The sequence below is a fragment of the Nelusetta ayraudi genome, unplaced genomic scaffold (genome assembly GCF_046127955.1).
Source record: "Nelusetta ayraudi isolate G7.1 ecotype Tasmania unplaced genomic scaffold, CSIRO-AGI_Nayr_v1 ptg000019l, whole genome shotgun sequence".
NCBI lineage: Eukaryota > Metazoa > Chordata > Actinopteri > Tetraodontiformes > Monacanthidae > Nelusetta > Nelusetta ayraudi.
In genome coordinates this window covers 8,350,001-8,414,700 of record NW_027466069.1, presented here as the reverse complement: position 1 = coordinate 8,414,700, position 64,700 = coordinate 8,350,001, and the positions used below count along the sequence as shown (strand labels likewise).

The 64,700-nt window shown below is 51.0% G+C and overlaps 7 protein-coding genes across 9 annotated transcripts in view; 6 read left to right on the top strand and 1 right to left on the bottom strand.

Annotated features, from left to right (window-relative positions):
- The first annotated feature begins 6,258 nt into the window (after positions 1 to 6,258).
- On the top strand, positions 6,259 to 8,231 carry npbwr2b (neuropeptides B/W receptor 2b). The gene has a single exon (XM_076026917.1). The coding sequence runs from the start codon at positions 6,463 to 6,465 to the stop codon at positions 7,459 to 7,461; it is 999 nt and encodes a 332-aa protein (XP_075883032.1). The 5' UTR covers positions 6,259 to 6,462; the 3' UTR covers positions 7,462 to 8,231.
- A 4,173-nt stretch (positions 8,232 to 12,404) lies between these two features.
- On the top strand, positions 12,405 to 24,514 carry oprl1 (opiate receptor-like 1). The gene is made up of 6 exons (XM_076026916.1): positions 12,405 to 12,681; positions 15,192 to 15,415; positions 20,580 to 20,667; positions 20,759 to 20,941; positions 21,068 to 21,158; positions 23,662 to 24,514. Exons 1-6 carry the CDS (start codon positions 12,415 to 12,417, stop codon positions 24,204 to 24,206), a joined length of 1,398 nt encoding a protein of 465 aa, XP_075883031.1. The 5' UTR covers positions 12,405 to 12,414; the 3' UTR covers positions 24,207 to 24,514.
- Positions 24,515 to 27,241: 2,727 nt separating this feature from the next.
- On the top strand, positions 27,242 to 30,177 carry LOC142888051 (Ig-like V-type domain-containing protein FAM187A). The gene is made up of 5 exons (XM_076026052.1): positions 27,242 to 27,480; positions 27,828 to 28,108; positions 28,642 to 28,980; positions 29,103 to 29,332; positions 29,843 to 30,177. The coding sequence occupies exons 1-5, from the start codon at positions 27,274 to 27,276 to the stop codon at positions 30,064 to 30,066; spliced, it is 1,281 nt and encodes a 426-aa protein (XP_075882167.1). The 5' UTR covers positions 27,242 to 27,273; the 3' UTR covers positions 30,067 to 30,177.
- A 3,140-nt stretch (positions 30,178 to 33,317) lies between these two features.
- On the top strand, positions 33,318 to 41,364 carry rgs19 (regulator of G protein signaling 19). 3 transcript variants are annotated; one of them, XM_076026913.1, is made up of 5 exons: positions 33,318 to 33,771; positions 38,350 to 38,522; positions 38,712 to 38,798; positions 39,177 to 39,411; positions 40,169 to 41,364. In XM_076026913.1, exons 1-5 carry the CDS (start codon positions 33,715 to 33,717, stop codon positions 40,355 to 40,357), a joined length of 741 nt encoding a protein of 246 aa, XP_075883028.1. In that variant the 5' UTR covers positions 33,318 to 33,714; the 3' UTR covers positions 40,358 to 41,364. The 3 variants fall into 3 exon arrangements, with proteins under 3 accessions (XP_075883028.1, XP_075883029.1, XP_075883030.1); XM_076026914.1 differs by lacking the exon at positions 33,318 to 33,771 and adding an exon at positions 36,324 to 37,065; XM_076026915.1 differs by lacking the exon at positions 33,318 to 33,771 and adding an exon at positions 37,181 to 37,385.
- Positions 41,365 to 41,885: 521 nt separating this feature from the next.
- tcea2 (transcription elongation factor A (SII), 2) lies at positions 41,886 to 45,270 on the bottom strand. Its single transcript, XM_076026912.1, has 10 exons — positions 45,122 to 45,270; positions 44,617 to 44,679; positions 44,190 to 44,295; positions 44,048 to 44,117; positions 43,819 to 43,952; positions 43,677 to 43,733; positions 42,876 to 43,030; positions 42,655 to 42,801; positions 42,485 to 42,556; positions 41,886 to 42,160 (listed from the first exon to the last, which is right to left on the bottom strand). The coding sequence occupies exons 1-10, from the start codon at positions 45,188 to 45,190 to the stop codon at positions 42,152 to 42,154; spliced, it is 882 nt and encodes a 293-aa protein (XP_075883027.1). The 5' UTR covers positions 45,191 to 45,270; the 3' UTR covers positions 41,886 to 42,151.
- A 9,150-nt stretch (positions 45,271 to 54,420) lies between these two features.
- Positions 54,421 to 57,698, top strand: sox18 (SRY-box transcription factor 18). Its single transcript, XM_076026911.1, has 2 exons — positions 54,421 to 55,091; positions 55,663 to 57,698. Exons 1-2 carry the CDS (start codon positions 54,806 to 54,808, stop codon positions 56,772 to 56,774), a joined length of 1,398 nt encoding a protein of 465 aa, XP_075883026.1. The 5' UTR covers positions 54,421 to 54,805; the 3' UTR covers positions 56,775 to 57,698.
- Positions 57,699 to 63,290: 5,592 nt separating this feature from the next.
- Positions 63,291 to 64,700, top strand: part of xkr7b (XK, Kell blood group complex subunit-related family, member 7b) — an 11,720-nt gene continuing 10,310 nt past the window's right edge. The window contains exon 1 of the mRNA XM_076026064.1: positions 63,291 to 64,137. Within this exon, the coding sequence (XP_075882179.1) occupies positions 63,531 to 64,137 (607 nt within the window). The 5' untranslated portion in view covers positions 63,291 to 63,530. The remainder of the gene's footprint in view (positions 64,138 to 64,700) is intronic.

Genomic DNA, 64,700 nt, shown 5'->3' with positions numbered 1-64,700 from the left:
TCCCTGAAACCAGATAACCTCAGTGAATCTAAACGCCACTGTGCACTTCCCTGCTTGCCTGTTGTACGGAACCCTTCCTAGAACTCATCCTGGAAAACCCTGGTTACCCTGCTGAGAGCAGCAGACACTTGAAGCCGCACCGACTGACTACAGAGATCAGAGCAGCAGAAATCTGTTCTGTGTGTGCATATGTGTGTGTGTGAGAGAGAGAGAGAGAGAGAGAGAGAGATGGTAATTTGCCCGTCTGAGAGTCGACTTCATCGCTGAGAAACCCTGATGATGATGAGAGACGAACCTGGAGGCTCCTCACTGCCTCTCATCTTCTCCACAGTCTCTCTCTTTTTCACTTCACACACACACACACACACACACACACACAATCACAAAAGTGTGAATTTTCTGATGCAGTGGATGTCGAGGTCTAGTGGGGTTTTGTTTCCGCCAGTCGATGGCGCTCAGAACACCCCGTGTCTGTCAGCTGAAATGTTCAGCAGGCAGCAAGAGGAGGAGGACTCTGATTGGTTTTTGGGGGTAATAGCAAATGTACTGATGAACAAAGTGACACCCATTGCTGGTGACCTCAGACACCTTTCTCTGCAGCTCATCCATCAGCCGCAAAGACTTCAGCCACATTCTGACTGGCCGAGAATTGAGCAGCAATGATTTCCTGTCGCAGGCGCAGCTGATGTAGCTAATAAGGGTCCGAGCAGCAAGTGCAGGATGAAGACCAGGTGAAAGGTGTCATGTGTCGGGCTGTGGAATCCGGCAGGTTGTCGTGACCACCACCACTAGACACACACGGTACTACTGAGGTGAGGACTCTCTGCCGCCCTTTAATGGTTATCACTGAGCTGACACCATCTGTTCAACATCAGACCTCCAGCTGCATCTCCAATCAGCTGCAGCCTCAGAACACACACACGCAGCAAACTCCTCCCCGTTAGGGAGTAAAGGCAGGAAGTAAAGGAGGGCAGGAGGAAGGGAAGGTGAAAACCAGGAAGTGTAGGAGACGAGGAGGAAGTGAAGCAGGAGAAGTCAGTCAGTTGTGGCGCCACCTTCAGGTTTCGCAGCTGCTTTCAGCTGCTTCTGCAGAACGACCTCATCATTTATTAAAGATGTTCTTCAGAAACTCCGGGTGCCAAAAATAATTAGGTCCCCACCGGCTTCAATATTTTATTGCAGATGAAAAACTTCAAACAGACACTGATTTTTTGATTTTGAACCAGATCCATTTTCTTCAGGCTGCGACAATGGCAGGAAAGGAAAGCGATGCTACAACACGACCAGCTCAACATCCTGATGAAGATTTTTCTGGGGGGAGATGATGAAGGACCTGAAGTTGGAACATCTTCACCGTGTACAAGAATCAGCGGGAGGGTGAGGGAAGCGGTCACAGAGACCATGGGGACGCCAAGGTTTATTCATGTTCTGTCCTGAATATCAATATCATTTATAGGAAGTGGGCTCGGACTCATTACTGGAGCACTAATTATCTTCTAATCATCTGTCGCTGTCAATGAATGCAGCACTGTGTGGTTGTGAAACGTTGCAGACGTTGTGCTACATGGATTTGTGTGTCTGCGCCTGGCGTGTCAACGCTGATACACTGCAGAGCCAAACCTGGGGGCGCGACTCTTGTTATCGCACCGATCAACAGGAAACAAACACGGCAGTTTCACAATTTGGTGACAGCAGGAAACACGTTAATCTGGTTAACATTAATATGTTTCCATGGCAATGACACAAACAACCAGTGTGTGTGTGTGTGTGTGTTGTGGGCATACTAACTTCTTGGTCAACACACACATTCACAATGTGGTTGTTTTAGAAGCGCCACCACCTGGTGGAAAGCGCCGTGCTAACACTAGCCACAGCGCTAACACTAGCCACAGTGCTAATAGTGTTTTTTTTTTTTCCATCAGTATCAGTTCTTTTCTCTGTAGCTTCAGGGCTCCTCTTGAACGCTAGCACCCCTGCAGGTTTGGAGAGTAACCTGTAAATCCCATCATTCATTCTCAATTGTTTGTTCATGTGATCCTGAATCTACTTGTTTCAGGAGATGAAACACCAAAGGAAGGAAACAAGTGGAGACAGACAGAGGAAGAGGAGCAGATGGAGGAGGAGAAACTGGTGCAGGAGGAGGAGGAGCAGTTGGAGGAGGCAGGCTCCGCATCCTGAGCAGCAGGGGATCATGTGATCCAGATCAAACCGTGTGATGGGACGATTAGGAAGCAGCATTCTGACGTCACTTCCTGCCTGGTGTCTGATAACTTCCTGCTGGGACCAAAGGATTTGAAAACAGGAGATGGAACAAACCTGTTGCTGCTGCTGTTGCCGCTGCTGCTTATGGCCCGCAGGTGTCTCCAGCAGCAGCAGCAGCAGCAGCAGGTAATTGGTGGCTCTGCTGGAGGATGAAATCTGCTGCTGTTGCTGCTGCTGTTGCTGCTGCTGTGACCTTTTCCTCCTGTGAACTCTGTCAAAGCCATCAGAGAGCGGCGAGCTGAGGGAGTGGAAAAACATCTGAGTCTCCTGTCAGCGGCCGACTTTGTCTCTCCAGTGCATCATCCAATCAGTTTCCCCCTGAAGGAGCAGCAGGAACTCTGAGTCCAGTCAGAGAATCCTGCTGCTCTCCTCTGATGGTGAAACCTTGAGATGTTTGGTCTGTGGAGATGGTCCTCCACCTCCACCTTCCTCCTCCCTGAAGAGAAACAGCATTGCCGCCAGAGGAGGAGACCTAAGAAGGGTCAGGGTCAGGTCATGTGACCTCATTCAGAGGTTTCTCCATCACGGAACTGATCCTGGAGCTTGTCGGCGCTGGATAATTCCTGGAAAACAGAGCAGAGCTCCAGATGATGACGTCAGTCTTTCATCGGTGACAAATATTTCAAGAGACTCACAACTGTGGCCTGAAAAGTCTCTCAGCAGGTGGCGTCAAAATGTCATTGTGCATGTATCTGTGTGTGCCTGTGTGTGCCTGCCTGTGTAGGTCTGTGTGTATCTGTGTGTGCCTGTCTGTGTCTATGTGTGTCTATTTGAGTGCGAACTCAGCAGGAAGTGGACTGTACTTCTGCCCTTTAATCTGCCCTTTTCACTAAATATTCTCCTATTTTTCACTGATGAAGACACACACACACACACACACACACACACGCCCAAGACAGGGAAACAAGTTGAACAGCAGTGTGATGGTTGTTACAGGAGGACACGACATCCTAGAGCTGCAACTGTTTCATCGTCCAACAGTCTTCACACCCTCTGCAGGAGACACACACACACACACACACACACACACACACACACACACATGCACACACATGCACACACACACACTCAGACTGGCCTCCTGGTGAAGTGAGGGATCATTAAGGGAAATAACGATGTTGTTACCAAGGAATCCAGTCTGTGAGTGTCGTTGGTGGCACGACCAGGGTACACACATGCACACGCACACGCATGCACGCACACCACACACACACACACACACACACACACACACACACACACACACACACACACACACTCAGCTTCTCTGTCAGTAATGAGATTTCCTCCATCTTTCAACCATCCCTCCTCTCCGTCTCTCCCTCAACACGTCTCACTGAAAATATTCTAAATAATCTTTTGAAAGTTTTGCATTAAATTTGAATTTTAATCTCCATCTCAACTTTCAGGTGCAACTGAAAGTTATATTTCTCACTGGGAAGCAGCGGGTCGTGTGTTACCACCTGATATTCAACTCAAAAAGGTCAACAATTACAAATTACAAATCAAAGGCAAACAAAACGCACACATACAGACTCACAAACAGACACACACAAAATGCTGGCAACGAAAAAATACAAAAATCTGATGAAGAAAGGAAGCAGAACCGCAAGGTGCAGCACGAGTGCTTGATTAGTGTGGATGGGTGACAGGTGGTTCTCAGCTGTAGCTGGGGAAAAGGTTGAGCTGCCACACACCTTGCAGAGACAAGAGACAAACCCAGACCATCACGCAGCTGCTCATTGGTGCACTGGCGGTGAAGAGGGACATGTTGCCGCCCCCGCAGGCACCTGCAACCAATCAGGTGAAAGACTGTCCCCTCGTTTTTAAAAGCTGTGCCAAATTTATGTGCAGCAGCAGCAGCAGCAGCAGCAGCTGTTGGCCAGGGTGATGTTGTGAGACAAAAGTCCAGATCCATCACCCAAAGACACTGCGACCACAATGTCAAAGCCAATCAGCCGGAGAGATGTCTCCTGACTCGGCCCTCTGTGGGAGGGTCTTGGAGCAGCTGGACTTCCTGTGTCTGTGCTGGAGAAGCAGGCTGATGGTCCACATGTTGGGAACATTCGGACAGAAACATCTTCAGGTGTCGCCTAACCAGGACTATCAGGCACCTGTTGCACCTGCTGCATGTGTTGCACATGTTGTAGCAGATGAAGGTGTTTTCAGGCCCAGCTGAAGGTAAAATGTGTTTAATTACAGAAGAAATTACTGAATTCTCTCTGCATCTTCCGCCACTGGTTAACATGAGAGCACAACAGTACTACAGCGCCACCTAACGTTGTGGAGGCAGCGGAAACCAAGACTCGCAGGATGTTCGCGCTGTGTGAGCTCTGATCATCCAGGGTTCCTGTAAATGTTTCATTTCCTCACCAGCCTTTGAGTGACAACCCACTTCCTGTTTACCCACACATGGTGCACCAATCCGATGGTGGAGGCGGAGCCTGATGGACTCTGACACCATCTGTCTTGTCCTGGTGGATGTCTGGACCTGCTGCAGGGTAATGACACACCATCATTAGTCTGGTTGCCAGGCAACAGCAGAGCACAGCTAATCACCCCGAGGAGGAGCGAGGAGGAGGGGCTGAGAATAGAGAGGAGGTGGAGGTGGGAGGGAGAGAGGAGGGGCAATGAGGATGGGAGATGTTAAGACAGTTCCAACACAAACTGCATCTCCAACTATCACCAACAAACTCAAACCACACAAACACACGCACACATACAGCATCGTTCAAACAAGTTAGTGATGGTTCAACTTCTTCAGGTGGGACAGTGACGTGGAAGTTGTGGCTCAGCAGTGGGCGGAGCCTCTGCCTACCTTCCAGGTGAAAAGGTGTTTTAAAGGTAACTTTGGGTGCTGCTGTGCTGCTGTGCGAAGTGCTTCCTGTGCTGCTCTCACCGGGCTCCCAGCAACACTGCTGACAGACGATATCTGGGATCGTTTATCAAGCCTGACAGCTGCTGTTTACCTGCTGCTGCGTCATGGCTTCACTGACTGCTCACTGCTGCTGGATGTTATGGTTGCATGTTAGCAATGGCACACACACACAGAGAGACCTTTGTGCCTCCAGCTTTGATTGTGATATCATCACCATGCCTATAAAAAACACAGGAGTGCAGAGCGGCGTTCAAACCTGATACCCCACTCAGGAACTGAAGCTGAAAAATCAACTGATCCACTTGGAACTCCACAACAGCAGCAGCAACAACAGTGATACAACACAAAACATCACTGATCCTGATATCAACCTGATCAATCACCGCCACCATCATCATCTTTAAACTTCTCTTTCTGTCTGTTCCGTGACGTCACGGACACTATCTTGATTGGCAGGTGACGTCACAGCCGTGGATCCACTCAGTATCGAGACAGCGGTGAGGAGGAGAGGGTTCAGCTGCAACGGCGGCAGAAGTAACAGCATGATTGACACGGAGCGCTCCCCGGCTGTGACGTCACTAGGGGGGCGTAGCCCGACTGAGGGAGAGGAGAGAAAAGAGGCTGCAGCCGGTGAGGACGGTCAGTTTGAGCTCCACGGCGGAGACAACTTCCTCCTCCTGCATCTGTTTCGGAACATCCCTTCTCTGCATTTTGACTTTGACAAAACTCCCACCCGTGGACCGCCTGTGGCCAGGCTGTCTGGGCGCTCGTGCGTGGGCGCTCGTGCGCTGGCCCCCGTGCGTAATAACCACGGCCGCGTCTCCAAAGCGCGCGGGAGTCGCCGAGGGAGCAGCGGCAGAGTAAGGGTCGGGACTCGAGCCTCGCAAAGCTGGCCGAAAGTGGCGGCGAGACGGTAAACTTTCTGATGGTGACGTCAAGCAAGTGAACAGCTGGCCAGGAGCGACTGATCCTACTGATGTCTACTGGTCTGCATCGCCACCGACTGGTCTGCTGGTGTGTACTGGTCTCTGCACCGCCACCTGCTGTTCTCTGCACCGCCACCTACTGTTCTCTGCAACGCCACCTACTGGTAAACTAGTGTCTCCTGGTCTCTGCACCGCCACCTACTGTTCTCTGCAACGCCACCTACTGGTAAACTAGTGTCTACTGGTCTCTGCACCACCACTTACTGGTTTACTGGTGTCTACTGGTCTCTGCAGCGCCACCGACTGGTCCAGGTGGTGAAGCTCCTTGTTGTCTCTCGACTTCCTCAGCCAGCCATCCTTCTTCTTCTTTTTCTTCTCTTCTCATTTTTCTCCACAATGGGGAACGCGTCTGTGGAGGCTCCGCTCCCCTGCAACAACTCCTCACAGGCCAACAGCTCGGGCTGCCCAGAGTCGACCTTCGACGCCGATCTCTACGTGGGACTGCCCATCATCTACTCTATCATCTGCGCCGTGGGGCTGACGGGCAACACGGCCGTCATCTATGTCATTATGAAGGCCCCCAAGATGAAGACGGTGACCAACACCTTCATCCTCAACCTGGCTGTGGCTGACGCCCTCTTCACACTGGTGCTGCCCATCAACATCGCCGAACACCTGCTGCGCCACTGGCCCTTTGGCGAGGTCCTGTGCAAGGTCATCCTGAGCGTGGACCACTACAACATCTTCTCCAGTGTCTACTTCCTGACAGTGATGAGCGCCGACCGCTACCTGGTTGTCCTGGCCACTGTCAGCTCCAGGCGGACGCCCTACCGCACCTACCGGGCTGCAAAGGTCACTGCGTTGTGTGTCTGGCTCCTGGTCATTGTCATCGTCATTCCCTTCACCGTTTTCGCCCACGTGAACGTGTCATTCAACGGCAGGAGTAGGTGCTTGCTAGACTTCCCCGTCCCCGAGGTGGTGTGGCACAGGGCAAGCAAGATCTACATGTTGGTCCTGGGTTTCGTCATCCCCATCTCCACCATCTGCATCCTTTACTCCGCCATGCTCTACAAGCTGAGGAACATGCGGCTCAACAGCAACGGCAAGGCTCTGGACAAGGCCAAGAAGAGGGTGACCATCATGGTCTTCGTCGTCCTGGCCGTCTGCTTGTTCTGCTGGACCCCATACCACCTCAGCACCATCGTGGTGCTGACCACCGACCTGCAGCCCACCCCCCTGGTGGTCGGCATCGCTTACTTCATTACCAGCCTCAGCTATGCCAACTGCAGCCTCAACCCCTTCCTCTACGCCTTCCTGGATGACAGCTTCAGGAAGGCCTTCAAGAAGATCCTGGAGTGTAGAGCCACGCCTAGTCGTCGCAGTCCTCTCGCCTGATTGGCCAGAGATCCAAGATCCCTATTTTCTTCACAGGAGGATTTTGACGATGCGAATGGAAGATGCCGTCTTCAACTGTGGTAACATGTTCTCATGTGACACCTCAGCCAACAGCCTGCTGTCATTCCTGTGGTCAGGTGAGAGACCTTCACACCATCCCAGAGGAGCACAAGAACTTCTCCTCAGGTTTCTTTCTGCAGCCTGGACGTCTGGAGGAGTCAGTCAGTCACATGACATCACAGTCGCATGATGCAAAAAGTTGAAGTAGTAGGAACATCAGAGGAGACGCAAGTCTGCTGTACACACACACACACACACACCGTCACACCGTTATCTCTGTTCATCCAGTGAAGACAAGAAAGTGAATTCAGAGAATGCTGATTAAATGTTTCTGTATGTTTGATAATGATGACGATGATCATGATGATGCTGACAATGACGATGATGATGATGTAATGTGAGTCTTCAAAACGAAAAATAAAAATAAAAGTAGCATATCTGTGTGTAGCAACGCTTTGGACCTGCAGGGGGAGCTGCTCAAATCATTGAATTCTCAAGTAAGAAAGTCATACTATGAAAATAATGAACTAATTTGTTTGCGTTCCAATTGTAAATATTCCAATCAGATATTTGACTAAATAAAAAACAAGCAAGATTGTGTCACAACTGTCAGTCATGAATCATTATTACAGTCGGAACCAGAAGCTCCAGAACTCAGCTTGTGTACATTTCAACTTCCTGCTTGTCACTTCTGAATAAAACGTATTTTCTCTTCACTTTTTTGGACTTTATGAGAATTCTGTATATTGAAAAAGAACCGAAAACGTCGCTGAAATGAATGTGTTTTAATTGTGAGACACAGCGAGATGCTTCCAGTTCTGCTACAATCAAAGCAAACACTCAGCTGCTCCACTCCACTCCACTCCAGATTTTAGCGTCCCACACTCCCCTTGGGACACAAACTCAGTAAAAGTGAGGGTCGACCGCCCCCTAGCGGTTGGACTCATGTAGCGCAGGTGTCGGCGACTGTAATGAGGCGCTGCTGTCACTGGAGGACAGTGTGGTTTCATCAATATTATTTTATCTAATATTTGTTTCTGCAGGTTTCCTCCTCTGTTGTGTTTGATTACAAATATTTTTGATTACAAATATTTTTACAAATATTTTCCCCAACATATTCATCAATAAAGTCACATTATGATCCACTACTACTTCAATAAAACCAGATGTATCCATCTGCCGGCCTGATCGAGCCACTGCAGGGGGCAGTGTTGAGCTGCAGACGTGATCAACTCAGCATCACTAAGGCAGACTGGACAGACTACCCTCTGATATTGGCCCAATCAGGGAGGAGTCAGTTAATCAGCTAGTTGCTGGTTATTTTTTTCTCTCACAGATTTCAGTTCAAAGGTCTGTTTGTCAGTTTTATTTTTTTTTCCACCACAGACATACTCACTGTCGCCATGGATGTAGACCCCACCCCCTGTTGCCATGGTTGCAGTACCTGCCCCGTGTTGGCATGGTTGTAGACCTCTCCCCTAGTTGCCATGGCTGCTGACAGCACCCTCTGTTGCTGTGGGTGCAGACCCCGCCTCCTGTTGCCATGGTTGCAGACCTCGCCTCTAGTTGTCATGGCTGTAGATTCCGCCCCCTGTTGCCATGGCAACACATCAGCTCCCTGGACATCCAGTTAGCTTTGAAATGACTCTTCAGAGCATCTGACACTCTGCCCCATCAGCCCAGGACTCAGGTCAGTCAAGTGATTTCTCTTCTCTGACAACTACAAGCCAATCAAAGACTTCCTCCACTGACGGTGAGAAACAGGAAGTGAATTTCAGCTTTATATCTGCAGGAGAAGCTAAGCTAGCTGCTAACAACGTCAGTGTTAATTGACACATTGTGATGATTAATAATGAATCATTTCTTTTTGTTTGTTTGTGTGTTTTAATGATTTCTCTGAGATCTTTGACTCATGTTTTGCTTTGCTCAGTTGACGAGTTTGTGTCTCAGTCCTTAAAGTTTGAGTTTCATCGTGAACCTGATGAATTGATGAAAATCAGGGAAGAGTCCTGTGTCATCACAATAAACACAAGACATCTGTGTTACCTGGCAACATGCCTCGGCTGCTGCTGCTGCTATGTGTGTGTGTGTGTGTGTGTGTGTGTGTGTGTGTGTGTGTGTGTTGTCATTTGAGGCAGGACTGGCTAGACTCAGCCTGATGGACTCCCGGTGCTGGTGAAGGAGATCTTCTCTGGACCAGGATGGACTTACGGCTTGAGTCAGATGACACTGACTCCCTGTCACAAAGTCATGTGACAGGTAGAGCAGGCGTCGGCTGTTTGTTCATCCTGGGTTGTGCACATGCGCGCATGCTTTTGTGTGTGTGTGTGTGTGTGTGTGTGTGTGTGTGTGTGTGTGTGTGTGTGTGTGTGTGTGAATGATAAATGTTCATCGTCTTTGTTTACTCTCCTTAATGATTTCTTCTCAAGAATCAATTGTACAGCATGTAACAGACACACACACACACACACACACACACACACACACACACACACACAAACAAACATGATTGTCGCTCCACTTACTCACACTTTTTGTACTTCACATCCACTCTAGATAATCCAGTTTTTCCTTTGGTCTGAGTTTTGAAAAAAAACAACAGTTTATTGTGTTAAAGACAAATCAGTGCTCTACACAGGAGGAAGTCGCCCCTAAAATCACCTGTAAAGGCCTCTCTGACCGATCAGCTGACCCCCGGGATATTTGGGGACATTATACCTGCATCCAGCAGGGGGCAGTAGGCTGGAGGCTTTCATGTTAAGTAGCAAAGTCGCGCTTGTCCTGATGAGTCTTAACACAAGAGCCGGCAATGATCTCGTCATCAAGAGTGACAAACACAAGTGGGACAGCAAGTGGGACAGCACCCCCTGCTGTCCACCTCCACCTACCAGTGCTGCCCTCCGTCCGTCTGTCTGCCTGTCTGGCTGTCCTGGGGGGTGGGGGGGAGTTACTGGGCCGAGGCCAGGGAAACAGCCTCCTAATGTGTTCTGCATGATGCATGATGGTCTCATGATGTTGCATTAGGAGGAGGAGCCACATCCTGTGATCACAGCCCAACCTGATATATGTGAAGGGTCATGACCCTGAAGTTGTGCTCACCTGACTGATCATCCAAATCTAATGTGTTGACCTCCTGAGCTCTCCAGGAAATAGACCCCACCCAGTGGTGGTGAGGAGGAAAGGGTGGAGTCAGCAATCTCTTCCAGTGACACGGGTGAATGTTTAACAGCGTGTGGGAGGCGGCTTGATGATGCAGAACCAAAGGGATTAAAATCGTCTGAATGTTTAATTGACTGAGTGTAGGCGAAGAGATGGAGCTAATCTCAAGGATTAGACTGGGATTAGCAGCACCGCAGCCACAAGCAGCAGGCAGCTGTCAGCACTGGGAGCCAGAACCAGGACTGTGACCAAAGCAGGACCTTGAATCAGACAAAGATTAGGACCAGGACCAGGAACAGGACCAGGAACAAGAGCAGGATCAGGACCAGGAACCAGAGCAGGATGAGGACCAGGGCCAAACCGGGTACCAGACCAGGGCCAGGACCAGACTAGGTACCAGACCAGGACCAGGACCGGGAACCAGAGCAGGACCAGGTTCATGACCAGGAACCGAGGCAGGATCAGAGAGTGAAGTCTGCAGGTTCATGCATTCATGAAGATAGATCTCAACCATCACTGGCCGGGACCTTCTCAGAGCCTCACACTGCAGGTCCACTGACAGGAAGACCTTTCTAAGTCCAGATCTTAGTGACTCTCTCTGAATTTGTCCTCTAGGGGGCATGAGAGAGTCACATTGATCTGTTCTGAACATATGTTGGTGAGCAAGACTTGCCAAGCTCCACTTCATCAGCGGAAGATCTGAAATGTGCTCACAGCTCTGTCAGCTGGTCTCCAGAGAGTGGGTTGCTATGGAAACTGCTTCACATCCAGCCACAGCAGCGGCATCAGCAGCAGAAGCGGCGGCGGCGGCGGCGGTGTCTGGTTGGCTGATGAAGGAGATTTGAAAGTGCAACAGACCAAAGCCCCTCACGATGGACCAGTGTGATGAAACCAGAAGAACCCTCAGGTCTCCTCTCCCCTTATGCAGCTGCTGGAGATCTGCAGGTGGACCCAGGCCCAGTTGGCCTGCAGGAGACTGTTTGAGCTCAGATGATAAGCTGCTACTCTTCATCACCACTAGAACTTTGCTACTTCTGACCCATCTGATGGCTGGACACGTGAGAACTGGCTGACGTGACTTCAGCTTGTTGTGTTTCCCAATGACCACCTACTGCTGAGCTATGCCATGCTAAAATACGCTAAACCAATCGAAGTCTCATTTAGTTTCCTCCAGTGTGTCCAGGTGCTGTGTGCACAGCTGACCCAAGCTGTGCCCGCCCACACAGAGCCAGTCTGTCTCGCTGATGTTTCTGTTTAACAAAGTTAATGAAGTCAATGGTGCTGCTCACTGTTGCCTTTTGTTGTGGTTTGAGATTTTTAGCCCCATGATGTCTCAGGGCCTTGGGACACGGTTCAGTCAGTCAGATGGTTCCCAGAACCAATCAGCAGCCTCACTGGGTTCTGATGTGGTTCCCGACCTCCAGGACCTCCGCAGGATTCCTCTAAACACCCGCGAGAAGCTGCACAACATCTGCTCTTTGGTCGGTGCGCCTCAGGCCACGCCCACCCGCTGAACGCACCATGCACTGCAGGACGTTAGGTAGAAGGTGGAACAGAGCAGAGAAAGAGAGAGAGAGAGAGAGAGAGAGAGAGAGAGAGAGAGAGAGAGAGAGAGAGTGAGTGAAGGAGGGGTCGAGCGAGCCCTCATCAATCTGCTTCTTGGACTCCGCCCCTCCCCTTCCCTCTACGCCCCCCCCCCATCTCCGTTCCCTTCCCTCTGTCTGCTTCCAGCTGATGCGGACTGTAGGTGATGCTCTCTCTCTCTCTCTCTCTCTCTCTCTCTCTCTCTCTCTCTCTCTCTCTCTCTCTCTCTCTCTCCTCCCTCCCTGGTTCCTCGTCCAGCCGCGTTCCTCCTGGTTCCTGGTCAGCGGGCTACCGCTCGGTGCTGTTTCCGACAGAAGAGACTCCGAGGCGGGGAGACGTGCTGCGAGCGGACGGAAGGACTCGCGACAACTTCTGGCTTTGTGTGCGGGAGCTGCGGAGCCTGTTGGCCGCAGAGAGGTACCTTGTGTGTCCGTCTGTTTGCCTTCTGTGGTGCAGCGCCGTGCGGTGCGGCGCGGTGCGTCACTCACCTCTATGCCAAAGTGGCGCTTTGCAGCGTTTCTGTTTTGGCTTTATTGTGCTGTGTGTGTGTGTGTGTGTGTGTGTGTGTGTGTGTGTGTGTGTGTGTGTGTGTGTGTGTGTGTGTGTGCGTGTGCGTGTGTGTGTGTGCGCGCGCGCGCGCCAGACAGAGAGAGCGATTCCAGCAGAGATTAGGGGAGTCCTGCAGATTATAATCCTTTGCCTCCACAATTGTGGAACCCTCAGAATGACACTTGTGTTTATTTTATTTGTGGAACGAGGGTCATTGTTCTGCAGTTAGTGGGTCTCTGAGAAGATCTCTGAGATGAAAGGTGCTTCCTCTGTTCTGGACTGTGCTCTAACAGCCAGCAGGACGGTGGTTCAGGACCCATAATGTGGACCTAGTATCAACTGCTTCAGGTTCTCACACATAGTCGGCAGACCTCGCATCCGTCGACCTGCTGCTGCAGGAGAAAACGGACCTGCCACAGGTCAGTGAAGGCACCACGGACCTGCTGCAGCTGGAGAAAACTGTTGTGCCACAGATCAGTGAAGGCACCATGGACCTGCTGCTGCATGCTGTCAGGACCTCAAGCTGCTCCTCACTCAGTTGAAGTTCACCCGTCCCGCTGATGACGTCATCACTGGGCTTCACTGGACGCGTTGGGATGTTTGTGACGATCACAGTAAGACGCAGTGCAGGACGGCAGCCAATCACGGTGCTGCGCTGATATTTGGCCACGCAGACAAAGTGGCCGTCTGCTTATGTAACTGTGAAGGTTTGGACGTATGTTGCAGGCTGCGGTGCCTCACACACACACACACACACACACACACACACACACACAAAACCACTAACTGGGCTAAGTCTGTTGTAAAGCTGTCAGACTCACTGGCCAAACTGGGAGCAGAGCGGCTGGTTGATGACATCACGGCCTGAAAGGGAGAGCAATGATTGGTTGGAGAAGACAATTAAGTCAAACCGAATCATGATGCACACACAAACTCTCTCTCTCTCTCTCTCTCTCTCTCTCTCTCTCTCTCTCTCTCTCTCTCTCCACACACACACACACACACAGAAGTGGTGGGGTAAGCAGCAGCTGGGTTCATTCGCACCGCACTGTTGCATGCTGGGATCATCAGTTGCCACACAGAGCGACGCTGCTGCCTTACATGGACACACTTGAGGCTCCACAGAGGACTAATTCTTGACAGCCAGACACACACACACACACACACGCACACGTACACACACACGCACGCACACGCACACACACACACACACACACACACACAATGTTTCTGCAGCACAGATTAAACTTAGAACATCAACACAGCGTGTTTCAACCAGGACAAGAATGTTTGAAGAGGAATCCAACCAGCACCCAACCAACCAGCACCCAGCCAGCATCCAACCATCATCCAACCAGCACCTTACCAGCATCCAACCAACATCCAACCATCATCCAACCAGCACCCTACCAGCATCCAACCATCATCCAACCAGCACCCTACCAGCATACAACCAACATCCAACCATCATCCAAACAGCACCCTACCAGCATACAACCCGCACCCAGCCAACATCCAACCAGCACCCTACCAGCATACAACCAACATCCAACCATCATCCAACCAGCACCCTACCAGCATACAACCAACATCCAACCATCATCGAACCACCACCCTACCAGCATACAACCCGCACCCAGCCAACATCCAACCAGCACCCAGCCAGTATCCAATGGAACCTCTGAACATCTCTAGGATCTCCAGCAGTTCCTTCAGCAACAGGCAGCTGGAGAACTGCTGAGTTCAGTCTGAGCTGTAGGGAGCACTGCTCCAGTACCATCCTCACCATCACCACCAGTCTGCAGGTGGCCAGAGTCAGGAAAACCTGACAGTTGCACAAAAGGCTGCAACTTGTTTTCATCTGTTTCTCAGAAGGTCCATAAATATTCATCTCTCTCTCCTTCACTCGTCCTCCCGCTCTCTCTCCCTCTCTCCCTCTCTCTCTCTCTCCCTCTCCCAGTGTCTCTCTTCCTTCTTGACATTAATGTATTCTTTGTGTGGCACCGCATTAATTCACCGCCGTCGGCTTCTCAGCTCCTTCCTGCTACTACTTCCTCTCCTCCTCCTCTCCATCCTTCCTCCACATTCTGTCCATCCTCACAACTTCATCTTCACAAGCCACTTTCACACCTTTTATCATCCAAAAAAACTCCATCTGTACCACATTTAGCCCTCCACATTTAGACAAAAAGCAAAAAGGGGAGGAGCCGAGACCTGGCTGGATGGAGGTTGTGGACTCTTTCCTAGGGTTAGCACTTCCTTTGGGATGTCACAAAGGGCTACGTGCTTTGGCTCAGTCTTGGGTTCCTCTGAGCTCCTCCTCCTTCTCCAGCCTGCCCTCTCACACTGACTCCTCCTCTTCCTGCTCCCCCTGCCAGCTGAGCGCCACTGGGATGGCGTTCTCCGAGGACTTCCTGCTGACACAGCTGGGCCACCTGCAGCTCGACAATGACACCATGTTCCAGAACAACTTCACTGGAAGCTACAACGAGACGGAGGCTCTGCTGCCCACCAGCGTCAAGGTCACCGTGGTGGTGGTCTACTTGATTGTCTGCGTCATCGGCCTGGTGGGGAACTTCCTGGTCATGTATGTCATCATCAGGTGAGAGTAGCTTCCTCTTCCTGTTCTCCCCCTTTCCCTCCTCTTTCTCCTCCATTTCCTTTTCCTCTCGGGCTGCAGCCCGCTCTGTTGCCGTAGCAACGCTGTAAGCCGCATTTCTGAATACATTTTTGTACTTTGTTTGGATCCTTGAATGTTTCCTGAGTGTCCACAGCTGCAGTCAATCACTGAGCTGTGTCTGTGTCACATGACGCCAGCCACCGTCACCCTGTAACAACAATAATTTTAATAACTCAGAATTTTCTGGCAATCAGGAAGACAGAAACTGATTTGTAAGGATTTTTTTTATGGGATCCGGTCTGAAGGTTTGACCCATGTCACGTTTGAATCATAAACATGGAGACAGGTCAGAGGTCATCGTTGCGCCCTTCTCCGATTATCTAATGAGCAGAGCTCCATGTGACTCTGATGTGACTCTGATGTGACTCTGATGTGACTCTGGCTGATGGATTGTCTGTAAATTACGCACAAACTTGTATGTCATCCTCGGTTGAAGTGTCAACTGTCCACTGCAGATGGCACAGCCAGGCTCACACACACACAACAGACTGACACGCACAGTGACACATGCAGTGACACACACACACCCTGTTGCGCTGCGTTGGTGTGCTGTGATGAAGCTGCATCACTTGGAGGAGGAAACAAAAGGTGGCTGACGTGTTGGAGGCAGAGCCAACGGCTCGCGCACAAAGAGACAAGACAAATACACGCGCGCCATCCTCCACTTGTCCTGCAGGGGGTACTCTCTGCTCCTTACCCCCCTGCTGAGCTAGAGATGGAAGGGCTACAGATAGCAGAGCTCAGGGCAGTGGCCCTGCTGGACAATGAACATCTTTTAGGTTAACTGTGAGGCCCATTGAGTGAGATTCAGCGGCCTCCAGTGATCAGACTGTGATGTTGTCAGTCCCTGTTTCTTGACATCTCACTGGACCCAGCAAACCCTCAGCAGATCCAGTGAGCCCCATGCTGCTGGCAGGACCACCTGGCCTCCTCTCAGAGCCAGAGCCAGAGCAGTCCAGAGCTGGTTTGACTGGTAACCAGGATTTGCGATGATGGGACGTTTCTTTGTGGCTGCTTTTGGAGATGCTTCTGAAGCTGCTTTTGGAGATGCTTCTGAAGCTGCTCCGTCACTCCGTTGTCATGGAAACCACGTGTGTGATGATGCCATTGAACTGTCCTGAGAAGACAGTCAGCAGTGTCAGACAAAGAGGTGCTGCTGGAGCGCAGATGGTCTCTTTCTTTTGCACACACACACACACACACACACAGTTCTGCTCTTTTCATGCTCATTACAGCAGTCACTTTGTTTATCCTGGATGCTTAGTGTGAAGGTCAGACTTTAAACTTCTATCCTGGACCAGGTGGACCAGGTGGAGCGTTCATCTCTGAGCAACGGAAAAAGGAAATTTAAGAGGGTCTGAGGGAAGATGGTCTGACGGAAGTTGCGGTGAAGTGCGAGTCTAATTAGTGAGTGGTGGAGGAGGAGGACTCCACTTCTCATCAGGAAGAATCAGCCAGAGGATCAAAGCAGGAACATGAATAGTGATGAGGAGGGGCTTCTTCAGATGCTGGAACCCTCTGCCCTCCCTCCCCGCCCCCTCACTGTCATTAAATCACCTTCTCAATATAAGCACAGCTCCCAACTGAACCAGCAGAAGATGGTTGAGGAAGGAGGGGGGGGGGAGAGTCCTGAAGTTGCTGCTCATCGTTCAGAGGAGGAGGAACCTGTTTCAGTCATCCAGACGGTAACGGCAGGTGGCAACATGTCATGTGGTGTATTGTTTAGCGGTCTTTTAGAGGTGCAGCGGGTGGGCTGATAGGAAATAGAGTTTCCTGGCTGCAGACCCTTGCGTGGATGCATGGAAAAAAACACATTTGGGCTGAGAGGTGATTTCAGAGAGGCTGTGGATGATTGGGATGATGAGGATTAGCGTAGCTGCGGTCAGCACTGCTCCTTCAGCGTGTAATGAGAAGGTCTGAGTGACTGGCTGGAGAGACGGAGGTCCATCAGAGCCCATCCAAAGCCATTTCACACATGATTAGCCTGCAGCTCTCCGGAAGACCAGCGGGGCGGAGCTTCTGTCTGACTTCTGAGACGTCACCGCGTCCTTGCAGCATCTTTCTGCCCCGTCACCGCAGGACTGGAGGAGGTCTGGAGTTAGAAACCTGCCTGGCATTAATAGTTGACACATCACAGGAAGTCAGTACAACCTGTTTCCTGTCTGGCTCTGACCTCACACTGGAGTTTGTGTAAATGTACACAACGGTGTCTTGTAATGAAAATCAATCTATCTATCTTTTTGTCTGTCTGTCATTCTGTCTGTCTGTCAGGGTTTTAGGGCTGGGAGGTTCATTTTAGCAGGAGGAAGGAGGGGGAAGCAATGGCAGGTGGCTCCTCCCACTGATGGATTGCTGTTCCTCCTGAATTCCTCCTCCTGATTCCTGCTCCAGCTGAGGAGTTGCTTTTGAAAGCAGAAAGTCTCTCTGAGGACTCGGATGTAATAACACAAAATTGCAGCGCTGACAATTACTGGAGATTGTTTCTGGAGTTGTGTGAGCAGAAAAGGCTTTTCACGCATCTTCCTGTTCCTCCCCGTGGAGAAAGAATCTGAGAGAGACGATAAAGGCAAAGAAATGACTGTTTGTGGCCTTTTGCTGCTGCTTTCCACCAATCATAGGAGGGTTCATCCTGATGAGGCAGAGGAATACCAAAAACACACAGAACAATTCTGGCATTAGATTTTATTTGCCATCAGGGTGGTGACTCATCCACCATCCACCATCATCCATCGTCATGTATCCATCATCCAACATCATCCATCCATCATCCATGATCATCCATCATTTATCATCAGCAATGCATTATTCCTTAATCCATCATTATCCATCCATCAAGATTGATTTGTCATCCATCCATCCATCCATCCATCCATCATCATCATCCATCCGTCATCATCCATCCATCATTATCCATCCATCATGATTGATTTGTCATCCATCCATCCTTCCATCCATCCATCCATCATCATCATCATCCATCCGTCATCATCCATCCATCATTATCCATCCATCATGATTGATTTGTCATCCATCCATCCATCCATCCATCCGTCATCATCCATCCATCATTATCCATCCATCCATCCATCCATCATCATCATCATCCATCCGTCATCATCCATCCATCATTATCCATCCATCATACCACCACTGAAGTAACGAAATTCTGAATGAAGAAAAATTATTGTCGCACTCAGACATAGTGTTCATAGACATAGAGCTGTTCCCCTCTGATGGTCAGTGGGCTGTGTGTGTGTGTGTGTGTGTGTGTGTGTGTGTGTGTGTGTGTGTCCACTTCAGGTCCTTGACTCTCCTCCCGCTGTACTGATGTCTGATTGGCTTAATAAAGTGGCCTTTAGACTCTGTTACTGAGGGTGTGTGTGCGTGTGAGAGAGAGAGAGAGAGAAAGACAGGCACACACGGACGTAGAGAGAGAGGGAGAGAGAGAGAGAGAGAGAGAGGGAGAGCACAGTCGATCTGCTGATGCTGCTGATTTGTGAGATTTAAAGTGATGTTCAGGTCTTCAGGTCCAGTTGATCAGCTGAGGAGCAGTCAGAGGACCAGCTGAGCAGCTGGGGAGTGTAGCTTCTGCTGGATTGTTTTCAAGTGGAACCCGGTGATGTTCTGATGTTTGGAGGTGGACTCTGCTGCTTCATCATGAGGCAGTCAGAGCATACTGGCTCAGCATGAACGTGAGGAGGAGAAGGTTCCCTAGATAGAACAATAACTCCCTCCGCTGCCAAGTACAGGTGTCATGTGACCATCAGCTGGACGGTGGCTGCAGGTGATTGGCTCCACAGTGATCACCAGAATTCACCGTGACATCACACTCTTCCACCTTGCTGAAGTAGAATTAGCATTAGCTTAGCATAAGACTGCAGACCTAGAGTGGTTTGCTTGCAAACAACTGGTTGAGATGTTTGCAGCATGCTGCAGCGTGTGGGCATGCTGCATGGTGCCCTCTGGTGGTTTGTGTTCCTGACCAGAAAACCTCTGAAAACTGGGAGAAAATCTCACCAAAAGCTTTTAAAAGAAAAACCAACCCGGTTCCTGCGACGGCTTTTCTGTCCTGCTTCATGGTTCCTATTGAGTTCTGTACACTTTCAAGGGTGTGTGTGTGTGTGTGTGACAGCTCATTCAGGCCGATGCAGTGCAGACCGGCACTGAGTGAATATTTCAGACTGAGTATTAATATTTGAAGGCGAGCAGCAGCAGCAGCAGCAGCAGCAGCAGCAACAACAGCAGGGCGCCGCCTCCTTTCATCAGACTTCCTCCACTGATGCAGAGACATGGAGAAGGGAGGGAAGAGGGGGAGGTGGAAAAGGAGGAGGAGGAGGAGAAGGTGCAGCTGTGTGTTAGAGGAAGGTGGTGCTGCCGCTTGACATCAACACAAAAAGATTTTAAAAACCGACAATCTCGCAGACTTTGTCGCATAATGTTTTCTCAGAGTTTCATCTCCATCTGGAGGCGACACTCAGCAATTATCTTGCAGCAGCAGATCCATCAGCCAATCAGATCCATCAGCCAATCAGGACCATCAACCAATCAGCTTCATCTCACCAATTCATTATCCATTCAAACACAAGAAAAGACCAAAGTGGGCCAATAAAAATACTCTGTGCTGAGTGATGTCATCATTGGAGGAGGAGCTGCAGCAGTGAGAGGATCTTTTCCTCAGAGCCCACAACACTTCAGCTCTAGAGTTGCCATAGTGACCGTGAGGAGGAGAAGGAGGAGGAGGAGACCTCAGACCTGGACCTCCAGACACACTAGCACCATCCCTTCCCCGTCACTCAAAGTCGTTAAAGAGACAAAGGGCCAGGAAACTTCCTGGTGTCCTTCCTCTCCCTGCCGCCTCCACCCTCAGGACGGAAGGAGGCAGAGGTGATGCTGAGGGAAGAGGAAGAGTAGGTCTGAGACCAGGAGGAGGTGGAAGTGGAGGACGAAGAGGGGGAGGAGGTCTGAGAGGAAGGAGGAAGTGGAGAAGGAGATGGACAGAATCTTCGGGAAGAGAGCAGAGTTTCTTTGCCTCCTGACTCAGCTCGTAAGCACATTCTCCATCTAATGTGTGTGTTCTTCTCTTCAGATACACAAAGATGAAAACAGCCACTAACATCTACATCTTCAACCTGGCACTGGCCGACTCGCTGTTCCTCGCCACGCTGCCCTTCCAGGTGTGACTCCGCCCACCAGTGGGGGGTCCTATTAGTTCCACAGTCCCCACCCAACGTGATCTGACCTAACTTGACCTGTCTGACCTTCCAGGGCACTGATGTCTTCATGGGCTTCTGGCCGTTTGGCGACACCCTCTGCAAAGCCGTGATCTCCATCGACTACTACAACATGTTCACCAGCACCTTCACCCTCACCGTCATGAGCATGGACCGCTACATCGCCGTCTGCCACCCCGTCAAGGCCCTGGACATGAGGACGCCGCACAAGGCCAAGGTGCGTCCTGAGATGATGATGGTGGTGTTGGTGGTGATGATGATGATTATGATGATGATGATGATGATGATGATGATGATGATGATGATGATGATGATGATGATGATGATGTCATCCTATGGTCAGGTGGTGAATATCTGTGTGTGGGTTCTGGCCTCAGCCTTTGGAATTCCAGCAATGGTCATGGGGAACGTGGAGGTGGAGCTGGAGCACAACAGTGAGTGACGAGTGACACTCTCACACACACACACACACACACACACACACACACACACACACACACACACACAAACATTCATCATTCATACAAGCACAGAGGAGGAGTGATGAGGAACTAGTTGCACAATGGTTTTCGGGGGGGGGGGGTCTCCGTCCATCAAAAACAGTCCGGACTGAAGCCCCCTGCTGTTCACATCGCTCACACTCACTGACTTAATCAATTATGATTTCAATGAATGAATGTTAGACAGTGATCAGACATGACTAATGGAGCACAGAGCTAAGAAGTCCAACTTCAAGTCGCTTTCGGTTGTGCGTCTGTGTGTGTGTGTATGCGCGCACGCGTGCTTGCGTGTGTGTGTGTGTGTGGTGTGTGTGTGTCTGTGTGCCTGTGTGCCTGTTGGCTGCAGTATTGATCGTTCCTGGCTGGAGATTCAAACTAATCTGATCATCATTTTTATTAGTCGACTCAATCCGAGTGCTGTCTGCACATGGCCACGCCTCCTTCTAACCGCCTCCCATTCACCTCTACCCTCCCTCCTACCCCTATCTTCCCTCTATCTCTTTATATCCTATCTCTATCCTTCTACTCCACATCTATCCTCTATCTGTCCTTCCTCAATCCTTCTATCCCTCCTCTCGCCTGCCTCTATCTTCCCCCTATCCTTCTGCCCTCCTGCTATCCTCTCGCTATCGTTCTATCCTTCCTCTACCCTACCTCTCCTCCCTTAGGTGGCAGAGTTTGTCCACACTGAGGGCTTCATGTACAAAGACTGGTGTGATTTCATACTGACACCTGACGTACGTTAAAATCCGGAATACAATGTACCTTCAAAAACATCAGAATCTTCAAAACTTGGAAAAAAATACATAAATATCTCCAGACTCGGTGTCATCATCCACATCTTTAAAGTGTAGCCACGGTAACGCCAGGTCCATTGACCAATGGAATAAAAGCTTAAATGCGACAGTCTGCCGGAGAAAATCAAGTCACTATTTATTACGTATGTCCTATATTGACGTATTTACTTAACGCTCAAAGAAATTCAGGGCTTTTTACAAAGTTGTGAATTTGTAGTTTCATCCACAAAGAACAACGCCTGTCTCATTTAAAACCACTGGCAAGTTATAGACAAGAGGATCATGTATTCAGTGCACTTCAAGGGAGTTTTTTCATTTAGTTACTTTTTATTAAAAAAAAAAAATCATTCTGAAGATGTTTCAAATAAAACAAGCACAAACACTAGTTGAATTGCTTGCTGCTTTTGTGATCATAAATTACCAAAAGGCAACAGGCAATAACAAGTGCCTTTTTTTTGTTTATTGACAAAATATAGACAAAAAACAGGGAATATGTATTTATAATAAATAATTATGAAACAGCTTTTTCTCACATCGCCTCCTTGTTTTGTCAGGGGCAGTCACCATGCAGCCTGTGGCTGATTTCCCACGTTGCTGTTGGTCACGATGAATGAATCGTGCGTTGAAGCAGCCAACTTGCTCCAATGTGAACGTGAAAACGTCCGTACGATGAGTATTAACTCGTATGTACCTTTTGTACATGTCGCCGCTGGTCTCCTGGAACCGTTCATTTGTTGTCCACTAGATGGCACACTCACGCAAAAGGACTGTGGCAATGCTAACAGTGAAGCTAAGCGCTGAGCTATGAGTTCCATTAAGTGAACTCGAGTTATTACTCCTGTGTTCCGGAGGCGGCAGTCATTCTGAGCCTCGCTGCAGCTTATTGTGGTCAGAAGATTGATGATAGAGGGAAGAAGAGAAAAGAAGAAAGAGGAAGTAATGAGAGAGGAAACATGGAAGGAGACAGAGGAGGAGATTAGTGTTTTTTTCTCTCAGGGAAACAAGATGAAAAAGAAATGAATGGTACAAAAACAGAGACGAAGGAGTAGGCAACGGCACCAGTGGAAATATTTAAAATCGAGTGAGAGGAAAGAAGTGAGAAATTAATGAGTGTGGAGTAGAAGCAGGAAGGAAGGAGGGAAGGAAGGCTGTAGGAAAGAAGGAGGAAAGGAATGAATTGTGGAGGGAAGAAGGAGCAAAGGAAGGCAGGTGGGAAGGAGGAAGGATAGATGGAGGAAGGAAGGACTGAGGAAAGAAGCATGGTGGAAGGAAGGAAAAAAGACATGAAAAGGAGGGGTGAGGGAGCGACACTGTCGCTGATCGATAGCTAAGCAATCAATAGCTTAGCAATCAATAACTTTGCGTGGCGCAAAATGGAACCCAAGCCTCCATCTGCCCCCAGGACGCCCACACACTGTAGATCATGTGACCTGTCGGATGAAAGCGACCGACCAATCAAACAAAGCATCAGCCTCGCTGCCTGTGTGTGTGTGTGTGTGTGTGTGTGTGTGTGTGTTGATGTGGCTAGTCTGCTGACACCACTCTTCTTCTTCTACCTAACCAACCCCACCTCTTCCTGATCCCATCGACCCTCCCCTTTATCCCTGACCCCGCCCCCTCACTCCCTCGGCCCGGTCCAGGCGTGGAGTGCATCGTGGTGCTGCCGGAGCCTCGCAGTCACTGGGACCCGGTGTTCGGCACCTGCGTCTTCCTCTTCTCCTTCCTCATCCCGGTGGCCATCGTCAGCGTCTGCTACAGCCTGATGGTCAAGCGACTGCGCAGCGTCCGTATCCTGTCGGGCTCCAAGGAGAAGGACCGCAACCTGCGCCGCATCACCCGCATGGTGTTGGTGGTGGTGGCCGTCTTCGTGGTGTGCTGGACGCCCATCCAGATCATGGTGCTGGCCCAGTCGCTGGGCTTCAACCTCAGCAACCTGTCCACCATGGTGATGATGCACTTCTTCATTGCGCTGGGCTACGTCAACAGCAGCCTCAACCCCGTCCTCTACGCCTTCCTGGACGAGAACTTCAAGCGCTGCTTCCGCGAGTTCTGCCAGCCCTCGCCCTTCCGCCTGGACACGCAGCAGTCGGGCCGCATGCGCAGCATCGCCCGCGAGGTGGCGGCAGCCTACAGCTGCAAGGCCGACGGCGGTGGGCCCGGCGGCGGGACGCCCAACCCAGCGTGACTAGGCGTGGAGCTCCCCCTGGTGGGGATGGACCCCCAGCAGCGAAGAGATACTCAGGGGACAGGCAGCTCCAACACAGAGCTGACCCAGATCAGCGCCCTCTAGCGCCACGAACCCCCTCGCCCCCCTACCAGGAGGCTGGCCTGGGGCGGGGGGGAGGCGCCGGAGGGGGCGGAGAAAAGAATCTAGCAGGGAGGAGGAGGAGCTGCCGACTCGATGGGGCGACTTCGCCCCCTGCTGGTGGGAAGCAGAAGTACGTAGCAGAACCACGATACATCAGACGTCGCATCTGATTCAGTCGTCGTCACGAACAACTGAACTTTTAAAAAAAAGTGGTCTTTATGAAAGAAGATTGCCTGTCACCGGTTCTTCAGGACTTGATGGAAGAGGTTCAGTCGTCCAATCGTCGGTCGCTGTTTGGAGAAGCTTTGGTGGGCAGGGCTTTATCTCTGAATCATTACATCTCTCTGAACAGAAAGATGGAGGGCGGGGCCATGATGGAAGCCCCACCCTCGATCATGATATGAGTTGCGGGGCTATGGTATGATATGATATGAGGGAAAAAAATGTGAGGGTGTGGCCACCATCATGGCCCCGCCCTCCAGGGACAAAGGGGCTCTTCCTCTTTTCTCAGTGTCATAGTCGTCAACCCGAGCCGGAGCCGCTGGTTTCCATGGTGACAGGTTGCTGCAGACTCTCTTTGAGGGCGGGGCTTCACTGACACAACTTCTCACTTCCTGGCTTCTAATTGGCCCTTAGCTTTTAGCAGGTTGTGTTACGTTAGCAGGCCACCGGACAACCTCAATTGCCGTGGTTACCGCTGGCTGTGTACGTTGTGTGCGTGTGCGTGTGTGTGTGTTTTAGCCTGCTGCAGCATCGCTCCGTTGTGTTGTTGTGTGTTTGTGTTGGATATTTTTGTCTGAACTGCCTTAAAACTGCAGCGAGTGTGTGTGTTTGTGCTGTCGTGGTGCTTGGCTCTGGTCGAGACGGGAGGTCAGCCGTCACACAACCAGACTGTGAACACACAATCAGACTGTGGATACACAACCAGCGAAAAACCTGCGGAGGAACACCTGACCCCGCCCCCCTGGTTCCCAACCAGCAGAAACTGTGGGACAAACTGTGCGTGTCGTCGCAGCCGTGAGACTCATTGTGCTCCATGCGTGCTCAGCCATGACATTTTGTGCGACGACTGTTTGCTGTGTTTTGGCCGAGACGACCTGCAGGGGGCGCTGCCCTGGGTTGCCAGAGCAGGGTTTTATTCTAGTTTGTATGTTTAAATATTTCACTGGTGTAAAAACTACATCGTACCTCTCGCTCTTCTCTTCTCCTGGACGTACAGATGAAGATACGCTGCCTCCTAGTGGCTGAACGCAGGAGCTCCTCATTCCGTTTACATTTACAGACCACATGAATGTCAAATTGAAACCTGTTGGGAAAAAAAAGAAGCTTATTGTTGACGTTGTTGTTATTTAATATTCTTGCAATGAAAAGAGAAGCAGTGTTGCATCCATGTTTAGCTGTGCAGAGTCTTTTACCTGCGTTTTACTGTGAACTGCTTCCTGTTTCAGCTGCTTCCTGTTTCCGCCAGAGTCAGGACACTCTTTAGCCTCCGTCAGTCGAACCTGGATCAGTCGCCGTGACTGCATGGCGGGAGTTAATTAATGTCACATGACTCTGGCTAAAGCTTCCGGTCTCCGTCCTGCAGGGGGCGGCCTGGAGAGTCATGTTAGCCGCCTTCTAATTAACGCTTAGAGACATTTTGCTTCAGCTTGAATTATAACAATGTGTATATTTTTCTCTGTATACGAACCAATAAAGAGCTGTTGTTTCACTCGCTGTGTCTTGTGATGAAGACACTGGAAAAGCTGCTCTGATTGGCTGTACTGGCCTCCTGCGCTGTCACATGACCTAACCCATCCAGCTGCTGATCATTGTCGACTTGAACAAACAAGACCTAGACAGAGAACTGAAAATAATCTCAGCAAATTGCAGGTATGACTCGGTACTTGGCTCACTGCCGCTCCTGCATGTTGACCACCAGACACGCGCGCATGTGTACGCCCGCGCGCACACACACACACACACAGTTTAATTCCTGGTGCGCACACACACCCGATCAATCCTGGTCTGAAGACTCTTGTCTACTGATGTGATAGAGAGCGGCTGTCTCCATAGCAACAGCATGACCTCTGACCCGTGGGTGGTGGACCACTGCCACATCTATCAGGACAGCCGACATCAGCTGATTGGTCACGTGATCATTTTCTCCTCCAGACACGGTTCCTGTTTATGTCTGTATTTTATTTTCCTGTTGTTTCCTTTTGCACTTCCTGTCATGTCACCTGTGCGAGGAAGCTCCGCCCCTCACATGACCAGTGTTCTGTTTGAGGACAGTAATGGGAAGGTCATGATGTGAAGGTCATGAAGGCGCCAAACAGAGAAACACAATTACCCAGAAGTAATTTCCCGCCAGCGAGGCAGGTCAGTGTTCATCTCACCCTGCACGCACACGCACACGCACAAATGCACACGCAAATACACGCACGTGCGCACACCTCCTTCCTCTCTGCAAACAGAAGCTCTGATGATTAATTAAAGATAATTAGCAGCAGAGGAGATTCACGTCTGAAGGGGACGATGCTGATCATCTGTTTTTAATAATGACTTGAAATAAAAATTTCACACAGAGTTACTTAATGAGCAGGATGAGGAGAAGGAAGAGGAGTAGCAACAACAGGAAGGGCAGAGGGTGGAGTAGCAGGAAGAGTGGAGGAGGAACAACTGGAAGAGGAGGAGGAGGAGATGGTGGTGATGAAGGAGGACACAAATCCAACAAGCCAGGAACTGGCTGCGGGGGTGTGGCCATTCACGCAGATGAGGGCTGTCAGAGGAGTTGGCGGATGGAAACAACAGTAGTGGCTCTGGCCAATAGGAACAGAGAATCACATTCCTCTGCTCCTATTGGCCGAGCCGGTGGCTTTGAAGTCAGAACGTGTCGACTTCTTTTTTTTATCTTTCTAACTTTGTTGTGATCTTGGGACCGGCGTGGCCTCACTGCTCCTCCATGGCTCCTCCACGCTGCTCCTCCCACCTCCTCGCCCAGCTCCTCCTGCTGCTCCTGCTGTGTCCCGGCCGGAGGAGCTACGAGGCTCCACAGGTGAAGCAGGACGTGTTCGCTGCTCGCACCTGCGCTGCCTTCCTCACCTTCACCAACGCCGCCTACCTGTCGGGAGTGACGGTAGAGCTGCCATGCCACTGCAAGCCCCAGCAGGTTTGAGACACACACACACACACACAGAAACCTGTGAGACACTGGAAATGTACATACCCATATAAGATGTGGAGGTTAAGCTAGTTTGTCAGATTTTTTTCTTTCTGTTGTGTGTGTGTGTGTGTGTGTGTGTGTGTGTGTGTGTGTGTGTGTGTGTGTGTGTGTGTGTGTGTGTGTGTGTTTTGTTTGTTGTAAATGTTGTGGTTCTTTTGTTTTGGTGTCATGTTGTTTTGTGGGTAGGAAGGTATGTGTTGTAAATGGTTGAAAATCAAAATAAAATAGTATCTAAAAAACAGAACAAGAAACCTGCGGGACGGTCCCTTTAAGGCCCTGTGCTGCTGTTGCAGGTGCACTCGGTGGTCTGGTTCTTCAGGAGGCTGGGGGACGGCTGGCAGGAGACCCGGCCGCTGGCTGACCTCCAGGGCAGCAGGCTGCTAGACCCCCAGCAGGTCCTCCAGGGCTCCTCCCTGCAGAGCCGCTTCTCCATCCGCCTCTTCAGCCTGCTCATCTTCAGGGCCCGGCCCGAGGACACCGGCCTCTACATCTGTGGCTCCTCCCACGGCGGGGACTTTTTCTACGCCTACGACCTGGACGTCCAGGAGGCCCAGATGCTCAGCGTGGCCCCGAGGTGGAGCTCGTCTCGTTTCTCATGTCACAAATCAGAATCAGAAGCCTTGAGTGTCATTGTAAGAGAGCAAACAACGAAATTCGAGGTGCTACTCCTGCTCGCTGTTTTAAGAATGTAGTATGTAATATACATAATATGATATATGTATATAGGTTTACAGATAAAATAGTGCATAAACAAAGTAAAATAAATATGACAAGTAAAATAAGAATAGTGCAGTGCAGAATAGTGCAGTGGAGAACAGTACTAGCGCTTTTACAGTGTACAAATAACAGGAGAGGATTTGCACAGTTATTGTACATTCTCTGTCTGTCTTTGGCTGATGCTGTTCTGCTCATGTGACCACTTTGTCAGTGGATCATTAACTTGTGATGAAAGTAATAATAATAATACAATAATTTCTTCAGACAAAAAGAGATATGAAATAATAATCAGGAAAAGTGATGATAGAAAAATAAGAACACTAAAAAAATTACATACATTGATCACACGGAGAACACAAATGAATAATGAATGTTTTCTCTCTGCTGCAGGAGCTCCGCCTCCAGCGAGAAACGCCACTTTGTTGGCCCCTACCACCAGGTCTTCACCGGCTTTCGGCCCTGGTCCGTCTGCGACCGCTGCGACGTTCAGGGGGAGCAGGTCCGCATCGGACTCTGCTACGTCCACTCCCATTTCTTGCATATCCGCTACCGACGGGCCAATCAGACAGTGGCCTCGTGCGGCTCGGGGGCGGTGCCCAGAGCCATCAGGCGGCTGATAGGAAGCGGAGGTGGAGCCAGACTGGAGTTCCAGAGCTGTCAGGCGACCTGTCCCACTGGGCTTCCTCGGCCTTCTGCCGACGTCAGTCTGCTCAGCTTCCTGGGCTTCAGGTGAGACCGCTGGCCCAGCCCCACCCCCACACCCACTGCTACTGCTGCTGGTTCCCATGTGATGCACCTGTGTGTGTGTGTGTGTGTGTGTGTGTGTGTGTGCGCGCGTTTGTGTGTCATAGCTCTGCCTCTGCAGACATACCTGTGTTCTATGTGAACCACCCGACGGACGGCATCCTCATCCTGGGCTGCCCGAAGGCCCGACCCAACATAGCGGTGGCGTGGGACCGGGGCTCCTCCCCCATCTACCGCTCTGGGCACACAGCCGGCAGCACTGAGGCCCCGCACCCCCGGCTGCAGATAGACAGCGGACACCACCTGATCTTCAACCCAGCCAAGATGGAGGACTCAGGTAGGAGCCAAACAGCCGGGCCAATCAGCAGGTGGCAGTGGAATCATCAATATAATGCACCTGCGTTACCCCAACCGGCCAGCAGGGGTCAGTAGCTGGGTTTCCATAACCCTTTGAATTGCGCAAAATGTGAATATCGCAATCAAAAACTGGTAATGGAAACGGCTAAACTTTGAAAAATCCCTCAAATATCACTAAAAGATTTTTACGCTCGCATGTGGTGGTTTTTCAGACATATCGTTATAGAGGTATATCGCAAAAGTGTCGTTGAAACACATTTTTAGCATTTACATATCACCGGACATGACGTAGGGGGTCCCATGACCAGTTCACTTTTTGCAACATTCAATGGAAACACCTGCAAATTGCAAATGTACTTATTATACTGTAATTGTAGAAATATCGCTTTTATTTTGCGAAAAAACTGTATTGGAAACGCAGCTAATGTTGAGGCCCCCACCCCTTCCACCTCCCCCCAGCTCACCACACCCGTGTGTCTCTGTTCATCAGGCACCTACACCTGCTGGCTGCAGGGCCGCCCTGCTGCCCAGATCCGCCTGCTAGTCTACCCTCATTTAGGGCAGGACCAGTCCGTCATGTCACTGCCAGACTTCGCTGCTGCGGTGCAAATGGTGATGATGTCATTCACCATCATGACGTGCGTCTTCTGCCTGCTGCTTTTCATCAGTGCCGCCCGGCACCTGAGAGCTGACGGGGAGACACACCTGGACTGATGGACCGACTGCGGCTAACTGTACTAACAATGCTAACGCCACCGGGTGGAACTGGAGAGTTAGCATCCTGTTAGCTCAGTGTTTCTCAAAGTGGGTGGCGCGAAACACCGGGTGGGAGGGAGACGGGGTGCCAGGGGGAACTAATGTTTTCACGTCTGAACTTTTTCCACGGCCGAACAATTAACAAAAAGTGTTCAGTAGGTTGTAGCTAAAAAAAACGCCGCTCAGGTACACAGGATGGACAAATATTTGACAGGGACGAAAAGAAGAATTCATGCTATATTATGACTTAGCGCACGCAACGCTCAAAGTCATCCCGTGTGGCAGGTAGAAAATGTGATGTTGTTGATGTGGTCAATTTCATCAAAACAAGACCCGTGAAAGCGCGGCTGTTCTCTGCACTTTGTGAGGAGATGGGAGCACAACATTAAGCTGTGTTGTTTCACAAGGAAGCCAGGATGGTGGATGTTAACAAAAGTGGTTTGCCCAAAAAAGTTATTTGCACAGCAGAAAAGTGAAAGGAGTATTCTTCTTTAAAAAGTAATGTTCAGGATTTGATGTCACAAAGAGTGATTTGCTAAAGTTGTTCATTTGTACAAAGTAAATGAAGAGAAAAGCGAAATGAATGCGAAATGAATGTTCGTAATAAAAAAAAAGAATGTTGGTTTTGATATCACAAAAAGTGGTGTGCCAAAGGTAAAACATTATTTGCACATTTATGTTGTTTCAGTGTATTTGAAAAAAACTATTTTGTCACCATTTTGGCTTTTGGGGGGGAGAGGGGGGGCGTGACAGAGAAAGTTTGAGAACCACTGCCCTAATGCCATGAAAGTCTATGGGGTCAAAAGCCAACTTTGTCCTAGAGACATGGGACCACTTGCAGGTTCATCGGGATCCCTCAAGACACAGCCACGTCAAAAAAAAAAAACTTTCTAACTGGCAGCATTTCTGACTCAGTCTTGACGTGAACTGAAGTTGCAGGTGATTTCTTGGAGTCTGCTGTGATTGGCGCCCTCATTTCCTGGAGTCCGCTGTGATTGGCTCCCTGATTGCTGTATAAACGGCCAGAACACACGCTGCCGGCTGCAGCCAGGTCGCCATGGCAACACGCCACCTTACCTCCACACAAACTCTGCCACTGCTTTTAGAAGCAGCTTATTGTTGTCAGTTATTGACGTCTGTTCGCTGCTAAAGAGAAGCAGCGGCAGTGACGGTGACGGTGGCTGCGGCAGCTGCGGTGAACCCACAGGAGTACAATTCTGTACTGTACTACCAATCGCTATCAGCCACTGTTTGGTGCGGTCGTCACACACTACTAACTTTTAGCATGTTAGCCTGCAAGCTTGTTTCTCTCCTGTTCTATCCACCTGTCGGCACCTTTCGTTTCCTGTCTTCCTCCTTCACTCACCCTCTTACGTGACAACGCTTCCTGTTTCTCACGCCGTCCCCCTTCAGAGTGATGTCATCACCATGATATCACCATTGTGTCCATGTCAGAGAACCAAGTGACGCCGCCGACCCATTGACTCAGAACATATTCCAGACCGGCTGCAGCTGCAGAGGGAAGTAGAGGGCTACATCTCCCACACACACACACACACACACACACACACACACACTGCCAATCAGAGGCCTTGAGCAGAAACATCAGTCTGAGCAGGCTGCTCTCTGTCGCCCCCCTCAGTCCTGCTGCTACCACTGCTGCTTCCTGTTTAGTATTCTGGTCAGCGTTGTGTCCACTCTGTGGCAGACGCGCTAATGACTTCTCTCTCCAAACACAGGCAGCAACACACACCGCGCACACACACACACACACACACACACACACACACACACAGCAGCATGTCCTTGGCGTGCAGGAGGACACGCTGCTGCTGCTGCTGCAGGACGTTTGGTGGGAGCCAATGGCAGCACGGAGAAAGAGCAGTCCAAGTGGGCGGAGCCTCAGTCGCATGAAACAACTGTTGGGTAAGTGCAGGTGTGGTTACTGGATGTGGGCCCCCCTGTTGGCAGGAGGTGGAAAGACACTGTAGCTGCTCCCTCATGAACACAGCGACAGAATGGTTTCCTGAGGGGCTGGCAGGTGACACTGACACGGGGTGAAGGGAATAGTGAAACCTGTTGTGTGCAGCTTCCTGTCAATGGCGGGAACGTTCTGAGGCATTTGATTGGCTCACACACCGTCACCAGCGTCCTGTACTCACCTGGCGAGAGGTGAGTCACCTACCCTCTGCCCCTCCCACTGCGTCCTAGATGGAAAACAAGCCTTCCCTCTGCAGACTTACAGTCCAGTGGCGGAAGACCAATCTCAATCTGATCAGGTGATCAGACATGACCCGCCCCTTCCACGGCCGGTGATGTCACCATGGCGACAACTTCAGCAAAGGTGCACTGAGTCCACCGTCTGCAAGGACGAATCGTCTGCAGAATGCAGCGAGGGCTCCGACACTCTGATGTGTAGCGTCAGTGCCCCCGTGTGGCTACAGATGTCACTGCAGGGCTTCAACAGGTGGCGGCGTCCCGGAAGCGACTTTTCAGGTGAGGCCAGAGGAGAGGAGAGCACGCGCGCGCGGGCACACACACACACGCACGGGCGCGCACACGCACGCAGACAGCGTTGCTGATACGAGTACACACCCACAACAAACCTGCAGCAAAACACCTGCCACACCGACCAAAGGTTACACACCGACAGCCACTCAGTGCACCAACAGGGGGCGCTGTTCAACAACTGAAGCCATGACAGTGGACGGTCAGTGAACACACCGTTTTACTCTAAAGAGTGGCAGCAACGTGATTTATCAATAGCTCCTAGAATATGTAATCGACGCTACAGTGTTAGAAATCTGCTTCCCTTCTTAGTGCGTGACGCCCCCTGCTGGAACCCACTTCGAAAATGGAGGGAAAAAAAGACTTCAGCTGTTTGTTGTCAAAATTCATCAAAAAGTTTATTTATTAATAACCAACCAGTTGCAGCAGCTCTTGACTCTTAACTCTGCTGTACCTTGATTGATTGATTGATTGATTGATGTTACTCTCTAGTCAGTCGCAGTTGAAAGGTTCAAACTCAAATTACTTGTTGGTAATGTGTGTGTCTTGGTACCTAAATGACGCTTCAGTCATTTAGAGACGCAATGATGACGTCATGGCTTCGTCATGCCAGCAAACATGGAAGCAGGTGCCTTCGGACCTCTGATCAGGGTGAGGTATAAGAGCAGGAGGAGGAGGTGAACTAGGAGGAGGAGGAGGAGGAAAAGGGGCGCCCCGGTATGTTTGCAGTGACGTCACTGAGCCCCGTCATTCAACGCGAACTGACCGGAAGTCCCTCCCCACCCCCGCCGCAACGGCCGTCCGGATCACACCTCGGGTCCCCTGCTCAGATGGACACAGAGTTCTACGCATGCGCAGTTAGCGCGCGTCGTGCCCGTCAGGGCGGTGATCTCTCTCTCTCTCTCTCTCTCTCTCTCTCTCTCTCTCTCTCTCTCTCTCTCTCTGGGAAAACCCAGGCAGTGGGAGGAGGCGGGCTTCGTCTTCTGCTTCATTTTCTTCTTCTTCCTCTCTCCTTCTTCCGACTCAGCGGCTCTCTTAACCCCTCCGCCAGGCCCAGACCCACAGCCCGGACCCAGGACACCAGCAGCTCCAACACGGATGTGCCTCCGGAAGCGCAGCGGATTCCGCCCTCCGGACCGGATTCATGCCGAAATAGTGAGTAGAGCGGGGGCGGCAGGAGGTAGGGGGGGGCGGTCGTTCCTCAACCCTCGCTCGACACCTCGCTCCTGGCAGGGGGACGGTTCCAGTTCAGATGATCCGGAACCAGTTCTGCCGCGGTTCACACCGTCTGCCAGCCTCGTGTTGCGTTCACGGACCCCAGTGTGGCTCCGACTGTCTATGCTCCTTTCATTGCTCTGCATGGTGGTCTGTTTGTCAGCCAGGTGTTCCCAATGTTTGGGGCTCTGGTTCCTGGTTCAGCCCAGGTTCCTGGTCTAGTCCTGGTTCCACCTCTAGCCCTGGTTCCACCTCTCGTTCTAGTTCTAGTCCTGGTTCCACCTCCAGTCCTGGTTCTAGTTCTAGTCGTGGTTCCAGTTCTAGTCCTGGTTCAACCCCTAGTTCTCGTTCTAGTTCTAGTCCTGGTTCCACCTCCAGTCCTGGTTCTAGTTCTACTCCTGGTTCAACCTCCAGTCGTCGTGCTTGTTCTAGTCCTGGTTCCACCTCCAGTCCTGGTTCTAGTCCTGGTCCTAGTTCCACCTCCAGTCCTGGTTCCAGTTCTAGTACTGGTTCCAGTTCTAAGTCCTCAGTGTTCCTCCAGAAGACTCAACTCACCCGATCCGATGAGGCGCGACATTAATATCAGCGTCACTGCGGCGTTGCCGTACACACCACCGGCTCTCTCACTGTCTTCAGGCCCAAGTTGCAGCAGCTGATTGGTCAGCTGATCTCACTGAGATTGATCAGCTGATCCCACACACAGCGAGATGAGTTTGGAAGCGTTCAATTGGAATTCACAGAGGAACTTTTAAACCAGGAACCTTTTGTTTTGGGGGAGGGGCAGTGTGGTGCATGCACACACTGATTGGCCACATCAGTCACATGGCCCAAAGCATTATTGCTGTCAAGGGTGACTAATATTTGGATGTAGAACTTCAGTTCCGACTGAGCCCAACGATAGGCCACGCCCCTCTGAACCTGAAGTCTTCTAGTGCGAACGTAAACACACACTCTGTGTGTGTGTGTGTGTGTGTGTGTGTGTGTGTGTGTGTGTGTGTGTGTGCCATGACCTTGCTCTACTTGATGGTGTGTTTATGGATAAACTGACACCACGGCGTTCCTGCACCCGTCCAGCTGGACTCCAGCTGTACATATCCTGTACACTCAGCCACTTCCTGTTGTGTATTCAGCCAGTCAGTCACTACACTACACAACACAACACAACACAAACTGGGACTTTGACATAGTTCCTGTGAGATCCTCCTGGGTGGAACCACTGACCCAGACACCAGCAGCATCTCCAGAGAAGCTGAGCTTGTGAACGTCGGTGTGGTTCCTTATGACTAAACTAGAAGAACTTGTTCCCACCATCATTTCTAGTTGATCGAGAGCAGCAGGTGAAGAACCCTGGCCTCCACCTGCTGCAGGCTGGAGCTCAGAGCTTTCTACCGTTTCCTCTTCTCAGTTTGCACACTTCCTGTAACTCGCTTCATTGCATCTGTTGCTCACTTCCCCTTTTTTTTTTTTTTTTTTTTTAAACCTTCTGCCTCTCTGCTGTCTCCCGGTGTTGACTCTGAGGAGACCTGATTAGTTCCTCTGGTGGTCTCACTGCTGGTTCCACTGCTACTGATGGTTCCACTGGAGGTCCAGATCATCAGTATTAATTCTGGGGTTAGAGTTGTGTTGTTGCAGTCACACTTGACTAGAGGGTAGATGGCGCCGTATGTCTGTGCAAGTTCCAGAGGAGCCCCAACCAGCTAACAATTAATCTGTGTTATTAAAAAGATTAGTTTATATCTCATTAATTAACCAGTCGTAAAAAAAAAGAAGGATAATTAATATTTTGCTTGTTTATACGAAAGCCAGTTAGCAAGTTAGCTGCTGAGCTTGTTTGGAGGGTTAGGAAAGTTTGCTGTTTTTTGTTGTGGGTAAATGCTGCCATGTTCACGGCATTTGCTACCTCAGCGATAGAAAGCAAACCAGATCTAGAATCACTTCGGAACTTTGAGGAGTTCCAGGTTCCACCAGTGGGCAGAGCAGTGAGATCAGAGGCGGAGTTACAGGCATAACCGCTCTGTGACACTCTCTTTGGTCTTGGTTCCAGATCAATCCAGGTGTTCAGGTGCATGACGGGAAATTCTCACAGACTGTCTCTCTCTCCCTGTGTGTGACTGTGGGACCGCCTCCTGACTGTGTGTGTGTGTGTGTGTGTGTGTGTGTGTGTGTGTGTGTGTGTGTGTGTGTGTGTGTGTGTGTGTGTGTGTGTGTGCGCGCGTGTGTGTGCGCGTGTGTGCGTGCGTGTGTGTGTGCGCGTGTGTGCGCAGGTGCGTGCGTGTGTAAAGGAGGGCTCTGCAGCAGAAGGGGGGAATGTCATGTGTCGCTAACGTCACTGAGCTAACCGACAACCTGGCAACATGGCCAACATCTTGGTAAACCTGGAGCACTTCCTCCCCCCCCCTTCTCCTCCCTTCCTTTCCCCTTCTCCTCTCCTTAAATCTGCTCCTCTTCTCCTCTCCTTTTTTCACTTTTTTCTTCTCTCCTCTTCTTCTCTCTCTGCTTTCTCAGTCTTTGTGAATGTTAGAAGTGAGACCCCTGTCTGCCAGTGAAGGAACCGCAGGTTTGATGTAACCACAGGAGAACAGACCATCTCATTATTTCCTGTCTTTGACCTTCTCTTTCTCCTCCTCCTGACTGCTCCTTCTCCACTCACTCCACCTCCGTCCATCTTCCCTACATCGTCTCTTCTCCGTTATGACGTGCGGCCCTGAGGAAACTTCTTGTGTGATTGTGATCTGGCTGCTTGAGTTGTCGTGGAAAGAAGAAGATGAGCTTGCTGAAGCCATATGCTGATAGGTCGAGAGCACTCGGGCCAAGCCCACTGGAGGTGGAACATTTTTTCGACGGGACCTTGAGCCTCCATGAGGTGGCGCTGTAGCGACTGTGTAGCTGCAGGGTGAAACAACCATCAGTAACACTGAACATTCCTGAGAGACATCGACAAGTCTGGGCGGAACCTCCAGAGTGTGTGTGTGTGTGTGTGTGTGTGTGTGTGTGTGTGTGTGCAGCAGTAGCTCTGATTCACCAGTGCTCAGAGAGAAACTCTGCAGACGGTGTCACAACAGCTTCCTGCGCGGCACTCAGCCACTTCCTGTTCACGTCTTCCTCCTTTGGAGGCGAGTTGTCTGAGACGGACGGACACGTGGACGGACGGACGGACAGACGGCGACGAGTAGAGGCCAAGAGACTGGCAGGGGAGGGCGTTTGATTGGCTGTCGGGGGCGTCTGTCTGAGCAGGTTGGTTTGAGATTTTTACTTGGAAAGCAGTTAATGGGAAGAAGGTAGAGGAAGAGGAGGAAGAGGAGAAGAAGGAGGAGGAAGAAGAGGAGAAGCGGAGGGGGGGGGGCACACAGGAAGGAGGGGTGAAAGGGAGAAGAGCAGGAGCAGGAGGTGAATGAGGACCGGGAGGAGGAGCAAGAAGAGGAGAAAGAGGAGAAAGCTGTTTAATGTTGCTGCTTCTGGCTGTGATTGGTCACCTGATTGGTCACCTGAAACTGCTGGGGTGAACCAGCTGTCCTCAGCTAGGTTGGCGGGACCTGTTGCCTGTGTGGACGAAGGTAACAAGAAGTCATCCGATGTAGAGGTAGCTAAAATGTTCTTTCGGTGGATTTTCTTCCAGTTTGAGGGCTTCCTGTTTGTTTAGACACATCCTCCCGTGTGTGTGTGTGTGTGTGTGCAGCCTGCCCAGACACGTGTGAGTGGCTTTTTAAACTCAGTTGATCTTCAGGAATTCCTCCTGGTTGTGTGTCTGGCAGCTGAAGTGACACCACAGCGGTCACATGGTACAAGCACACCTGCTGCTCCTTCCTGAGGCGCTTCCTGTGGTGGAGGAGGGGAAGGTCTGAGCTCCTCCTCTTCATTGGTAGAGGAGCATGAAGCTCAGGCAGCTTCAGCCAACTGGTACCGCTGGTGGTGGAGAAGGAATCTGATTGGCCCAGTAGTTTCTGGGGGCTCCTCCTCTTTCTGAGGGCGATGGACATGAAAGTAGATCCACCAGGTTTCTGAGATGTTCTCTTGTTCTTCAGCCACAGGCTGCAGTACCACCAGTGGCCACTGGGGGACACAGGAAGGCTCTTTAGTTATTGTGTGTTACGTTGTAGGTGTGTAAAAATCCAGCCAACAGGTGGCGCTCTGCCAGTGTGTGTGTGTGTGTGTGTGTGTGTGTGTGTGTGTGTGTGTGTGTGTGTGTGTGCGTGCGTGATCACAGCTCCATCACATGATGACCCCCCTCGTCTTTCTCACTTCCTCTCTTCTCAATCTCTCCTTCAGCCATCCTCATTTTACTTCCTGTTTTACTTCCTCTCTTTTGGCACCGTCACGTTGAGAAGTCATGCGGTGCGCGTGTGTGTTTGTGTGTGTGGATTCACAGGCTTCATATTGTTTTCATCCTTCATGTCATGGTCCAGCAGCAGCAGCAGCAGCAGCCCTAGCGCCCCCCTGTGGAGCCAAACATCTCTCACCTCTCTCTGTCCCTCTCTCTCTCCTACCCCCCCGCCCCCCTCTCTCTCTCTTTACCTGCAGTACACGGGTCCCACCCCGGCCGAGCGAGGAGGTGAGCTGGTCATGGGGCGGGCTCACAGTGAGACGTCAGCGCTGAGTGGAACAGGAAGAGGGCGGAGCCAGACCACTACCCAGAATTCCCAGCGGTCCAATGTCTGCTGCTTCTGCTGGTGCTGCTGCTGCAACTGCTCAACGTAGGGAGCACGCACGTGCACACACACACACACACACACACACACACACACACACACACACACACACACATGGCTACATCAACACAAAATCTCTGCAAAGTCAAGATTTTCCATGTATGAATGTATAAACCTTATTTGCTGATGTTTATGTGTGTGTGTGTGTGTGTGTGTGTGTGTGGTCACTGTCAGGACGGAGGAAGAGCGGCGGAGGCGTGGCAGGAGGAAGAAGATCTCGCAGGACACGAAGATGGAGACGATACCAAACTGTGAAGCTTGGTGTGTGTGTGTGTGTGTGTGTGTGTGTGTGTGTGTGTGTGTGTGTGTGTGTGTGTGTGTGTGTGTGTGTGTGTGTGTGTGTGTGTGTGTGTGTGTGTGTGTGTGTGTGTGTGTGTGACATGGATCATGGAGGGCAGTGTTGGCTGGCCTTGGTTAAGCCAATCGCAGGACAGGCTGGTTCTAGATAAAAAAAAAATCAGTTGTGTTAAATAGAAACACAAACCGTCTGACAACCTTCAGAGAGTCACAGTTCTGTACAGGGTGAGAAGATGGATGGATGGATGGATGGATGGATGGATGGATAATTGAGTGGATGGATGGATGGGTGATGGATGGATGAGTGATTGGATAATTGAGTGGATGCGTGTCGTCCCTCAGCACCAAGCCGTCGGTGGAGGAGATGCGATTGTGGTCTCAGTCCTTCGACAAGCTGATGAGGAACCCGGCGGGTCGGAACATCTTCCGCGAGTTCCTGCGGACGGAGTACAGCGAGGAGAACATGCTCTTCTGGTTGGCCTGCGAGGATCTCAAAGAGGAAGTCAACAAGAACGCCATCCAGCAGAAGGCGCGCTGCATCTACGACGACTACGTCTCCATCCTCTCCCCCAAAGAGGTGAGGGGGGGGGGGGCTTCAGGCTGGACCTCCAGCTGAAGGTGGAGGTCTACAACAGACCTGTGGCTTCTTCTTCTGTGGTGGTAATTGGCTTCAATGTGCTAGCGAGCAACAGCTAGTTGCACTTAGCAACTCCTATCAAGTTTCACCAGCATCAAGTGAAGCTGTTCACACACACTCACAGCTGTGTGCTATTTTTAACTCTGTGTGCGCACGCATGAGTGTGTGCGTGTGTGTGTGTGTGTATGTGCGTGTGTGTGTGTGTGCGTGTGTGCACACTTGTCCACATTCTGAACACTGCTTGCTTTATTTAGTATGAGCGCTATTGGACACGTGTGTGTGTGTGTGTGTGTGTGTGTGTGTGTGTGTGTGTGTGTGTGTGTGTGTGTGTGTGTGTGTGTGTGTGTGTGTGTGTGTGTGTGTGTGTGTGTGTGAGAGAGAAGCTTTTAATAGAACACAAAGATATCAGACATGTGAGTCGTCTGGCACAGAGGAGGCTGACTGTCTGCACAGATGACCTTGGAGAGTGTGTGTGCGCGTGTGCGTGCACGCGCAAGAAAAAGAGTGAGATATGAGATTAGCAAGTATAGAACAGGACCAGGAAGATGATGCTGCATTCTCTGACACTGAGTTATCAGCGTTCTGCTCAGCCAGCAGGTAGCAGCAGTCTTCCGCTCCTCTTCCTCCTCCTCCTCCTCCTCCTCCTCCTCCTACTCCTCCTCCTCACTTCCTGTTTGTCCGACCGTTCCGTTCCCAGGTGAGTCTGGATGCCCGGGTGCGAGAGGTGATCAACCGGAAGATGCAGGACCCGACAACGCTGGCCTTCGAGGATGCTCAGCTGCAGATCTACACGCTGATGCACAGAGACTCCTACCCTCGCTTCCTGTCCTCCACCATCTACAGGTCCCTCCTCCACGGCGGCCCCGCGGCCCCCTCACACTCCTAGGCCCCGGCCCCTCGCGCTCATAGTGCCCTCCCTCCTCCCAGCCGTCGTCCCTGCCCTCCCCGAACCTTATCCCAGCCTTAGACATCATTCCTTCCTCTTCACATTTCCACATGTCCTGTCCTCACCTGTCTCCTACCACCACTCCCCTCCCCCTTGTCCTCGGTGGGACTGAAACAAAACTGGTTGGACGCCCTCTGGCTCCTCCTGACAAACCACAGGGTGCGCTCCTCTCCCTCCTCCCTTGCGATTGGTTGTCACTCATTTCACTCACTCCTGAGACGGACGGACAGACGGACGGATGGGCAGACAGACATTTGCCTCCGCCCACTGCTGATTTACAAGCATCTATTTTTTTATGGATTAAAAACTTTATGGAGCAATTTTCCTTCTTCTGGTACGTCTCCATCCTGGAGCTCAACGAGAGGACGCATACACACACGCGCGCACACACACACACACACACACGCACATGCAATAAAAACACTGGAGTAAAAATAAAACTGACAAGTTACACAGTTACAGGGTTTTTCTACTTTTAGGATGGTGAAGGACTCACAGCAGGGCCCTCAGTCCGTTGCTATCCTATAAAGAGAAAACTACAGAATGTCTAGTCAAATTCTACTATCACACACACACACACCTGGGCCTACCTGCGCTCTGCTGCTGCTGCTGCTGACCTCTGCCTCTGTGACCTCTCACCTGTGACCTCACTACTGTCCGCTCTTGATTGGCTGCAGGGCTGAACTGTGGTTGGTCAGTTTAGAGTCCCAGATGCAAAAAAAAAAAAAAGAAAAAGAAATCTCCACGTCAGAATGAAAAGTTGTGAAGCGGTGCGAGAGTGGAGAGGGTACGGTGTCCTCATTCCCAGTGCTTGATGGGAAGTGGAGTTTGAGACGGCTCACTCAGAATGAGACATCTATCTTAGTATTGTTGATGTTATTTATTTGGTATTTTGTTTTAAACTGTGACTTTAATTGTACAGACATAAAGAGAAACCTGCTAAAGTCCGGGTGTCGTCGTTCCTTTCATCCTCACTGGATCACAATCCTGACTTAATCCTGGTGATTAGATCATAATCCCGATCTAATCCAGAGATTATTGGGAATCAACACGTGTTTTATTTATGAGTCCCAGCAGATCCCAGGTAATCAGCTCTCAGCCGGCTGGAAGTGGCTCAGGGTTCCTCAGCCGCTTGTGCTGCTGTTGCTGCAGTGCTGACACCTGTTGGTCTTTCAGAGGATTGCAAGCGACGCCTGCCACTAAAAGTAGAATTCACAATGAATCCGGTGTCACAGTAATTCGCACAAATAAAGTGTCCTAGTGTGTGTGAGTGGTTTTGGGGGGGGGGGGGGGCGTTCCTATTGATCAGGTGGTGTGATCAGGTGACTTGGGCCACTTCCTGTTGCCGAAGGACTTGAGAGCTGTTTCCACAACAAACATTGTGTGTGTGTGACACACATTTGCTCAAGTTATCAGCAGCATCAGTCACGTGTTTAGTAGAAAATCAGCAGGCAGACATGAAGATGAAGCGGTTTTCAGGAGCCACTTTAATCAACGTTCAGCTCAAACCTTCTGACACAACGTCGTCATCAGCTTCATCAACAACTCAAAGACAACAGGAAGTCTCTCCTCTATATTACATCACCTCATGTTTGTGTGTTCAATATAAAAGGAAAAGTGGTACAAAATAAATACAGGAAAAATAAATTCATCTTTTTTTTCAACAAGCAGTTTCACTTCCTGGCAGCCAGATGCAGACAGATGGATGGACGGACGGACGGACGCTGGTCCTCTTCAGTAGAACTGAGAGACAGAAAGATCAGAAGTTCTTTAAATATTTCCAATATATAATAATGTATTTCTTTCAAGTACTAAAACTTATAGAAGAAACATTTTCTTGAATGTTATTCTGTTTTTAATGATTTAAAGTCAACAAGGAAGAAAACTAACTGTGCTCGAGTGTGTTTGTGCGATGTAAAGAATACATAGCAGTCTCTAGCGCCACCCTGCGGTCAACCTGTGAACGCCAGCAGAAGCTTGGCCTCGGTTTTCTCCCCTCTGCTCCCCTCTGGTGGCTGGACGGTGAACCGCGGCAAACATCCAACAGGTGGAGGACGAGTAGCTCACCTTCCATCGGTTTCCACAGGTGTTACACAGCACAAAAGTCGTCATCGGCTCGTCAGCGCTTCGAGTCTGGACCTGAGACACACACACACACACACACGTTGTTGCTACCAGCTTTTATTTTCAACTGGCATAGAATGTGTTTGTGTGTGCGCATGTGCATGTTTGTGTACCTGTGTGTACGTGCAGCTCTTCCCCTGACACTTGTTGCAGGTGAACATGTCTGTCTCGGTCCCGCCCACCTTGGACAGCTGATGCTGTCTGATGGACTCTTTGGTCAGAGCTTCTCGCATCTGCTTAAGCTCTGCACTGGCCATCTCCTGCACACACATACACATACCATGAGGAAGTGAGGTTCCCAGAAACAAGTGTGGGCGGGGAAAGCAGGTCTGACCTCGGCCGTCATGCGGGCGATGCGTTGCGGTGTGATGTTCCCACACAGAACGTTGCGGCGCAGTTCAGGATTCTTCTGGTCCTTCAGGTTGGAGATTCGGCTCCGAAGACGAGTTTTATATTTGATGTCGGTCGACTGAAACTCTCTGAAGATCTGTGGAGGCCACAGGGGTCAAGGAGCACACACAGACAGACGCACACACACGGTGTCTACACTAAGTTCAGAACAGGAAGTTTGGACCAACGGTTCCAACAGACAGAAGCCTCTGCAGGACTAGAACATCTGCTGACAGCGTCCTCTAGTGGCAGAGGGCGGAGCTTCAAGCACCGACTCCCCACCGCCAGACTCAGGGGGACTCTGCAGGTTGGCCACACCGGTTGCAGGTTGACCACGGTGCCCTGACAGGGGGCACTGTGGCACTGTGGTCCATACCAGCCTTCACCTGCTGGGGGCACTAGGCCTGAGTGACTAGAAATAAAGACTGTTTCCCATGTTGTTACACTCTGTGACCTACAGGGGTAGTGAAAAAGACACATCCAACCAATCAGAACTTCAGAGGCAAAATTGAAACCGAGGCAACTAGAAGGATGAAGGAAGAAGGTTGGAGGATGAAGGATGAAGGTTAAAATATGCAGGTTGAAGGATGGAGGTTGAGGACTGAAGGATGGAGGTTGAGGGTTGAAATATGGAGGTTGAGGGATGAAGGTGGAAATATGGAGGATGGAGGATGAAGGTTGAGGGTTGATATATGAAAGATGGGGGGATGGAGGATGAGGATGAGGGTTAAAGGCTGGAGGATATCTTCTTCAATGTGAGTTGCCAGCTGATTGCAGTCTATGTCCATGTTCAGGTGATCGCCTGGAAAACACACACACACACTGCACTGGTCAAAGCTACAGTTACCCCCGCCACCATCTACCCCTCCCTCACCAGCCATCTTCACCGTCTGTCTGCAACGCCGCCACTAGGAGCTCGCGGCTCTTGCTCCTCACGCCATCGCTGGTGACAGCAGTGGGGGGGAAGGAGGCCATCTGGGTGGGGATGATGGGAGAGGCGGGGCTCTCCACTGACACCTTGCTGCTGACGAGAAGAAGAAGGTGGTGGGAGGAGCTTAAAGGAGGACCAACAGCTGGCTGACAAGTTTGACATCATCAGTGTGCGACTGCAAGAACCTCTTCTCACTGCTGCCCGAGTCCTTGGACGATGTCCTCACAGGAGAGCCGTCCTTCTTCCTGTCCCCGTCTGCACCACCACACACACACAGAGCTGTTTTTCTAAACAAAAACAAAAACTATATCACATACACACACTTACGCAGCAGTTTCTTCCAGGACTTGATGAGACCTTTGGCCAAAATCTGAACTTCTTGGTCTGAACTCAGTTTCCTCACGGCGTTCACCGACATCCCCACCCTAGTGGACTGGAGAGGAGGAGGAGTCAAAGAAGCTGCAGAGGACGGAGGAGCAAACTTTGGGGTGCAAGTTTCCTCGGCTCGGAATGTTCAAAGTGAGTCACCCGAGATAAAATCCTGATCTCTAAGCTGCGACTCAGCAGACCAGGACCATCACCAGCTGAGCCAGATCAGGAGGTCTAGTGAGAGAACCTCTCACAGCTGGCATGGCGACCACACACTCTGTGTGTGTGTGTGTGTGTGTGTGTGTGTGTGTGTGAGAGAGAGACAGACAGAGAGAGAGAGAGTGTGTGTGTGTGTGTGTGTGTGTGTGTGTGTGTGTGTGGACACCTGCAGGGTCTCCAGGGTCATCTGGATGTTCTTCAGCTCCCTCAGCAGCTCCAGCGCTCCGTCCTGCAGGAAGAGGAGAAGGTGAGTGCTGCTGCGCCGTTCACTCAAAAACGCGCCCGCAGCGAATATGACGTCATCACTCGTCCGCGGCCAATCACGGCCGAGACCTAGCCAGGCCTCCAGCAGCAGCTGCAGGTGATCATCAGGTCTGATGAGCTTTGATCCACAGACGCTAAAGAGGAGCAGCTGATAACTGATCGATACAGCAGGCAAACTGGTTCCAACCGGCTCTGTTCACTTTGGCCGTTTATTGATCGGGCGACTCAAAGAGTACAAGAAACATGCTTTGAAGACTTTTCTCCACAGTGAGGACCGGAAGAGAGCAACCTGCGACCACATGACGCAGTTCGATTGGCCACCGACTGATCGGCCGATTAATGGCACAGATCGAACGACCCGGCAGCTCTGGTTCCTGCTGGAGCTGCGCAAGTTCAGACGAACCCACCGTCTTCTTCTTGGTCACCATCTTGTCCAGCTTCTTAGACATCCGCTCCACCTCCTGCCTGCCGTCCATGGCTCTCTCTCTGTCTTGTCTGTCCGCGGTGCGTGACGGGAGCTGCAGTCCGGCTCTTTAGTGTCTGGCGCGCTGAGGAGGCAGACAATTCAAAGGAACCGGAAGACAACGTTACCTGTCAAGTCACGTGGCTAAAGGGTATCGTTCCTCATCAGGTATGTCACGGAATCCAGTTTTCCATCAAAGTTAGTTCCATCTAACCTTGAGTTCTAACGGTTCGTCTGAGCTGGCAGAAGCCCTGCGACGATTTGTTTCTACTTCAAGTTGGTTTCAGTGGTTTCCTCTCTTTATTTGTCCAATTAAATGTTTTTATTATGACCATAAGAATTAAGGAGCAGAGCATTGAATCACATTACTGCAGCGGGCTGATGAAAATATCTAGAACTTTATTGACTCAGTTCAGTGTACTTGATTTGGGAAGGACGGTGTGAGTTAATGGACATCCCAATAGAGCAACTTGGACATGATGATAATGATTACAGTGGATGATCATGGACGGATGATGATGATAATTATGATTATGGTGGTGGTGGTGATGAGGAAGACCACGATGAAAGTGGAGGACAAGCTGATCAGATTGCTGCGAATAAATGGCAAATTGTATGCAATTATATCTTTCATCCACTAGAGGTCAGTGTTTCTCCGTCAGATGGACGTGTTGGTTGACTTGTTCAGCTCACGCAACTCTGGGTTTTCCCTGTGTGTGTGTGTGTGTGTGTGTGTGTGTGTGTGTGTGTGTGTGTGTGTGTGTGTGTGTGTGTGTGTGTGTGTGTGTGTGTGAGAGAGAGAGAGGAAGCGCCCTCTTGAGGTGACGGATGGCGTCACAGCTGACGCCAGGAAGTTTCGGTGCCTGTGATGAAGGTGTAGCAGGAAGTCTCCACTCTCCTTCATCTCCTTTCTACGACCTCAGACAGGAAGGTCCCTCTCACTGCCACGGATGGACTCATTCTTATTGGCCAGCATTGTGGGGAGCGGCCGCCTTCCGCCTGTGCAAGGCTTGAAAGAGGCTCTTCATCAGAGCCCAGAGCGTCTGATGGTCTCCAGGTCTGCCGGAGACTCTTTGGTCTGGCTGAAGACTGTCAGGGTCGAGCAGAACCCATGTTCCATACCACAGTGTCTAAGGTCCGGTGTCACATGAGCCACCAAACCACTGAGAAGAGCCCTACTGTTCCTCAGGACGCCTACACCTCCACAGTCCAGTTGAGACCTTGCTGCTGTGATGGTGTGTGAGGAGGTAACACTCTCTGTTCAAGATCCTCTCCAGGTTCTCCAGCCTATCGTCATCATGGTGATGGGAAGCTGAAAAGGTCTTTCTGGACATGATACACTGATGACGTCACAGGGGTTATAAGTCAACATCAAGACACAAGAAACTAGGCCCCTACCAAACATCAGGCTCTGCCCCCTCAGGGCATCACAGGGGAAGAATTGTTTGGCCCTGGTGTATCTGTGGATGAGGTGTGATGATGTCACAAAGGAGAGGGCTAGTTTGGCACGATGGGATGATGTCACAAAGGGGATGACCAGTTTGGCCTGGTGTGGCGATGTCACAGGGTCCATGTGGTTATGTGGCAGCAGGAAGTGTAGCCCTGAGGGTTTTGAGGACTTACTGTCCGGCAGCAGATCCAGGTCATGTGACCAGAGCTTCGCTGTCTCTCTCTTTCTCTCTCCGTCTGTCTGCTATATTGTGAAATGTGGGCGGTCCCGGCGGCTGGCGGCATCCAGCGCTCATCTAAACGAAACCATCTGAGAACATTTTTGAGGGAAGTGAACTCACGGACGTGGGGCCCCGAGTGGAGACTCCAGACCCACCGCTGGAATCTCTGCTGGCTTTTATCTCCACATTTCAGGACCAATCATAAAAATCTGGAGCACGTCTCCAGATGTCACACACGTCCATGTGGAGTAGAGTGGAGTAGAGTGGAGTGGGGTGTATTGGAGGGAGGAGGGTGGAGGTCAGAGTGGCCAGCAGGGGGCAGAGCAGGAAGAAGAAGAAGAAGAAGAAAAGGGAAAAAACTGCATCACTTTCTGCTTCAGAGAGAGACGTGCGTTAATTGAATCATTAGCGTCACAACCCAGCGGCTCTTCAGCTCCAGCCAGCCAGAGGGGGGCGACAGAAAGCTGAGCTGCTCTGATTGGACAAGCTTGTCTTCTGGAAACACTTGCTCGATCCTACATTGCAGTTCATGACGTCGTAGCGGCGCTTCAAAGGCCCCTCGATCACATGGTGTCAACCGTCAGACACGCTGGCCACACTACACCGCCATCTGTTCACACACACACACAAACACACACACGCACACTCCTCTGACGCAGTAACACAATTCCCAGAAACCCTATAGATCCCGTCCGTTGTGTAGGAGTGCGAGCAGCAGTTTAACACGTGTGTTGACGTCTTTAAATTGTGTTGTAACTGAGTTCATCAGGACAATGGTGTGTGTGTGTGTGTGTGTGTGTGTGTGTGTGCGTGCGTGCGTGTGTGCGTGTGGCTTATCTCCATCCCTGATTTCCTCTGCACACCGAACTCACCACTGACTGTTTACAATGGCGAGAGTCATGTGACCTTGCCGTAACCTCAGCCAGTATTCAGTTCTCGCCCACACAAGCCCCTCAGCTGTCAGTCAGCGAGCCCCGTCTCTTATAGGATCACCCAACGACTGACTCAAACCCGACGGATATGGATGACTGAAATGCAGCACACGCAAAGTGACAGGACAGGAACTAGTTTCAACCTGAAGTGAGGGGGAGGAGCTTCACAGCTGCACTGCAGCCAGCCACCAGGAGGCGGAGTGGTGTGCTGTCGGCTCTCTCAGCAATCTTAATTAACGCACCAAAATTATAACCTACACAGGCAGACAGACAGGCAGTCGCACACACACACACACACACACACTATCCTCCCTCCATCTTTAACATTTTCAGAATATTTGCTGCGACCACAGAAAACTTTCCCAACTGCCGCGGCCCAGTTTGTTCTCCGTGCTTCTATTTTCTTGGCTGTCTCTACGGTCGACTCCGCCTCAGACTCCGCCCCCGGCCTCCCTCGTCGTCCAACCCCGTCTGTCTCCACCTTTAATCACTTCCTGTCGTCTGTTTTTGACGAGCAGAAGAACTTCTGGTTCCCACTGAGCTGCTTCCAGTTTCCAAGTCAGTGCAGGCAGCCAGGGTTGGGGCTGCAGCGGGCAGCAACACGACAGCAACACAACAAAACCAACCCAACACATCAACAACACAACGGCTACACACCAGAACAACGCAACGGCAACACAATAGTGGCACAACAGCTACACTACAGCAACACACCGGCAACTCAAAGGTAAAACAACAGTAACTTTACAGCAACACATCAACAACACTGCAGCAACACAAGGGCTAAACAACAGTTCCACAACAGAAACAAAACAAAAACACCACAGCTACACAGCAGCTTCACAACAGTAACACTGCAGCAACATAACAGTGATACAACAGGAACACAATGGCAACACAACGGTAACATCATCATCATCATCTCAATTCATTTACAACTTCACTGTTTAATACCACAGGTGCGCGTGTATGCGCGCCTTATTTTCATACCTACACACAAACCCTTCACATCTAAATCACTGTCTGTCATAAAAAGGGGAGGATGGAATGTGGCTGTGAAAGTGAAAGTTACACACACACACACGCACATACACTTGTCATGTTATTCAGGTGAAGGCAGCATCGTTCTCTGTCCTGAAGACCTGGAGCAGGTGACCAGTAGGGGGCATTCTAAACTCTACTTGTCTCAGCTGAGGGCGGGACTCTGACTCTGAGGAGGTTCTCCTGGCTGTGAGGAGGATCTCTTGGCCCTGAGGAGGATCTCCTCGTGAGGAAGGATCTCTTGGCCGTGAGGAGGATCTTCTGGCCGTCAGGAGGATCTACTGGCCGTTGTGATGACCTCAGCGTTGTGACATGTCTGGTTAGAGGAAACGAAGACGAAGAAGAAGGACGGAGGAGGAGAAACAGCCGGCGGCGCCCATAGCTCAAATCAAAAGCAGCCACTCGGCGAGAGCCTCAAAGCCACGAAGAAGAACAAGTTCACGTCTCAAGTATTCGCTGACGACCACGAAGTAATGTCTTCAGTCTGCTGCTCTCACGAGGCCACCGCCCCCTCAGTGTGTTCCTCACGCTGCAGAACATTTCATCAGCAAGGCAACCAGGAGTGCTACAGCCTCCTACTGACCAACCAGGTCAGAGGTCAGCAGGTCACGTCCCCGCACCGGCTGATTGACTCCGCCCTTCATCCTTATCACGGCAGCAGCAGAGGCGGTGGAGTTTGCGTGCAGCCGATAGCATTGAGTCCAGGGATCAGAACATCTCGGTTCCCACAAAGTCACCACAAAAGAAGAAAAACAAGAGAAAAAGCCCCTCGTTATCGGAACATTGTCCTCGCGCCGCTGAGAACCTCGATGGGCAGAAGATATTTGTGCCGGAAAATCAGAAAAATGTGGAGCGTTTACAGAAAGAGACACAGAAAAATGGGAGAAATCAGATGAGTGGAGACTAAACAGTCTGACTGGAGGACAAAGAATGACGTGATGTTTACAGTATGTGAAGAGGAAGTGAGAAGAAGTTCCTGCAGCTTGGAGCCCAGGAGGAACCAGGAACCAAGTGAAGCACTAGAAGCCAGGTCTGACACGAAGGGAACTTCACACACTTCCACCAGCAGGCGTCACTGTCCTCTACAGGGGTCACCTGGAGGTCAGTGGATGGGGTTTCACCTGCTGGTTTTCTTGTTCCTGGGTCAAGGTTCCTGGCTTCTGGTCCCTTGTTTTCTTGTTCCTAGTTCTTGGCTTCTGTGCCCATGTACCTAGTGTTCTTGTCCATGGTCCCTGGTTTTCTTGTTCCTGGTTCCTGGTTTCTGGTCCATGGTCCCTGGTTTTCTTGTCTATGGTTCCTGGTCCCTGGTTTCTGGTCCCTGGTTTTCTTGTTTCTGGTTCCTGGCTTCTGGTCCCTGGTTTTCTTGTTCCTGGTTTCTGTTGCTGTTAATGTTGAGGTTTCCAGGCCCTGAGGGTTTGAGGGAGACCTAACACAGAAAACTCATCCACATCTTCTTCACGTGTGAGAAGCAACACATACTGCTGAGGCTGATGACAGGAACTTCCTGTCAGAGCAGCGGAACCCCCTCAGTCAGGCGGCCAATCAGAGGGCAGGATTCTTCAGGGTGTTCTTCAGGGTTTCTTTTTCCTCCTGAAGACAATGTGTTGTATTCAAGAACACGACACATAGAAGACTCTAACTGGCTGTGCCTTCCCAACATGCTTTGCTCCAGTCATGGAGGCTGGCATGGCGGTGGTGTGGGTGTGTCCACGGCAGTGGCCGCGGACACACAAAGACACGATGTCTTTGTGTTTACACGTGATGTGGATGATCACATCGTAAAAACGTCGCTGCCTGTTGTTGCTGACAGCGGCAGTAACCAGAGGCAGATGCTGGTCCCTGATTGGAAGCATCTGCTGCTTCGTCCCTGACTCCGCCCCCACAGGCCGGAGCTCAGAGGAGCAGCGGCGCAGTGCAGTGATGTGTTTCTGCCAGAGGGGGGCGAGGCTTCTCTCAACATGGCTTTGCAATAAAACTAATTAGCTGGAGGAGAAAGATGATTTTGTTATCAGCTGAGAGATGCTAGCTCCCTCTACTGGCCGTGGGAAGTAAAAACGGCTCCAGCTGACAGAGGTCGTGAGTTCACGCTGCAGAGCCAGAAGGTTCTCGTCCTAGTTCCTCTGGGGAGGAACCAAATTATGAACCAGTTGGAACCAATTAGCAAACAATTATGAAACACTGGACCAGCGTGAAAATCATCGAAGGCCTGTCATCTTATCTCCAAACCAGCTGAAAATCTGAACTCTCATGTCAACGCTTGCACTTTCCCATGGTGTATCTATGTTTCAGCGGTGCCCACTGATGCCATAGTGATTGCTGTCGAGTCAGAGTTCTTCAACGTCAGAGTACTTCAGATCAAAGTTCTTTAAAGACACAGTTCTTCATCGTCCGAGTTCTTCTGGGTCAGAGTCCTTCAGGTCACACTTCTTCAAGGTCACAATTGTTCAGGTCAAACGTTGTCAAGGTCACGGTCATTCAGGTCACACTTATTCAAGATCACAGTTCTTCAAGGTCAGAGTTCTTCGGGGTCAGAGTTCTCCAGGTCAGGAACTGACCTTAGGGCAGGTAGAAGGACTGACTCCCACCTGCTGGCCTGGATTGGATCAGTGTTTCATTTTTTTGTTAATTCCTCCAGAAAAATAAAGAGCCTAGTCATGTGACCACCCTGAGAACCCTCACTGGTTGTTGTGGGAGTGTTTTCCAACGAGGGGAAATAAAATAAGGTTTTTATGGGTCTGGATGGAGGCTGGAGCAGCGTCATCTCCTCATCTTCTCCCTGGAACCAGTCACCACACTGTCCATCTCACTCTCATAAACAACCACAACAGAGGCGCAGCAAGTTTCCACCCAGCAGGCTGTCTGTAGGCCCCGCCCACACACCATGATGACATCACAGCACAACAGGAAACGGAGGAGAAAAGCAAGTAGTTTCTGTACGTCTCTGGAGCTGAAAGCATCATTTTGAAATGCAACCAGCTTCATCTGCAAGAAGCTACATCATCTTCAGATCACCTCCACATCACCTTCACACCATCTCTCATCATCTTCAGATCATTTTCTCATCACCTCTTCGTCTTCTTCAGATATTCAGAACTTCCTCAGTTTGTCCTCTCAAACAGTTGTTACACAATACACACAACAAAATTTGACCGTTGTCGTTCTGATGTTCCTCCACAGCGCCACCTGCAGGTCTTATACAACTTTCTTCTCTTGTGTGTGTGTGTGTGTGTGTGTGTGTGTGTGGTGTGTGGTGTGTGTGTGTGTGTGTGTGGCTGACTGAGGTGGGGGATTCCCGCAAGGAACAGTGTTAGTTGTGTGTGCGTGCGCGCGCGTGTCCGATCCATCACCGCACACACTTCCCTCCTTCAGCACATTCGAAAATAGAACGGTGTGTGAACATGACCTCTCCCACACACACACACGCACACGCACACACACACACACACCAATAAACACACCCATCACGATGCTATTGTGTCTTGGTTTTTCTGTTCAGAATGTGGGTGCGTGTTTGTTTGTGTGTGTGTGCGTGTGTGTGTGTGTTTTATCAGAAGGGAACTTGCCCTCCTTCCATATTTCTCTGTGTCTTTTCTTTCTCGCCACAAAGTCTGGAGTCTCTGCCAGATTTCCTCAGTGGCAAAGGTGTGGTGCAACGGGATACACACACACACACACACACACACACACACACATTCCTGGTTGAGTACAGAGGAATTGAACTGTGATGACTGGACAGATGAGGTGGAGGTGAAGAAAGTTGGAGTTCAGTTGAGGTGTTTCCTCTGCAGGGTCTGACTCAGGGTAGCCACAACACACACACACACCAACACAAATATACACATTGCAGCGTCGCTGTTATGCTGCACTACACTCTTCTATCCTGTTCTTTAAAGACACAGTGACGTCATATTTAGTCCATCTTAAATTAATAGACCTCATATTACCCTCAATATGACGCTACGGCTTGAGAATCTATAGAGAATCACACTGAGAAATTACTTCACCTTCATATAGGTGCCCTAGTCGAACAAAACGTAGTTTCCGGAGTATTCAAATCGTAATTAAAACAAATTAACTAAGGCCACTGATACTGTCAAACCACACAAATAAAAATCAATTGTAATAGATTTTTCAACAAATTTTTAATAAGTCCACCAAAACTGCACTCTGAGACTCTTCCCAATAAACTGTCCTTGTCCAATAAACTGAGCAATGTCGCTGATTCTATGAAAGACCAACGAGACGGTAACGAAACAAACAGTTGAACATTAAGAACGTTATTTACATTAAAAATAGCAGATAATTCAGCAACTAAATCTCTATATATTCAGCCGTCATGGGTTCGTCATGGTTCTCCAACTGGATCTCCGGGCTGAGTTAAGTCTCAGAGGTTCTCAGGGTTAATCCAATCACAGGATGCGTACGTGTAAAGTTCAGCATAAAGCAAGCTAGCTGGTCTTGGCATCACATACTCAAGATCGGAATGGCTGTCGCAACTAACGTTAGTACGTTTACTAACAGCGGACAGGAGCCTGCTATGTCCATTCTGCTGACAACACAAACAAGCTGAAATATGATTGGGTAAAAACTACCTTAATATACCGGCCATATAACGGAAGCAGCGCAAAGAAGTGGATATTATATGATGTGGAAATAACTCTGGAGACTATGGAGAATAACTTTACGATCATATTTACGGGACTTGTCTAAGTATGTTCATGCAAATAGGGCCTTGATGGCCCTAACTGCCCGCCACTGACAGACACACTGTGTGATGAATCCCTGAGTTGTGGTGTTGTAATCAGTACCAGTTGCAGCCTCCATGGTGGCCGTCAGAGAAAACTCACTCAGTCTTTTCCAATTTGACATTTGGAAGTTGATCATTCTCATTGGCCAGAGAGAAAGTCATATTGATCAGATCAATTGATTGTCATATCAATGGCCAGTCATACGATCTGTTGTATGATTGGCCGGTTATAGATGACCACCAGGGGGCAGAGTAGGCAGCTGAGTCTGCCGTTGTGGAACTAAAGTGAGAGGACACACATACACACACACACACACACAGCGACTGCCTGGCTCCCTCCATCCCTCTCTGTGAGTTGTTGTTAAGCTCGGCCACTAATGGCTTTGGTTGGGACTGTGGTCAGTTGTGTTACCGCGGCCCTACCCTCAGACTCTCTCACACACACACACTGACACACACACAACTGACACTAATGAGTGTGTATTCGTGTTTGTCCCTCATTTGTGTGCAAACTTCATTATGTGTCATTTGAGACTCTTTCTATATGTATCTTTGTGCGTGTATGTGTGAGTGTCTGTGTGTGAGTGTGTGTCCGTCATAAAGAGAGAGAGAGAGAGAGAGAGAGAGCAGTTCACTCTACGTTGAGCAGAAACAATGGAACCTCTCTGATTACATCTCGCAGTTTGGGCCGACAGGGATTGTGTGTGTGTGTGTGTGTGTGTGTGTGTGTGTGTGTGTGTGTGTGTGTGTGTGTGTGTGTGTGTGTGTGTGTGTTCAGAGGGAGGAAACAGGGGAGGCAACACTGACCGACCCCTTCCTTCGTCTCCCACACACTTGGCCCCACCCCCTACTGCCTTCTGGCCTCTCATTGGCTGTCCCTGGCAGTGGAGGTCTGTGATTGGTCGGAGCAGCTCCATATAGGCAGCATGGATGGGTCGAATCCAGCCACAAGTTTCCAGACACCCAGGACGGACGGAGGAATCGCAAGAAAGGAAGGTCCCTGAGAGCTCGAGCTGACGGACCAGCAGAAGTTCTGGTCTGGAGACAGTTGTGTTTTGGTTCTGATCCAGTCCTGATCCAGTTCTGATCCAATCCTGATCCGGTTGTGGTCCAGCAGACGTTCCTGCAGCTCCATGCTCTTCCTCAGGACTCCACCGTCCTCCCAGTTTAAAATTATTTCCAGAAGTTCTCTGAAAGCTGCGGCGGTTCTCCAGGTCTGATCAGAACCAGCTTGTGGGATGAATCCAGCGGAGGCGGCCCGGTCCAGAGAGGCCCTGCTGTGCTCTGGCAGGAGGTCCGTGGAGACCCCCAGCCCTGCCTCTGGCTCCGAGCCGGGCTTGGACCAGAACCTCTCAGAGTGCGGAGGCCTGAGGAGGCCCGAGCCCCGGGGGGTGGAGCCAACGGGGGGCGAGCCCAGGATCCGGAGGCCCATGAACGCCTTTATGGTCTGGGCCAAAGACGAGAGGAAGCGCCTGGCGCTGCAGAACCCGGACCTGCACAACGCCGTGCTCAGCAAGATGCTCGGTGAGGAAAGCAACCAATCACAGCACAGCGCACAGCAGCTTACTCACGTTAGTCAGGTTGTTGACCTCCAGCAGGGTCAGAGCAGAAAGGGGTTCCTATGCAGTCCTTTGATTGGTTGTCTGATGTTTGAAGTTTGATCCTGTCACCTCCTTCACCTTCTGAACTCCTACAGACACCTTCTGCTGATCGTAAGAGTGGTGGTGGTGGTGGTGGTGCTGCTGATGCTGCTGTAGATGAAATCATATTTAAGGAAACGACCCAGTTGCACAGGAACCCGTGTTAGGCAGCATCAGCCTTGTACCAGACAATCAGCCTTGACGTGTTGGTGGAAAAGAAAAGATGAAAGTCATCAGTTTCCACTGATTCTAACTCCAGCAGCTTCCCTGCAGGTGTCTCAGAGTCCCAGCAGAACGTCTGAGGAACATCTGAGGAAGCTTCGAGCTGCTCTGTCAGATTGGAGTCTCCAGTCTTTTTGGTTCTATATGATGCTTCTGCTTAAGCTCTGTCTTCTTCTTCTTAAGACCAGTGAAACCTCACAATGACCAGCTGCCACTTTCTGTCTCCTGTGTAGGTCAGTCCTGGAAGGCCCTCAGTGCGGTGGACAAGCGGCCCTTCGTGGAGGAGGCGGAGCGTCTCCGCCTGCAGCACCTCCACGACCACCCCAACTACAAGTACCGGCCGCGCCGCAAGAAGAGCGCCAAGAAGCTGAAGCGGGTGGAGCCGGGGCTCCTGCTGCAGGGTTGCCTGGCGGTGGGTGGATCTTCTAGCCTGGACTTGAGCCACCTTGTTGTAGACGGACCCTCAGCCTACAGCCACCAGGGCAGCAGAGCGGCAGCTCCTCCTGCTCCTCATCAGCGCCACCTGCTGGTGGGCCACTGTGAGCTGGACAGCTTGGGCCTGCCCACGCCTGAGATGTCTCCTCTGGAGCTCCTGGAGGACGGAGCAGCGGCGGAGGCCGTCTTCTTCCCCCAGCACGTCCAGGAGGAGGCGCTAGTGGGCGGCTGGAGCGGCTTCCAGCAGCCCTACCAGCACTACGTACAGAGCTACGCCCCCAACGGTTCCGCCCCCTACGGTCCAGGCTCTGGACTGAGCATGCCCAGTCTGAGCTCCAGGGACTCCAGGATGGAGTCCTCAGGTCTGGCCTCCGTACTGGCCAGCGGCAGGTTGAACCCTGGCCCCGGCCTCAGGAGTCCTGCTCCGGCTCCACTTGAATCCGCCCCCTCACCCGCTCCCTTCCCTGAGCCAACCAGGTGCCAGCAGCAGCAGCAGCAGCAGACTCAGGCTAACGCCTACTTCGGCCAGATGTTCGGGAACAGCGCCCCCAGCGGGTCATACTACATGCCGTGTCACCTGGGGCAGCTGTCCCCGCCCCCTGAATCTCCCGCCCCCTCCTCCTGCTCCTCTCTGGCTCCTCCCCCTCCACCGTCCAGCTTCCCCTCTCCCTCCCCGCTCCACCACCTCAGCCCCTCCCCCGCCGACTTCTGGCCCGAGACGGACAGACACCCATTCGACCGGTACGTGAGTGCCGGGCGTAGCCAAGAGGAGGCCTTTGGGCGCAGTGGTGGCATGTTCAAGGTGCAGGGCGGGCGCAGCGGTGGCGGTGAGGACGGCAGCAGCCCACTCATCTCGGCGCTGTCGGACGCCAGCAGCGCCGTCTACTACAGCGCCTGCATCAGCGGCTGAAGGTCAGCAGGCCTTCAGCATGGTGAGGAACCTCAGACTTAACTGAAGACGTTCTCTACATGCCAGCAGGAGGAGCCGGTGCGTCAACTCGGACGCAAACTGGACGTTCACTCTGGACTCGTTGAGGCCAAACTTGGGCTTAGCCGCTAACCGCCCTGATATATGATGCCCACTCCTGCTTTTTTTGTTTTTTATTTTACTTTAACTTTCAGTTGCTTCGGCTGCGCGACGTTGTCAGCGTAGCCGCGGACATGGCTAGCACATTGCTTCTGCTGCGTCTGAAGCAATCTGTGGCAATCAGATGAACCCCAGAAACGTGAGCTAGGTTGAGAGCCGCCGCAGATTAGCATGTGTAATGCTAATGCTAACACTCGGGTGGGGTTTCTTCTCCTCTTGCACTGTGTTGTCTCAGAAACATCTCAGGACCTTCATCTTCTTCTTCTCTGGGACCAGGAGGTCCACGTCACTCTCAGGAACAATACTGGGACATTCAGGATGTTTTACAAAACGCTCTACCCCCTTTTTCCCTGGCTGCCCCCCCCCCACCCCCACCCACACCCCCACTCCAAGCCCGGCTGGTTGGTTTCCACCAGAGAGCCTCTGATCCCCAGCTTAGGATCGTCCAATCAGCTTCGCACTAAGATCTCCAGCTGGATTGGACGGCTGGAGCTCTGAGCTTCCACACCAACTGTTTGTGCATGTTCAAGATGCACGAAAAACTTTTTTTCTGATTTGGTTTCATCTGAGCTGAGCAGAAGTAGAGGGAGAAGGTGACAGGGAGAACCTTCTAGCTGATGTTGAAGGCCCTCTGGTGGAAAACTGCCCTCAGTGCTCCTCATCCTTCTGTGTGTGTTGTGTTCTTCTGTGTTTTGTTGTTGTGGAGTGACAAATTATTGTGTTGTCAAAATAAAAGCCTCCACCACACCCTTGTCTGCTACTTCGTCTCCAACAGAAGGTGTTTGTCTGTGACTGGTCCCATTATGACACCCACACTAGACCTACATTGTCACAGTGGGACCAGTTATGGAGTCCCAGCAAAAGAAAAAGATGGAAGACCAGGCTAAAGATCTGCTCACCCTGGTGGTGGACACTCAGGGACTGGTAACAATTATCTGGAGTGTCTGTCACACCAACATTGGGGTGGTAGAAGATTCCCGGAGGACCTCCAGTTTTTAATCAACATTCACGGCATTCACTTGTGTTGTGTTGACAAAAAAAAATTCAAGTAAACTGCACATCTCCAGATGAATTCCTGATCACCTTCAGATTAACTCCAGATTATCTCCAGATCATCTCCCTCATCCTGTTTTCCTTAATCTGTCATCTTGTTTTAAAACAAACTCAGAATCTTGTCTGATGGTGTGTGTGTGTGTGTGTGTGTGTGTGTGTGTGTGTGTGTGTGTGTGAGGGCCGGCGTGTGTGAGACCATCAACACCATCAGGTCAGATGAGGCCGTGTCAGCCAATCAAAGAGCAGGGATGTTGCCCCTCCCCCTGCAACACACACACACGGGCTCCTGCTGTTTCCTGTTCCTGGCAGGAAGTGGCTCCGTCTTCACTTCCTGTCAGAGGAGCTGCTCCAGTGGTACATGAGTCCAACTGTTGGGGGCAGGAAGTGTCTCACTGCTGCTGCCACTGCTGGTCTGTGGGGACAGGAAGTAGATCATGACCTCTGACCTCAAGGAAGCCTTGTCTTCTTTTAATAGACGCCATGGCGACACAGTGTGCTGCCGTCCAATCACAGGTCAGTCATTAAGGGCAGATTCAATTCCACACGTCTTACTTCACTTACTATTTATGACTGCGGCAAATTTACGCTGCACTACCACTAGTGACCACTGGGAAGACTCCAGTCTATTCAACTGCTGAAAGTTTTCTTTTCTTTTGTACAACTTACAACTAATGTTAATAATGCTAATGCTAATCTTTCCAGGGTTGAACAGCACACGTTTAAAAGTATTTCCTTTGAGTATTCTATTCTATGATTATTATATTCTGCCTTATTAACAATGTTCTATTGTATTCTATTTCATTATGTCCTATTTCATTATATTATGTTCTATTGTGTCTATTCCATTTTATTATAATATTCTATTTTAATTTATTCTTCTACTATTTTGTTGCTATTAAAGTATTCTCTTCTAAAATATTCTATTCTGTTCCATACCATTCTGTTCAAATCTATTCGATTATTTTCTCTTCTTCTATTGTCTTCTATTTGCCCCTCAGTAGCTTCATGGCTGCTACAGCTGAACTCCCAATCCTCCCCCTCAGCCCCTCCCTCCCCCCAGCCCTCCCCCAGTGGGAGCAGAGGTGTGGGAGTCAGACCTCTGAGGTTCTGCTGGTTTGGTGGCCTCGGCTCCGTGGAGCTTGTGGGCAGCAGGTTCAGATCCAGGGCAACCATAAGTGCTGACCTTCGGTGGTGGACGCCGTCCATGAGTCGTGGAGACAGTGGAAGCGGCCAATCGGTGAGCCAGAATCTGAGTCAGCAGGAATCCTGAGAAGCAGTGGCGAGTGATTAGCCTGCAGGCTCTGACCTCAGACGATGTTTATGGTCCTCGGCTCTGAAATGGAAGAAGGTGTGTGGACCAGGGGTGGAATGAAGTCGCGTTCTCTTTTTTTTTCTTCTCTCTCTTCCCACCATCCCTCCCTTTGAGGGTCGCACACTGCAAACAGTGCGTCTCCTGTAGAAAAAGGAGAAACTGTGAGGCAGAAGAATGTGAGGAGACGTCTGAGGAGCTTCCAGAGACCTCACTGTCTATTTTTAAACTCCCTCTATTTGGAGTTTGGTGGCTCCCAAAAACTTTCTGTTGTAATTGCTTCTATTTATCTTCCCGGCTCCTGGTTTTCCTACAAGCGTGTCTAAACACGGAGCGCCGCCGATGTGGAAATCTCCTCCAATCAGAGCCAATCTCAGCCCACTTTTATATATTTGTCTGCCGCTGGTTTTGTCCGCGGCGTTGTCACTATAACAGGCCCTGACGCCGCGTGGGTGTGTGTGTGTGTGTGTATGTGTGTGTGTGTGTGTGTGTGTGTATGTGTGTGTGTGTGTGTGTGTGGTGACCCAGCGTGACGCCGTAGTAAGCACAGCGCACGGCTGCCAGCAGACGGAGGACTGTGGGAAAATGAGAGACGGAGGAGGAGGAGAAGATGGAATCCAGTGAAGAAGAAGTGAAATATACAAAAGTGACCAGGCAACTTTAGCTTGGGTCCAAAAAACATTTTCCACTCAACCAACCAATCAACGAGCCCAAGGCCGAGGCGCCTGTGTGTCGACCTGCACCCGGAGCCAGCCGCCACCAGGAGGCGCCTGTCTGACACTCACTGTGGTTACAGGTCGTCTGTCGCGGTGTCGTGTTATGTGTCTGTGGTCATCAGCTCCTCACCAGCTCCACCCCTGACTGACTGGGATTTAGCTTGATTAGCATTCACTGAAAATATCCAGCACACTCTCCCTCGACCGTTAGCTAGTGGCTAGCAACATCAGCTAGCAGTCCTATTAAAAAGAAACTGACCTGTGGCGAAACCACGGGGTGGTGGTATTTGTGTGTCTGTGTGTGTGTGTGTGTGTGTGTGTGTGTGTGTGTGTGTGTGTGTGTGTGGGTGTGTGTGTGTGTGTGTGTGGTTAGCTGCTGGTGTGAGCAGGGACTGGGGAACACCTCCCCCTTTCTCTCCACCTCCGCTGTGTGTCTCCTAACTAGCCCTGCCTTCCCTTTAGAGGCCCAGTGTGAAGCAGTGACTGCCATCCAGTGGTGAAAAAGCACACTGCAGTGCAGTACTGTGGGATTGCACGGAAAAGTCACTCAGCTATTGGTCAACTGGCGTCTCCTCATCCTCCTCCTTCCAGCCGTGTTGTGAGCTGAGGTGAGTGGCGCCACCTTCTGGTCTGCTGTGGAGACACAGTGGCATCCTCTGAAAACACTGCTTGTTTCTGATTGGTCCGACATAAAATAAATTTTAAAATTAAATGAAAATGTATTTGATTCTTTAGATTTATGGGTGTCAGTAGAACAAAATTGCACTCAATTTGGAACTTGATAATATAATGGTAATAATAATAGATGTAAAAAAAAAATGCCATGAAAGTGCTGCTCACTGCTCTGATATCTCTAGTCCTCAGAATCTTGAATTGACCTGCATAAAAAAAAAAAATTGTTCTGTCAGGTTTTTTAGAGGAATCAGATATGAATTAATCGTCAGGCTGGGATGGACCTGTGTGACCTCTGACCTCTGAAGAAAAACACTGCTTTCAGTCACCAAGGGGATATTGGCTGGAGCCCACTGGTGGCTGCACACGGTACTGTCATGTCTGGCTGACCAGTTCTCAGTGTGTGTGTGTGTGTGTGTGTGTGTGTGTGTGTGTGTGTGGGTGGGTGTGTGGGTGTGTCTCTTCACTCAGCTTTTGTTGTTCTTCTGACTCCATGACCATGTGACGTTTCCGGCAATAAATCATCTTGATGTGAATTGAGGTCTTGTGATCATGTGGCTCTTCACCTCTGGCAGACCGCAGCAGGGCTACTGTGATAGTGTGTATGTTTCGGCTGTGGAGGCCTCATTATCATCATCATCATCATCATCATCATCATCATCATCATTATCATCATCATTCAAAGAACCATAATGGGTCTGTTTCCCTTTTTGGAGCCTCAGACTGGAGATAATTAATCTCCTTCTGAATTATTTATTGGAGGAATTTGAGAAGAGGAAACTGGTGGGAGGTGAGCGCTGGAGAACAATGGATTAGAACATGTGAGAAGTTCAGTTTGAAGAACAAAGATCAGGGGCGCATGTCAGCTGTCAGCACTAGAGGTCACTCATCACGACGCTGAGGATGAGCTTTCACAGTTTCACTACTGATGAAATGTTCTAATTGGAAGAAGTTCTTGGTTCCAGTCATATTTAGAACTCTAGATGAACATTTTGAAGACTGGTCTGTGACCTTCAGCAGGACTTTCTGCTGAGGAACTATCTCACACTGTCTCTCACACAACACAGCGCCGCCACCCGGACAATCCTTCCTCCTCTTTGTTTGTGCTTTGTGGTTCCCCTCCTGTGGACGAGGGACCAGCGCGTGTCTGAGGAGCGAGAACTGAGGTGGAGCCTGTCTGGGTGTTGGATCAGCTTATCAGGAACCGTCTGGAACAACAGTTAGGGACTTCAGAACTCGTACAATGAGGAGAAGAATTGGCAGCTTCAGGGGTCAGAAAATGTTCCTGGAGAACATGGCAGAGCGCTCCCTCTAGCGGTGCATGTGGTTACAGCAGCAGGTTAAGGGGTCTGAGAGAATTCTCCACCAGAGGGACCTGCTGAGTTCCTCTCCTCATGACATCTTCAGTAGCAGCACCACCTACTGGGACCAGGAAGCTCAAGTCACAGCATCAGAACAATATTAGTGATTCGACTCACAAGAAGTAGAGAAACGTCTTGATCCCAGGTCCTGAAGGAGCTCGGAGGAGATCCGACTCCAGGAACAGCAGAACCTCCTCCAGACCTTCCTCTGCTGGCTCTAATGTTTCTGCAGCGCTCAGCGAAGCACAGAGCTTTAATTCAGCAGAGACTTTTCTTCTGCTCACACTTTGTCTTCAATTAGAGGAGTCAGCTGTGTGGAGGCGGCAGCTGCTGTGTGTCTCGTCAGCGCTACGCACTGCTGCAATCAAACCACAATACCACCGCAGGGATGACTGAGAGCCGGCGGTCCAGGATTGGTCCAGGACAGGACCAGTCCAGGTCCAGCTCAGTACCAGTCCAGGAATAACCCAAGACCAGTACAGGACTAGTACAGAACCAGTCCAAGAGCAGTAAAAAAAAAACAATCCAACACCAGTCCAGGACGAGCCCAGGTCCAGTCCAGGAACAACCCAGGAGCAGTAAAGGACTAATATGGAACCAGTCCAAGACCAGTCCAGGACCAGTCAAGGTTCAGTCCAGGAACAACCCAGGACCAGTACAGGACTAGCACAGAACCAGTCCAAGACCAGTCCAGAAGTAACCCGGGACCAGCCCAGGACCAGTCGAGGGCTCCTCTGAGTCCAGAAGAACTTGCTGACCTGTTTCCTGTGCAGCCAATAAACTGTCAGACCACTGGCCAGGAGACCACGCCTCCATGTGGCCAGCAGCCAGCAGGCGTCATCATAGGCAGGAGCGCTGCCCTCAGACTCGACATCAGCCAGCAGGGGACGCTGCCTGCCGAGACTAGACTGAAGTTGCGGCTGTGTCACCTGGAACAACGCGTTGTTTCTGACTCCATGGTCACCTAGTCACATGGTCACCTGATTTTCTCTCAGTCAGTGACACGAGGGAGCTCTTAATTATTTTTGGCTGAGTTACAGTCACATGATGTGACCCTATGACCTTTTCCGTGACTAGAGAAACCACTGGACCAGTTATTTACACCTGTCCATCAAACAAGCAAACAAAAAAAAACACCTAACAGTGGGGTGTGGGGAGGTGGGCGGGGCCCGGGCCGTTTTCAGTGACGTATTGGGCAACAGAGGTGTCACGTGCTGCTGGAGACGCAGCTGGACGCGCGGACGGACGGCAGTAAAAATGTCAAGTCTGTCCGCGTGTGTGTGCGCTCGCGCGCGTGCACGCCGCTGGTGTCACGGCGTCAACGGCGCGCTCCGTAATGATCCTTCACACTTAATTGGCTGATGATGAGGCTAGTTATGATGTAATCCCCCCTCCCCCTCCCCCTCCCTCTCCGAGTCCCCACCTCTTCCTCTTCCTCCGTCTTTCTCTCTCTACATCCTAACCCAACATGGCCGCGAAGTCGGACGGAGCAGCGGTGTGTGTGGAGGAGGACAACCCGCCCCGGAGCCTGTCGGAGCCGGGGGAGCCCGGCACCGCGCCCCGCTGCAGCGCCGTGGCCGGGAAGCCCTACACGCTGCTGGACTGCTGCTGGGTGCTCTGCGCCCTGCTCGTTTTCTTCTCCGACGGCGCCACCGACCTGTGGCTGGCCGCCGACTACTACCTGCGGGAGGACTACTGGTGGTTCGGCTTGACGCTCGTGTTCGTGGTGGTGCCGTCCGCCGTCGTCCAGGTGCTCAGCTTCCGCTGGTTCGTCTACGACTACTCGGATCTGAGCGGCGGGGATGGAGCGGCCGCGGAGAGCGGCGGCGGCAGCGCGGCAGCGGTGGATAACGCGGTGGCGGCGGGCGATGGCAGCGTCAGCACCAAGGACAGCGACCAGATCGGCGTGCTGTGCGCCGCGGCGGGTAACGCGACTCACGCCACCCCGGTGTACACGACCCCAGGCCCGCCCGCCGCGGCCGCCGCGGTCGGGGCTCCGCGGAGGTGCTGCACCGTCTGCATGTGGGTGTTTCAGACCGTGCTGCACATCCTGCAGCTGGGGCAGGTCTGGAGGTAGGGACCGCCGTGTCTGTGGGTGCGTGCGTGCGTGCGTGCGTGCGTGCGTGTGTGTGTGTGTGTGTGTGTGTGTGTGAGATGTAGGTTGTCCTGCTGTACTGTGTGTGTGTGTGTGTGTGTGTGTGTGTGTGTGTGTGTGTGTGTGCTTGCATGCGTGTACCTTACGTTTGCATGTGCGCGCACACTGATCCTCGGTCGGAATCATTAGCTCGCTCCGTCGTGTGCTGACAGGCGCGTGCACCCGCCGCTAGGGGACGAACAGCGCGATGTTCCCGCGCCATGGCCGGACGGTCATGTGGTCCGACCGTGCGTCCGTCCCGGGATCCTGACATGTTGACCGGGGCCGCAGTCGGAGGGGTGTGCTGTGTTCACATGCCGCAGCTGCCCGTCATGTTTCCCCGCCGCACACACACGCATGCGCGCGCGCACACACACACACACACACACACACACACACACACACACACACACACACACAGTGTTCTGCTGCTCGAATGTAAACCGAGAGGGATGATGGGTAAAAGACGGCGTTGGCTTGAGCTACAGCTCACAGCCGAGAAGT

Excerpts from the sequence above, each read along its gene's own strand:
- rgs19 (XM_076026913.1), top strand. The coding sequence starts at position 33,715 with ATGTGCCTCCGGAAGCGCAGCGGATTCCGCCCTCCGGACCGGATTCAT. Across the intron at positions 33,772-38,349 it reads ACCGGATTCATGCCGAAATA|TACACGGGTCCCACCCCGGC; the intron begins GTGAGTAGAGCG and ends CTTTACCTGCAG. Across the intron at positions 38,523-38,711 it reads TGCTGCTGCAACTGCTCAAC|GACGGAGGAAGAGCGGCGGA; the intron begins GTAGGGAGCACG and ends GGTCACTGTCAG.
- npbwr2b (XM_076026917.1), top strand. The coding sequence starts at position 6,463 with ATGGGGAACGCGTCTGTGGAGGCTCCGCTCCCCTGCAACAACTCCTCA.
- oprl1 (XM_076026916.1), top strand. The coding sequence starts at position 12,415 with ATGCGGACTGTAGGTGATGCTCTCTCTCTCTCTCTCTCTCTCTCTCTC. Across the intron at positions 12,682-15,191 it reads AGCCTGTTGGCCGCAGAGAG|CTGAGCGCCACTGGGATGGC; the intron begins GTACCTTGTGTG and ends TCCCCCTGCCAG. Across the intron at positions 21,159-23,661 it reads GGTGGAGCTGGAGCACAACA|GCGTGGAGTGCATCGTGGTG; the intron begins GTGAGTGACGAG and ends GGCCCGGTCCAG.
- tcea2 (XM_076026912.1), bottom strand. The coding sequence starts at position 45,190 with ATGGACGGCAGGCAGGAGGTGGAGCGGATGTCTAAGAAGCTGGACAAG. Across the intron at positions 43,031-43,676 it reads GGCAACTCACATTGAAGAAG|AGATCTTCAGAGAGTTTCAG; the intron begins ATATCCTCCAGC and ends TGTGGCCTCCAC. Across the intron at positions 42,557-42,654 it reads AGAGCTGCACGTACACACAG|GTCCAGACTCGAAGCGCTGA; the intron begins GTACACAAACAT and ends TGTGTGTCTCAG.
- LOC142888051 (XM_076026052.1), top strand. The coding sequence starts at position 27,274 with ATGGCTCCTCCACGCTGCTCCTCCCACCTCCTCGCCCAGCTCCTCCTG. Across the intron at positions 27,481-27,827 it reads GCCACTGCAAGCCCCAGCAG|GTGCACTCGGTGGTCTGGTT; the intron begins GTTTGAGACACA and ends CTGCTGTTGCAG. Across the intron at positions 29,333-29,842 it reads AGCCAAGATGGAGGACTCAG|GCACCTACACCTGCTGGCTG; the intron begins GTAGGAGCCAAA and ends TCTGTTCATCAG.
- sox18 (XM_076026911.1), top strand. The coding sequence starts at position 54,806 with ATGAATCCAGCGGAGGCGGCCCGGTCCAGAGAGGCCCTGCTGTGCTCT. Across the intron at positions 55,092-55,662 it reads CGTGCTCAGCAAGATGCTCG|GTCAGTCCTGGAAGGCCCTC; the intron begins GTGAGGAAAGCA and ends TCTCCTGTGTAG.